A 72,089-nucleotide genomic window follows, 5' to 3' on the forward strand; every position below is an offset into this window, starting at 1 on the left:
ACCTCCTTGGTAATCATGTGTTTCTTGATTAACCTATTGCTTATGAACCTAAAGCTATGACATTATTATTTGTTGATGACTAGACTTGTGTGTTATTGATTTGGATTTTATTTGAGTATTTCTTTTTGTATTGTGTGAGTCTTGTAATAAAATTGAAAGGATAAGGATTATTGTGAAATTAGAAGATAATTAATAGTATTTCCATTTATATTTATATACAATCATTTGTTAAATTGGAATAATGCACTAGTTGTTGTGAATTATGCATTTAAAAATTTGGATGTGTGTCTTACAACATTGTAGGGCAATTGGATCAAGGGTCTATATCTCCAATTGAATTGTGTATTGCATTCATAAGAGAACCATTTAACTTACAAAATTGAATTAGTTACATTGGATTAGACGCATCATGTAGATTATCATGTATTAACAAATCAAAGCATTGTAATAAATATTGAATGTTTCCAAGTAAATATGCTCATACCTGGATATGATGACATAAAGGATAATTGTAACAAGCATGGATGATTTTTTTATCTATTATTTTTGGGTGCGTTCTCTAACACATCTAGTATATTAGATCCCTAAATATCGTGAAGCAATTACTCCCTTGAGTGTGGCTATCAGTAGTCACCTTGTTATGCGAAATGGTAATTATGAAAGGTTGTGACACTTTCAAGGGCCATATAAAGTATGAATGATTGCAACTATCTTAAAAATAGTTTCGTAATAAAAGGTTACGACTTTACCATCATGAACATATAAATATAAGGGGAAGTTGTCTATTAAAAGCATAAATGAACCACTATTCTTGCACTTAATAGAGATAATAGAACAAACTCTTAAATACATGAAACATCTTACGAAACCAAGAAAAATTTTCATTGAGTAATCAATGATTCTTTTCAAAATAGAGGTTATCTTTTCAAAACAAATGAAAGGTATTTTAGGCAAACATAGTGGATCCCTACCTCCCTTATTGAAACCAATTTATTTCTCAAAAGTGTGTTGTTAACTCTTTTTATCCTCTCCTCTATCTAGTGATCTTCTTTTCTCCAATTAAGGATCTTATTGTTATCTTTAGATTTGTTGCTATTTGCTCTTCCTTAAATGATGTCCCTTTTACTGAATCTACTTATTTCTCTATGTCTATTTATTACAAAGTTTTGCTTCTTTCCTCATAATCATTTTTTCTTCTATGCTCGAGTTATTTTATATGTATTTTTCACTCTTTTCTTGAAGATAATTGTGCAAGTTCCTTCTTTGTATATGTTGTTTCCTTTGAAAGCTTATGTTTTCCTTAATATTTGACCACCATTTTTCTTGAATGCTAAGACACGAGTAAGTTTAGGGGTTTTAGGATAAGCTCAAGCTGAAACTTAGTTGCTTCAATTAATTAAGTCACACGAGAAACCATTATAATATTTTTACCTCCAACATAAAATTGCATTTCATATTTTCCCTTTAACTCTTATGCAACATGGAAATATAGATATTCACAAAAGGCTTGATTCTTTAGAGGTTGTGGGTTTTTTTAATAAAAGAAATTTTAAAATATGAGGTAGGGGGTCGAGATGATATTAGTATCTTGAAAAAATGAATTAAGTCACATGCAAAATAGACATAATGTTTTTCCATCTAACATAAGATTACAATTTAACCTCTTTTCCCCTTAAATAGTATGCAACATGGAAATACACATATTCACATAAAGCTTGATTATTTAGAGGCTTTATGTTTTTTTTGTTTTGTTTTTTTAAACACAAAAGGAAGTTAAGTTGATATTATTATCTTGAACATTTAATTCTCTTTCCACCTCCTAACATTTGAAAACCTGCCAATCCTCTAAATGAGATGTAACAAAAAACCTCTAATCCTAAATATAAAATCAAATGCAAACTAATCAATCACATATAGCATCATCTTAAATTTAATAAAGATTAAAATACAAATAAAATGGGAATAAATAAATCTCAATGTCTATATTCAAGAGTATGTGAAACAAAGAAAATAGAATGTAATATTTACAAACTGAGATGCACAAGTTAAGGTGACAAAGTATCCCAAAGGATGTTGAATTCAATCTAACAGAAAAGATTTTAAGTAAACTCATCCCAATAAGAGATATGACATGTAAAATTATCAATAAAGGAGATGAATGATGCAAAGATGACAGAGAATTCTATTCGATCAAGGAAGTTTATGTAATGCCTCGCCAAGGGATCCAAAAGAAATAACCTAAATTTTTACTAAGTTTGCCAACATTTTTTTTGAACAAGAAGAATAACATACACATCAAACACATAGTAGCAAAAGCAATAATATACATTCAACTAAAACATACATAACAGGTTACATTTCTTAAGGATCCCAAGACATTGAATCACATATAAATTTAATTAATACTAAGTCCATCAAATACCACATCCATATAAAAGAATAATTATAAAATCCAATGTCCATTTAAATAATATACATTTGTTCTGAATGCCTCTTGGCAAATGAAATTCAGAATGCTCAATCATCCACTGTACATGTCATAGGGTATGAAAGGCTAAAAGAATATGCATATGTAGAAATAGAAATACATCATCCTCCTCAGATCCATGATACAAGTACAATAAAATAAATGAAACCATCCACCATACATGATACATCCATTCATCATAAAAGATATAACATCCATCATGAAATATAACCATCCATCATAATGATACATAGAAAGAATGAAAGTAAATACAAACAAGGAATGCTCCAGCCACGGTGACTACAGATGAATCTCAATGGTAAGAGTGAAAAAGTACTACCCCCTGACTACATGGAACCTAAATGGCCCACTCCCACCATGCTGAGGAGATACTCTCAAGTCCCAAATAGGATATCAAACCAAATACCAAATACTCTCTAAGTCCAGGAAATCCTAAAAGTATTCTAACTCAAAGGGTTCCAAGATAGGTCGAAATCTAAGTCCTAGAGGCACACAAGACACTTAGGAAACCTATTATGTAAGTGGGCAAGTGTCATCACACAAATCATACTGGAGTTACCCTGGCAGTCTCTTAGGACCCCATGTCCCTACTGATCCCTATGCAGCCACTAGTATCCTCTCATACTAACAAGGCATACTACGAAATGCAAGGTTGCAACTAAGCATTCTCTCTACTCCCATCCTAGTTTGTACTAGCACTCGAGGCATGGGCAAGAACATATAAAGACTCTTATTAGGTTCATTTTACTCTCATTTAGTGTAATGTTTTCACTTATTAAACAATTTACAATGAGTTATCCTGGGAACCATTTAATTGCAAGCCACTTCCCAACACTACATGTAGATAACCTACCCTAGGCTCATAAAAGCACAAATCAATAATCATATAAAAATTACCTTAGTCTTTAACAAATGACTGGAAAGCTTCAAAAGATAATAACACATCAATTCTCCATGTGCAACTAGAAAGCATCCCAAGATAAATCACAATACCCATCGGTTCTCAATGAGCAATCAAAAAGTATCCCAATAATACTGATCAACGACTCAAAATGGTTAAGTCAAACATGTCACAACATGACATCATCAAGATCAAAGCAAACAAACACCCCAGTCCCATCAAGGCAACTGGAAAGAAATTTAAATATAACTGATTGAGGACTCAAATTTGGTTAAGTCAAGTAAGTCATACATTCACCTTAGTGTCACACAAGAACACTAGAAAGCAATAACAATCATTAAATACAAACATATCATAGAGCATGCCATCACATTCCCATGGTTAGGTTTAAAAAGATCGAGAACTAAATATTAGCATGACATCACAATCACATAACCCCTGAGCCTCTAGTAACAACCTAAGACTGGTCAAAACTAGGTCAACCCCAGAAGCCAAAAAAACATAGACAACACATAGAAAACAAAATAGTCACACAGTTTGGTTTATTTGGGAAACTTGAAGTTAAGTTAAACAGTAAGGTTTAAGTTTCGAGTTTACTATATGTTTTGAGTAAATAAGTTTCTCAGTTAACCTTTATAATTACCCATTTCTTATATTTGAATAAAAGGTACCATTGCCCTAGTTCGACTTAAGTCTATTCTTCCAAACTTATCAAAGGTAATTATTTATTTAAATTATTAAATAATACTTATTGATCTTTGAATAAGAAGCTTATAATTTAATTAAAATCAATATTATTAAAATTTAATAAATTTAGAACTTAATTGAACACCTTACATTATTAATTAATCTTTATTAAATCATATTTAATTAAATTAATTAATAATTATATAACATATCCACATTAATACACAATTTACGATTCTAATTTATTTTAATAATAATTTAATTAAGTATTCTAATTAAATATTATCAAAATTTAGTAATCTTTCTTTTACCCTCCAAATACATAATAATATAAATCAATTAAAACTTTTACATTAATTATTATTAAATTCCTTAAATACTTATTCCATTGATAAATAAATAATAATTATTTAGACAATAATAATAATAAATAACGCTATTATTATTAACTAGCATTTAATATTTAACACTTAATAAAATTTAATAACTTCAAAACATTTAATGATTTTAATATATTAATAAATTTAAAACATTTAATAATTTTAATTTAATAATTTTTAAAACATTTAATAATTTAAAATACATATTAATTAAATTCTTTTTTAAAAAACATTTAAAAATATATATATTAAACAAACACTTACCTTATTGTGTATGCCTTGCGGTTGCCCAAGGCAATCGCGGGCTACCATTGGCAGTCGTTGATGCCAAAAGTGTAAAGGAAGAAAGGGGGGTGGGGTGGTGGTGGCCCTCGCCTCCCAAAATTATTTTTTTAATTTAATTTTATTTAAATTTTATAAAATTACCCGCAATCAATTGTATATATATTTTTTAATTTAAATTTTATTAATTTTAAACTATATATATACTTTTAAATAATTTTGTTTTTTTGTGAACATCTACAACCTTAGCCTGATAGGGAAGATATAATAAACTATTAGAATTTTTTATTTAAAATTTTCTTTTCTTTTCAAAACCCCACCCAAATTTAATATCTCAATCTTAATTCTACAGATGGAGGATTGCTCTGATGATTTAATCTTCTCATATATAGACGAAAACAACATGCATATAAGAAATTCTAGATTAAAAGATTAAAAAATTTGTCACAGTAAAACACAAAATATCAGTCCACAGTCACAAAGAAGACAGGAAAAAAAGAGCGTAATAAATTGAGCGAATAAACACAAGCATCTACCTTGGACTTTGATGCTAATTGCTACGCCCAACAAGATTGTAGAGAAATCCCTCCTCTCAAAGCCTTCTCTTTTTCGAAATTCTTTTCCCTTCCAAAATTTGCGGTCCCTTCCAAAGACTTTCATCCATTGAAAATGAAACCTTAATTGGTGATAAGGAGTTCTCTCCTTAATTCGAACACTAATTGTGTGATCCCCGAGAGGACTATGTGCTCACCACACTTTAACTCTAAATTAATTTTTCTTAATCTTTTCATGCACATTTATTAAATTATTAAATTACTTTATTTAATTTTCACTTGACTTCTTTTAAATCAATTTATTAAATTTAATCTCATGCGCACTTTATGCAATTAAAATATCTTTATTAAATTCACTTGTTTTATCTTTTTAATTAATTTCTTACATTCTCATCTCATGCATGCATCGTGCGAACTTAAAACTTGTAATAAATTAATATATTTTTCACTTTTTAATTCATCTTCAAAACTTAATTGATAAACTATTTATTAACTTAAATAATAATATTATTTAGCATTTATTTAAAAATGAACTCTAAATATATTATTATTAAATTAAATAAATATTATCACGTTCTAAAATTATCTTTATAACTTTTATCTTCAAATTTAATTCTTTTTATTTAATTAATTTCTCAATTAATTAAATATAATTAAATTTTAAAAATATCACAATAATTTTTCCATTAAATTAAATCATTAATTTAATCTTTAATTAGACTTAATTAATAAAAAAATCACCAAAGACTCATAAAAACAAAATACGAAAACCCATGATAGCAAACAATACAAAATCAAACTAAAGTGTTATAATCATGAATTAATGTCATTTGACTTATTCAAAAGGTACTCAACTTCGATACTTGTCCTAATTTTCTAGGACAAATGGTTTAAAGGTTTAGGATTTGGACTTAAGAATTTATCTCCCCTCTCTTACCATTGAGATAATGCGATAGGGTACGCTCATCCTGGCAATTTAGGGAAGTTGATACTCGGTACCTGCAACTTGCATAAAATCCACGCATGTACAAACACAATATATACTAAGCTAAACAAGCAATGGCAGGAAGTGGTGCATTGTGTAGATCTTGGTTATTAAGTGACTACGACTCCCTTCCTTAACCACATCAAAAATGCCATACATAAAGAAAACATACACGCACACCATACACATGCATTATGGGGTAAGTATCCATAAGAAGACACATAATAATCCATCTAACTAATCATCATCAATAACTGAAAACACTATAATAATCATCATGCATACATGAAGTATAGAGTACCAAGTGATCTCATCATAAAATTAACTGAATATGTAACAATATCTGATAATCTCAAAACAATACTACTAGTCATCAAACATAAAATTGGCTTAAAAGAGTTTGGTAATGATAGCAAAAATGCAAACTAGGGTAGGCACTATAGTTTATAATCCTCTTATTCATAATTTACTTAGAGTAAATATAAGGCATAGTTGCACATTACCCTAATATTATGGACCAAGTAATTACTAATTGTTTGATGCCTATTAAATTATTACCTAAATTATCAGTATTTACCTTCTACTCTTGCCCTTGTTATAATGTGATTTTGACACCAAATTCGTGTAGGAAAATTTAGTCATTTAATTCGTGTAACTAATTATTTAGTAGTGTGTTTTAATTTAGTGACTAGACTAGTCATTTATTTACTCATTTTATTTGTCTAACCAATTATTAGTTATGATTTTAACTAATAACCAAATTTTTCGTTTATAGTTATGAATTACAAAAAAAATAGTAGATTTAGTAATTTTTAGTTGTGACTATAAATCTTAGTCACAAAGTCACATATTTGTCAAGTTTTATTAGTGTTATACACTATGATTGATGAGATGTTTGTGCCAATTTTTGTAAGGTGCTCCTTTCTACATCTAATGGAAATTCCATTTCTTTTTATAGTATGGTGAGCTACCTGCAACTTCATCAACAATCTATATTTGGAAGATTGACTTGATACCACTATTTGATCTACTACATTCACAGTTGTCAATAGTTTGATGTGATTCAACAAGCTATGATGAGTTGTGTCCTTAACAATCTTTTCTAATTGAGACTTCATTTTGTCCTCAAACCTTTTTTGGAAAGATTATCTTCCAACAAATTTTAGTATTATCTACATTCATTAAACCAAGATTTAACAACTTGATTGTCTTTTAATTCAACTTTTTGATCTTTTTGTCATCTTTCATGAAAATTCATGTCCTTCCCTTAGTTTCTTGCACTTTTTAATGATAGATGATGCCATTAGTGAGGTACAAATGTGTTTATTAATTCCCTTAGAAGCCACTAGTTTTATGGACTTCGTGTAAAATCTATTTTTCAATATCCTCTTTCAAATAAAGATGTTTGTTCTTATCAATGTTATCTTTAAACTTCCCAAAAAATCCTCTCAAACTATCATTCAATTCAAACCATTCATTCAACCTTCCATTCCTTTGCATTGTTTCCCCCCAAATGTCTTGTTTTATTTGCATTATTTTATCTTTCAAGTTATCTCGAGAAGTTTTCATTGTACTATTTTCCTTATGTAGTTATTGTTTCAATTCTGACATATGTTGTTCACTATTTCCCCTTCATCTATTTTATCTTCCCTTTATTTTTTTTCTCTCTCTCATTGTCCACTTGCCTCTATAAATTTTTGTTCAATCTAATAGTATATTATGCACTTCTATATATATTTATTTCAGTGACTTTTTTATCCTCAAGTTTTTATTGCTTTGATCTATTTTTTCCCTCAATTCCTTCAATTTTGTCTCCATCTATTCTTGTTGTGAAATTTGTTCTGTAGAGGCATAAAAAAATTATTGTTTTTTATAATCCATTTTACTTATCTATCTATTGCTTTCTTTTTTGCTTTTTCATTTTTTAGATCTTTCTATAACTTTTCTATTACTTTCTCCATCTTACTTTTCTCTCTATCCACCTTGACTATTGAACTGTAGACCACTTGGTTGGTCTTTTTTACCAAATTAATTTTCCCTACACTTTTAACTTTGACAAATCCATTTCCACTTTGCTAAGAAGAAACTTAGAGGGATATATATGACTCTGTAGTAGATTATTATCTTTAGCCATGAGAATAATGATCACAAACTCCATCATTTATTTATTTATTTGGGTCATATGCGGTAAATCCCTTGTTTGATGTAAGGTCTTCATTCAAGCTACAAAAAATGCATCCTACTTTAATTCCTTCTTATTTTGTCTATTCATATTGTTTGTTTGTTTAAATCTATTAGCAAAATTATTGTAATAAAATCCTAGGGTTGCTAAGGCAATTGAAATATTTGAAAGGTGAAATAGCACTTACAATTATGTGCATGCCTCTGCCTATCCATGTGGTTCTACATAATACATTTTGAGGATCGGTAATACCCATTCCTAATTTGGTCTCACTATAACTAGCAAGTGGAGTTTTTGACTATTTTGAGGTTCTTTTTGAAGCTAAAAATTAAATATTTAGAGCGACAATTGATATTATTGAAGTTTTATTCACCATTGTCATTATTGTGATTATGATAACTGTTGGAGTAAATGAGTATTTATTATTTACACTTTACCTAAGTTTACTTAGGTTTATGCATATTCATATTAGTTGTCATGTAGGCACCTTGGATTTTTCATATTCATATGAGTTATCATGTTGGCAACACAATAGTTCACATCTTATTTGAGCACATGTTGCCTACTACATCTCTTTGTGAGATAGACTTTTGTATTCTTATCCTCTCATACATTCATGCATAATGAAGGATAATCAACTCTTAGTGGACATGTGCTTAGTTGTTTCTTATCTCTTTGCATGACTCCTAGTCATCTTGATTGCCTTTATATAGAAGGAACTTCCATTATGTATTCATTTGAAATCTATTATCATTTGATCATCTCTTGTCTCTCTTGTGCTATCTCTTATGGTTCTACTTCTTGGCATTACATTATTGCCTTAGGTAAATTCTTACATGGTATCAGAGCTTGAGGAAGATTCTTACACCCTTTGTGTATTTACAATGTTGTGATCACTAGGAATATGTATAGTATCTACTACATACCTTATGTGAGAGATATCTTGTTGTTGTTGTTGCACTTATTTAAGATAACTAGTGTTAGTATACATGTCATTCACACTAGTGGTAGTGGCACTCAATTGAACACTAATAGGAATGCTATCCCCATACCCCCCACTAGTAGCAATGACCCTTAATGCATTAGCAATAGGAATAACATATTTTTTGTGGTTGTGATTGAATCTGATTATCTAAAGAAGATGGATTTGAAGCTCTAACAAATGAAGATGCAAGGGTATATAATTATATAGTACCTTTTTGTGATGAATCTGATGATTATGCTCTAATGACTAGTTTGTGACCATGTTTCTCTAGAAATGGTATGCTACTGTAAATCAAGGGCCTTCTCTTTTGTGATCTAGAGCACTGTGAATTAGAAAACCCATTTTCTATCATGGTTGCCTCTTTTCTATATGTCTCTTTTATTGACTCATTGACTCCACTTTATTTTGCACAGACGATAATAGCTATTGGAGTGGCTATGTTATTCCTATTAAACTTGATATCATACTCATTAGCTTTAAAATTATCATCATATGCTTTGCTGAGATACTCCATATTCCACAATTTTCTAAACTCTTTGTCCTCCTGGATTTCATAAAGATATGCACATGTCTTTGTTTCATTAAGATTATTCCTCATAATACAAAAATCAATTATTTTTCTTTGAGTCTAATTTTCTCTTTACATTGTAAAACTAATGTTTGTAGAGTAACTTTTTGAGATGGATTAGCAACTTTTTGGTAGAATATGTAAAATGTCTCGATTCTCTCTTTTGTTCTCTATGCATGGAATGCCATAATTTGTGATGATAATTCTTGTAGTGAAATTTTATTATTAGTATCATATCTCTCCATCTCTTTATTTTACCTCTTTGTAGGAGTCCATGTTTTTTAAATTTTATAGCAATAGTTTACTTTCGTGTTGTGATTTGTATGCAAAGTTTCTATTCATCTTAAACCTTGTTTGAGTTATACCTAATGGATCATACTATCAGTAACTATCAGCATCAAAGCTAAAAATTATCAAGAAAATCACGTCCCACTTTGAATTTTTTTTTTCAAATATAAACCCTCCACATGAGAAAGACCAAGAAGGAAAAATTATATTTTTTGTTGACCATGAAAGAGTGAATACTTGATCTCCATCTATCATACATATTCCAATGAAAATACCCTCTTTATCACATGTATTATAAGTTTGTAGGGTTCTACTTTTGAACCATAAAACCTTAACACCGTGTATTCTTCCATGAAAACTAGTCAACCAATTGTATTTGACTTCCAAGTTGAATGCAATCTCTACAAAACATAGACATTCTAGGCAATAGAGTGCTTACAATTTTATGATATTTGGTTCCAAAAAGAAGTCTACAAAATGGTTATAGTTATTAATTTATCATGCATCCCTATATTAGGTGTCCATTCATATATTGGACACTTTGTTATGTTACAAGTCTTCTCATCAATCTTATAGACCTGAATATGAAGCTTGTTGGTCTCAAATATCGCAGGATACTTTAATTGAACAATGTGCTCGAGAAAATTATATCTTACTAGTTCTCTTACAAAATGAATTTGAAAAATTATTTCAATAATGTTGACACCTAGATCACTATTATTTTCCAATCTCAAGCATAACATTAGCAAGGAAATATATCTTGAACCCATGACACAAAAAAATCATAAATATAAGAAAGTTTACGGTTCCAATCTAATTGAGTACTACACACTATTAGACACTTGATATATGAATCCTTATAATTGACATCTAATTTCTCATAATACTTTGCTAGCTTTCCTAGGTCAATATGAACACTTGTGTTTTGTGCTTTAAACCCTTGGTCCAATAAATGAGTGAATTATCCCTTTTTTAGGGATTAAATTTTCTCTTGACTATTTTCATTAACAATGTATTTTCTATATTCATTTTTTTTTGTCCAGACCATGATTTTTTTGGCTTTAGGTAACAAAATGTATGCCAATCCAACAACCCATGATGCAATTTTATTCCTTAAAAACTTTATACTTTATTTCTCTAAATCTCTCCACTTACAATACAATGCATATATAATTCTCATGATTCACTTTTTTCCATTGATAACATGATCATAAATATCAAGGCATTCCTTAGTGTATCATGATGTTTTAACTAGTTTAGCTAAGCATATTTCCTCATTCTCTTGGCTTTTAGTTTTAGTCATGCTATTTTATTTCCCCATCATTGGTATTGGTAATGGTTCAAAATAATTTCAAATAACTAGTAACTGGTAACCATAAGCTTCAAAATGCTAACCATCTAGTTGAATGATGAAACCCTAATTCTAGTTTTATAATATAAAGTGTAAACTATGAGATTAAAAAATAAAATATATAAGATGTAGGTGTTTTAGGTTTACTTAGAACTTATACTTGAGATAATGAAAAGAATAATACACTTAGAAACAAACTTTGTTGCATTCTTCAACGTAGAAGACATTTTAAAATCTCCAATATGCAGTACAATTCAAAGCCTTAGTTTTAAGAACTTTAAAAACTTCAAAACGTAAAGGGAAAAATTTGTACAACCATGTTAGAATTTTATAAATTATTATTAATTACTAATTTACCATTCACAACCTTAGGATGATAATTTTATTGCTTCTATACAAAGATTGACGTTAGACACATCACACCAACATGTGTCACTGTTTTGGAATATCCTTGAAGACTTTTTAATCCTTTACAACTTCTCCTTGAAGAAGGCCTTATTACATTTAATTGAATGTTTAAAATGAAAATTTGAATTTAATTATTGTTATTTAAATTTTTATCATTTATGGTAGATCAATGTTAAATGTCACTTGCCTTATTTCTAGTTAAACTTTGTGAAAAATGTTTAAATTTCTCACATTTAACCTAAAATACACCTTAGGTCATTGATCTACACTAATATGGCAATCGTCACTTTTGTTAGTTGTTGTGGGTAATATTAATTTTTGCCAATTTCATAGCTTAGACACATGACACATCATCGTCTAATACATTGATCATTTCTTTCTAAGGACTAACAGTATAACGAGTGTCACTTTTTTGGAATATTTCCAATAATTTTTAACACGTCACAATTTTTTCCATAAATAAAGCTTATTACACTTAATTAAGTGTATAATTACAAGTTTACATTTTAACTTCACTTAATTAAATTTGTTAGATGGGTGCTTGACACACTATCTAAGTTGCTAGATGGTTTGACATGTGCCTTATTTTTGGGGGAAGGTTGTATAAAATGTTTAGTAGTCCACCTTTCGTCTGAAATAAACCTTCGATCACTAATTTGTGGTCATCAATTAGTCATGGTATATATTCTTAATTATTGTGGGTCCTATAGATTTTTTCCAGTTTGGCAGCCTAGTCACCTAACACACCTCCATTCAATGACCCAAAATTAAGCTTACTATTGTACCATCTTAAATTATAAGCACTTAAATTTATTGATGGCTTAGCACCCATTTAATGCAAATTTATCATTTATTTGCATTTCTCCTCATTTCTCCCCTTTCTTCTCATTTCTCCTTAGCAAAATTATGGTAGGACCTAATAGATCCTCCTTGGTATTCCTATTTCATAACATAAAACTTGAGGTAGGATCTATCCACTTAGGTCTTCCCTTGCCTTCCTCCAATAAATTGGAATCTATTTTTTGCATTGAAACTAAGTTTTCTAGAAAACTTCACCTAATTTCCCAAAATTGAGACTTGTTATGCAACCCTAGGGGATTCCCAAATATTATGGGACCTAGCTAGCAAGGGTGTAGTGTGTTCCTACTGGCCCAATCAGAGACATAGTGCATCCCTACTTGGAACCTATTTTGGGTTTGCTTTTCAGGTCTTGGGTCTAGATTAATTTGAGGTGCAAAATTCAATAGTTGGCTTGAAGGAAAAAGTTTATTTTGAGCCCTTTATAAGCCCATTCATTTGCCTTATTTTGCATCCACAATTTATATCAAACATTCATAGGAAGCATTCATACTCAAGCATCCAAGTGTTCAAGCATTCAAGCTATCTTCAAGTACATTCAAGAAGATCCTTTTGCAAGTCATTAGAGAGGAGATATCTTGCACTCATACTTATTCTACATTCATATCCTCTTGATCCATTCAATTGGTGAAGTGAGCATATTGAATTCTTATATTTAGTTTACATTTCTAGAATTTTAATTACTTCAATTTTAATTATTTTTCTTAGAAGAAAAATAGGTTACAGATTTAGATACCCTTTTCGTTAAACTTCAAAGATTCAAAAATTGTTTCATATTCAAAGACTACTTAGTAGGGACACATTTCATCCCTACCACTAAAAGTTGACCCTACTTCTTTATTTTGACCTTGATAGATAGTTGAAAAATTTCTAGGTTGTGTAGATCTCACAGTTTGTGGGGTTAGGAAGGGAGATTGAAAATTTTTGGAGATCATTTGACAACCCACTTTCAAGTTTTTATTTTGCACTGCAAGTTTCCTTTCCTTCTACATTTTAAATACCCATTTTCATTTCCATACATTCAAATTTGCATTGTACATCTACTTTCTTTGCTATATTTCATAGCTCTTGCTACATTAGGGTTTTAAGGATTTGGCATTCTTTCTCCAACTCTATAACCATTGGATCTTTGCTTACATTAGTGATCCTTCATCATTTGGTTAGTTCTAATCTTCTTAAATGTAGTTACCTTAGAGTTGGAATTGAAAGGATCAATCTCCTTAACTTCCCTTTGAGATACAAGGTTAATCAACCCCCCAAAATGTGAAGTACTGGAGATCTATTCTAGTTGCTTCACATTTTACTTTGTGCAATTATATTAAGCATAGAATTAAATATTAAATTTTCTAGATGCACATTTAATGACACTAATACATGTCTCATTTTTGGAAGAAGTTTCCAAAAAATGGTTATCATTCACATTCAACACTGAATACACCTTAAACATTGATCTATGGTCATCCAACAAACAATGATATATGTCGTTGTCTTCACTTGTGATGAGTCCCATGTTATAATTTATCAAAAGTAGTTTTTCTACTTTGGGGCCTCATCATTTGACACTACATCATTCTATGGGTTGAGTCATATATAAATAAATAAATTAGTTAATAATCATGTTAATTAAACAATATAAAGTTTAACCATTTTTAAGTTTTAATGATAGCTAATAATGTTTAGTGTATAATTTTAAAATTAATTATAGACTGAGACATGTTTAATTTTTAAACTATGAATTTTTAATTTAAATCATTGTTCAAGATTTTATTATTATTATTATTTTATTGGTAAACAGTTGAAGCCTTTTGATTATATTAATTAAATAATTTTAAAAAAATCCAAGTAACTCCGTTCAAATAGGCACTGGTAGGAAAGAACAGAGAAAAAAACCTCCAATCTAGCCCAAGACTGAAGTCCAACAATATTACATGTTTAAAAGGGGCATACCCCAATTTACAATAGTCCTTATGAGTAATTTCGCACTGTATCATATCTAGAATGCCAAAAAAAATTAATGCAGAAGTTCAAGATTTAATTATTACTATTATAATTAGTATCCCATATTTACAAATTAGTATCAAGAATATTATTTCAAAGTCTTTAAATGACATATAATTTATTAATATATTATATTTCATTTTGTCCAATTTTGAAATTTAATATAATTTAATAATTTAAATTACAAAATTAACTAAAAAAATATTACACGTATCTTCCAGACTTCCTATTCCAAATAGTTTAATAACTGTTTATTAGAAATTTGTTTGTTTGTAACAAGTGTATTATGGTTAGGGTTAACATTAGAATTAGCGTTACAATAATTTTTTTTACATTGAATTGCAATTTCATTTTGTTAGTGATTTAGAAAATCAAATTAACTTATTTGATTCATTTTTAGATTGAAAAATTATAAATTGTTTCTTAATACTCTATTGTAATTCCACTTTTTCCCACAAATTATTACACACAATATTGTCCATTTCATCTCAAATTGGACTAAATACAAAATAATGAAACTAAAAATTTTATTTGCATTCATGAGAGGCAAACCAAAATGAATGTCAAAGTTTTAAAATTTAAATTAATTCATTAAAAAAGTTATATTAACTTATTAACTTTTGGCTTGATGACTGGCTCAGTTCAAGTCCTCTCTGGGATAACGAGGCTTTGAACAGATGGGCTAATGTTTGCATTGAAAGATTTGGGAGTAAGTTGAGTGACTACAAAATTCTCAATGGGTGGATTGACCTAGCAGAGGTGTCTGAGGAGCTGAGGCCGCTGATGGATATGGTTAGACATATTCCTTTATCCCACTATAAAGATGTCATTGTTTGGGGGTAGACTGTGCATGGTCTTTATACTGTGGCCTTTGGCTATGGGACTCTACAATTACAGGGCCAGGCCCCTGTGTGGGCCAAAGCCTAGTATTCGAACATGGGCCAAAGCCTAGTATCCGAGCCTTATTCCAAATATTAACATTTTCTTTTGGATCTTGCTCCAAAATCATATCCTCACAGTGGATAACCTCACCAAAAGAGGGAACATGATGCCGAAGAGATGTATCTTATGCAAAAATAATAGTGTGAGTGTTGACCATATATTTATACACTGTCCTTTTATTAATTTTATTTGACTAACACTAAAGGCCCCATCCCCCCTCTTAATACAAGGGTCAAAGACAAAAGGGAGGGTTGTAGCTAGTCTTTCCCACCTGAGGGCTAGCTTAAGGCCAATTTTGACGAGGTGGCCAAAGGCAACCAGGAAAGGCTAGGGTTGGTGGCATCATAAGAAATGTGCATGGGAAAGGGATTTCTACATTTACTGCTCCCCTTGGGATTCAAACTAATCATTATGTGGAGGCCATTGTGGCACACCAGACAATCAAGTTAGCAAAAAAAATTGGAATGAATTTCCTTTGGTTGGAAGGAGACTCTAAAAACATTATTGATTGCCTTAATGGGAGGAACAAGCCTACTTGGACTACTACAAATATTATTGATCAATGCATCTAGAACCTTCAAACTTTTAAAAAAACCTATGTGGCACATGAGTACTCTAAGGCCAACAATGTGGCAAACAAGTTGGCAAATTGGGCAGTCGAGTATAATGAGGTGGCTAAGTGGACGGATGGACATGATATCTCATTAGAGTTTAATGAGGTCATCGAAAGGGATCATATCCTGGGTAGATTGGGTATAATTAAATGCCATAATGAAAGTTAGTAAGTTGTGGGTTGTGGTCAGTAGTAACATGTGTGGATTTATTATGATAACCAATGATTTATGAGAAATATGTAGAGTTGTGAGGTGGAAGTATGATATTTCTTGTACTTCCCATATCTACAATATCTATCAACCTATGTCAAGTACTGCTTGTGGGAAGTGAATTCACAAGGCAAAAAAAGGTTTAATAAAATGAGGAGAGCCAAAGGCTTGTAGGTTTTGAAGGGTTCCAACACTGACTATAGAGACTGCATTGAGAAGAACACCATGGTTGGGGAAAGACACGGGAGGGAACTAGAGGATGAAGCCCAGAAGTGGAGAAGAAGATCTAAGATGTGGAACATCCTAAAGAAAGGCAAAATTATGAATTATATTGAACACCCCCACGGATGGAAACCCTTTGTAACCAAAAGTATGGTTAGAAACTGGAATGAGGGCATGGTCAGAATCTATGGGGTGGAGTTCTCTATTATGGAAGAAATTATTTCCCTGATTACTGGCATCCCTATTATTGGCAAAAAAAATTATAGAGATCAGAAAGTATTAGGGTAAGTAGTGGTGGAGTTTACTAAGAACCAAGAGGAGAAAGAAGCGTTGGTGAAGAGAGGTACCCATTATCTCTGGAGATCCATCAAGCCTCTATGAAGATTTGTGCTCTGTGACATCATCAAATAGATTACTCTCTTTACCAGGTTTGATCACATATACACTTACCACTTTGTGTTACTCAATCATTTTAGGTATGGAGCGAAAATATCTATCCCCTTCTACCTTTACTCGTCCATGAATGATAATAATAATGAGCATAAAGAAAAAAAACTAGGAACCCATTGCTCCATGAGGGGCTATTGCTATTAATCTATGAATACTTCAAAGCTAGGACTATTAGTAAACATATCAAAAATAGGTAAGAGGGCAAGAAAATAAAAGGGGATTATGATGAGTCTGAGGAGATTTATTTTCCTTTAGATATAGAGGAAAGTCTTTAGATGTACATGGATTTGGAGGACTTTGAGACCCCATAGCAGAGCTCAGGGGAAAAAACCCTCAAAATTGATAGCAAGGAGCAAAATTTTCTCCTCGAGACCACAAAAGACATTGACACTTCTTCAAATAAGGGTTACAATGAATGGGCTGAAGGGATGGACATAGGTGAAGATAGTGTAGAGGCAGAGGAGAAAATTAGGGAAGGGGATGGTCAAAAATGAAAGAAGAGTAAGAGAACCATCACTATCAAAGTGTCGGCAAGCAAAGAGAATTGTCAGGGAATCAGAAAAGGAAAACCCCAAATGACAACAAGGACAAACGGGGGGGAGGAGAGTGAGAAGGTGGAAGGGGATCCCATTGATAGGGAGGGACCCAAACAAGGCTTCAAGGATTTTGGCACTAGTACTTATAGATGCTCATTCATAGAGAAGGATAGGAAGGTGGTGTGGAGGAACTTTGACTCTGCTTTAGCTAATATGGGCATTAAATGGGAGCTAATTAGAACTCAAGTCAAAGAAAATGAAGAGGATAGAATCTAGCTAGAGGAGTTGATCAATTGCACTTTGGTCATCCTTAGTCACATTGCTAAGGAGAACCCAAACATGGATGTCCTCAACAATGCAAAAAATAGCATGGTGGATAGCTTCTATACCACTAAGTAGCTTTTCCACGAAATCATTGACCTCAAACACATAATGAGCACTCTAGAAAGGGAGACCTATAGCTTAAAAAATAGGGTCAATGAGGATGAACAAAGCATGGACAAAAGAGTGGAATAATTCAAGAATAAAACTCATGTGATGGATAGGACAATGTGAGGTATAGTTGAGCAGAGCTCTAGCATCCTCAAGAATAATGAGAACATCAAGAAGTTCATTCACTATGCGGACGATCGGAGCATCAACAAGGAGTAGGACCCTAACACCTACAGCTTAAAGGACATGACTTTGGATGAAGGCACAAGGATCCAACACTAGGAAAAAGAATACCTTGGCCCCAGACCAGGAGCTTTCTAAGATGAAGGAGGCAACAGGCAAGTAGTCGGAGCTAGAGATCAATGTAGCTGAAATGCTGAGAGACGTCGTCTAAGCACCCTAGCCTTTTATGGTTTGCCCTGGTTTTTTTGGCTTTAATTCTATTTGTATCTTTGTTTAGGGAGATGTTCTTTCTTTTTTCTTTCTAGCTCTATGTGTAGCCTTTTGCATTCTGATGTAGACTGATATTTTTATGTTCAGGTTTCAAGGCCCTTTTAAAGCCTTTTTTCCTTACTCAAAAAAAAACTTATTATTTGGAACCCCTCTAAAACTTCAAAATCAAAATGAGGGGATTATATCATTAGGGCACTAAAAATATGAGCATTAATGGTACTAAGAAATGAAATAAATAAATGAAAGTGGTAACCCTCCAATTAAAAATACTAGAGGCAAAGCACTAGGTGATAACCTCATCAAATCTATCTAAGAATAATTGTCAAGAGAGGATAACCTCAACGAATTATTCAAGACATCCATAGTCAAGATCCACCAAATATTTGAGGAGAAATTATTTCTATATAAAACCCCCTCCTAATTTGTGCCTACATTCATTGTCACATGAATTTTTGTGCATTCATGTGCAAAAGGAAGGGTTGAATTTCCACATTTGTGCCTTACTAAAGAAGCTTTTACATTTCAATAGCCCAAGAGATATCCACCAATACTTTTGCAAAAATAGAGTAATTAATGTTGTCCACCAAAAATTCTTCTTTAAATACACTCCTCAACAACATAAGCTATTAAGAATTTCCACATTGTCTTATCTGAGGTTGAGAAGGGATGCCAAGAACCAAGACATAATGTTTATGGTTATGTAGTATCTACTATCATTCTAAAGGAGATCTTGGTCATGCACCATGAACATAACAACATTTGTAAAATACCCAACCTGCTTACAAATTGAAGTGAGGATTTCATATGGGATCTTGCCCAAAAAGGGATTCTAGTCATCCATGGATGTGCATCTCGATCAAATTAGAGTGTGTATCTTAATTTCCTCATCCTAAAGACCTAGAGCTTAAAACTAGAGACAAAAACTCTAAAGACCTAAATAATTAGACCTTGAATCTAAAGGAAAAATTTAGAATTCCAACCATTGATAACTTCAAACACTTTACCTAGAAAAAGAAAACTTAAGAAGAAAGAATAAATATTGTTTATGAATAGCAAATAATTAATCCTTAGTAATTCACTTTTACTTATCTAATCCTATTAAATCAATGTCCTTTGATTTTTTTAATCTTTCATATCTCTAGGTAAATCTTTCACATTAATGAATGAGTGTGAAAAAATGGTAATATACTTTATAGTGGTGCCAAATTGGAAGTCATGTATGATGGTTGGATGACAAATAAATAATGTCAACAATCATCGTCACTTATAAGGAATTTATTACTTACAAGTTTTCATGCAAAATAAATTATAATCTACCATCCATGTAAACGATTGGCTAGTTGGAATCAATAATCATGGTTAAGGGGAGAAAGAATAACATTTTCTAGATAGTAAAAACATTTACGCTCTGCAACTATTTCACTTGTTTCCCACTCCTTTGGCATTTTGAATTTGAATGAGTGAGAATGGCCCCTAGGGGCTGCACTTGGTCCCAAAATCCTGCCTAGACCTATAACTTGTTATGACCCCATATGAGGTAACCTAGGGGAGTGTTGATGTTGATCGTCCAGATGGTGAGGTGTCGCTGGAGTCAATGGTGACATCAATTGTGTTTTAGGAGGATAAAATGAGTCCTACAGTGGCTCATGGATGGAAGAATGTGGTCCTTGGAGAGAATATGCCTCACACCCTGTTGGAAGCTCCCAAGGTGATCAGTGGTGAGGAGGGAGAGGAAATCATTGTCCAGACACCCTAGTTGACAGTGTGTCTATCAACCTAAAACTTTGCTTGATTGGAAAATTTGTAGCCTTTTGCCCATTAGTAGAGATGGTCAGGAAGTGGGTAAGCCAGAGATGGAAGTTAAAGGGTAGTGTGATGATTTTTTTGATGTCAAGGGGTCTGTTTTGCTTTAAATTCATGGTTGTTGAAGACATGACTATGGTGATGGTCGAGTCTTGGTCCTATGAAAAACATAGTCTAACTGTGGCTAAGTGGCACTTTTCGCTGGATCCGGAGAAAGAACTAAACAAGATGGCTCTAGTTTGGGTTAGGCTCCTGGGACTACCCCTAGAATTTTAGGATGAGAGGATCTTGAAATCTATTGGAAACTCCTTTGCACATTTTATTGTGGCTGACATGGTTACCCTACTGAGGTCTAGGTTGGTGTTTGCAAGGTTCAGTGTGAATGTTATTATAGGTAGTTCCTTACCTAAGTCCATTACTCTAAGCTCGAAGTGGGGTGAAAAAGTGCAACCCATCATTTATGAAAATGTGAGGTTATTTTGCCAGAAATGCTCATCATTTAGGCAATTGATTATTGATTGCAAAAAGATTAATAAGTTGGTTGAGGGGGAGTTAACAGGGGAGAAGGGAGTTGTGATTTTTCCTTTAGACACAGGAGAAAAGGGAGTTGTGTCACTGGATAAAGGAGAAGGAGAGCTGGAAGGGAAGGTGAAGACTATTTCACCTAGGAAGAAGCTAGAAGATAAGTTGGTTACCCACCAAGGAGAGGTGAGAGTAATAGGATAGAAGAGAAGGTGACCCACCAAGGTGAGTTGGAGATGAGTATGGTAAAGGCTTCTAAGAAGACTTGTTAACTGGATGGGCCTTTGGGGGGGTTAGAGGAAGGATAATTTTTTTATGAAGAAGAGACTTACCCTTTCTACAAGAGATTAAAGATCTCAGTACCCCTTTGAGAAACATGGTGATTGAGGAGGTATTTGGGGATAAGGACATTGATAATACTTTGGAGAGAGGAAAAGTGAAAGACTCAAAGGAGGGGGAGGTAGCCAGAGTACTTTGCTAGAGTGAAGATTTGCCCCCAATTCCTAAGAAGGTGGAATCGCTAGCCTCGTTGGAGGATGTGGAAGGGAAATGGCAAACCTAGAGAAGGAAAAAAAGAGTATCAAACAAATTTGAGGTGGTATTAGAGTTAAAGATGGATGTAGGGAAATCTAGGAAATAGAGTAGAAGAATGAAGTAGAAGGCAAGGGAGGTGGCTAGTGGCAGGCAACCTACCTTGGAGCCCTAAGCAAAGGGTAGAAAATGATCATTCTATTATGGAATATGAGGGGGTTGAAAAGCCCTCAAAAGTAGTTTGCTCTTAAGCAGAAACTGTCTAACCTAAAAATTGATATTCTTCTAATCCAGGAAGTTAAAATGACTATGTCTAATTTACAATGAATTGCTAGTTATGTTTGGCCTGGTGCTAATTTTTTTTAAAGTGAAGTGGAGGGTGCATCAAGTGTGGCTACTTTCTAGAACCCAAGTGTCGGTAAAGGGAATTTTATACATTGTTCTAGAAACTATCTAATTACTGAACATAAGAAAGATGATAAGATATGAATTATTGTCAATGTGTATGCTCCTAATACTAGACAAGGAAGAAGTTTTCTTTGGGAGGAGTTGTCTATCTTTCTCTCTCACAACAAAAATACTTTTTGTATGGGAGATTTTAACTCACCTCTGTATCCCTCAGAGAAGGTTGGAGGAATAGTGGATTTTAATGAAAGTATGAAGGATTTGGCTTAATTCATTAATAAAAATGACTTAATGGATATGGAATGCATGGAGTGAAGTTCACCTGGTTGAACAATAGGAGGGGAGTTGACCTTATCCAAGTCAAACTAGATATACTTTTGTTTTTTGCTAGCTGGGATGGTTTAACCTCCTCCTCTCTCATGGGCTTACCCAAGGTGGTCTCCGATCATGCTCTCATCTTTGTTAATTGAAAAGAAGAGTCCCAGGGGGGCCCAAGACCTTTTAGATATGAAATTATGTGGAAACATCATCCTCATTTTAGTAATAGGGTGGTAGAGTGGTGGGGGATTAGTGTGGAAGGAACTGCTATGTATAGACTTTCTACTAAACTAGAGAATGTTAGAATGAATATGTACCCCTGGCAGAAAAGATATTTTGGAGATATATTTAAGACTAAGGAAAAGGTGGAAGAAAAGTTAGAGGAGCTCCAAAAAACTATGGGGGAAGGCCTCGCCTCAAAGGATATGATTTAGGAGGAGGATAACTATAGAAAGGTTTGGAAGGAAACAATGATCAAAGAGGAGACCTTCTGGAAGCAGAGATCCAGGGTGTTATGGCTCAAGGTGGGTGATAGGAATACTATATTTTTTCATAGATCAGCATCAATCCATAAGAGGAGAAACATGATTGATAATGTTAAAGATGATAAGAATGTGAAGTTCACTAAAACTAAAGAAGTGGGAAACTAGGTGATTGCTTACTTCAAGAAATCTTATTTGGAGGAGTAGAGAAACATCAAGGAAGAGAAAAAATGATGGCTAATTAATTCCATTCCCATTATGATCTCAGCTAAAGAGAATGAGGAACCTTGTATAGTTGGTTACTGAGGAGGAAGTCCATAGAGCTATCTTCTCTATGAAAGCCTACAAATCCCCAGGCCCCGATGGTTTCCCCTCGGCTTTCTTCCAGCACTTTTGGAACGTAGTTAAATTGGATCTTCTCTAGGCTACTTGTGACTTTTTCAGAATAGGGAAGCTTCTCAAGCAGCTTAATAAAATGCTTATTGCCTTGATCCTGAAGGTTAAATACCCAAGGGCCCTCTCTAATTTTAGGTTGATTAGCCTTTGTAACACTACTTCAAAGATTTTCTCTAAAATTTTGGTGAATAGGTTAAAACTACTGTTGCATAATTCATTGGGAAAACCTAGAATGGGTTTGTCCCAATGTTGGAGCTTTTCAACTACTGAACAACAAAAGCTTAATACGAAGATAATAATACTCACAAATCTAGGAATTAGCTACATCCATTTAACAATTATGTATGCATATTATTTGGATCCAACTTCAACAAAACCAAGACTGGTTTTCTACTCTCTAGGCTCTGCAGAACCAAGGTGGGTATACCTAGGGGATGATTCAAATGAATGTTGTTGTATGAGAATCCTTTTAGTTTCATTTTGAGTCTCATCTCCTATCTCTAACACATTCATAGTTTATCCATTCCTTGACATTTTTAGATGACATACATCCCTTATAAGCATATTTGGTCATAATTCTCCTTAGGTTTACAAATATCTCTGAAAATAGTTGCTATGTAAGACTTTGAAATCAGATGTAAATGATCGTTGAACCTCTTTGAAACTCTTCAAATGGTAAAATAAAATTGATTTTGATTTTAGAATTGGTGCTTATTCATGATCTCTCTATCTATAGACTGGGTTAACTAGATCAGTGCTTTATCCATTGGGATTTAGAGTCTACTTCAATTCATAGATCTAATTATTTGCAATACAACCAATACTATCAACCATTCTTACTAGAATTCATTCTTATAGAAATCCTTCCTATTATCTTAGCAACCTTATCAAATTCGCTAGAGCATTTACTTAATTCATTGAATCAATAGCAATAATGAATTGACATACAATCTAAGTGAATTGTATTCAATTGGACAAGCTTTGTTCACACAACATCAGAATGACCAGGTAATAACAATGGAGACAAAATTCAGCAAGAATAGATATGGGGACAATTCAACGTTGTATTAATCTTCTTTCAAAATTGTACACAATTGTAATAAAACTCAGAATGACTCTAGAAAAAACATTAGACCCTTGTAACATCAATATATTCCCAAGTATTTAGAGAAAATACATGATAAGTTTTGCACTAAAATTGGACCAAACCATATTAAGTATAGACCTAAATTATCAATGAAATCAGACCCTTTTCTAGCCTTGGAATCTCACTTAAATAGACTGATGCAACAAGCTTCAAGCATAGAGAACTAACAAATGTCAACTAGACAAAAGATATTTACATTTAGCTATCACAAAAAGATAAAAAATTGTGTAACAGAAAAACTTATATATCAGATTATTCTTTTGGTAGGCTCCTCTTCTATTATATTTTCAAATGCTACAAATCCCATGATTGGCTTAGTTATTTTGAGTCCTCAGCATATGTAGCTATCAAGTTTGCCAATGATGTGTCAGGCTATGATTCCTACAAATTCACCTCTACTCTGGCATTTCCACTTGCATCATCATGTACTACCAAGTTGACAATTATATTTGGTTTCATTTTTGCCACATCATCCATCTAGCCCAAGGTGCTTTCCACATGAGATGATTGCCCTTCTTTGTCTTCTTCTCTCCTCTGATCTTTCGAAGATGTATCAATGATTTGTATTTCATCTGGATTCATCTCATTATCATCACTCTCAACCTCTTCCCATTGCTCATTAGAAGCAACATCAGCCATCCACTTGTCAAAGAGGGTGTCATCTGGCCAATTAAACTGCAGAATATCACTTTACTTTTTGATTACATATTTTGCTTCTTTATCAATACTAAAAAAATCTTACTTTTAAGAATCAAAGAATAACTGGGCTTTCACTATTTCTTCTATCATGGCTGCCCATCATGCATGTCCTTTTTCATTTATTACTTCATTCATTCTTAAACAAAATAAATCTCTGATTCTTTAGCCCATTCATCTTTATTTTTCAATTTATTTTTCTTATCGAAAGAAAGTGGCAATAAATCAAATTTCTTACTCTTATACTTATCCAAATAGCTAACAATTCTTCTTTGTAGCTTAACTCTCTTATCATCAAATTCTGGGAGATCATGAGCAAGATCATAAGTTATTTCAATGTGATCATGTGAAGACCTTATAATAGAGTAGCACAAGAATGTGATTTCCTTTCTTCTCTTACTCCACTTATTGATAATAGCTTTCAAGGTCTCATCACTTTCTTTTATTTCATCCCATATGTTTATTACTTTTGTTAATTGATCATAAAATAATGGCCATTCAATTTTATCAACCAGATACATGAGAGCCTTTCTCAGTTTGTGTTCATATTGCACATTCAGCTCTACATGTAGTGCCCATAGTTTGCTCTTTTCTTCTTCAAAATCTTCAATTGTGTAATATTGTGGCCTTTGTGAAGTATCTGGCATTTCTATAAGAGTAGTGGATTTTAAAAGGTTCCATTGGTGGGCAAGGGTATGTGATCCTAGGCCTAGTAGATCGTCCCAACACCTTAGTCTGAAGTTCAATTCTCTTTTGAACTTCTTTATTTTAGGCTTCTAAAACCTTTTCATATTTATCTTACAGTTCAGACATTGCCTTCTCTTCTTTGTCTGTAGTAGCCAGAACTAAGTGAGATGTTCCAACATTCATATGTGCAGCCTCTACATGGGTGGTATCTACTACTCTATTTACAATGATAGTACCCATTAATCCAGAGTCATCTAGCTGTGATAAAATAGCCCTTGATCCTTTCCTTAATGACCAAATAACTAAGGTGGATTGGCCCTCACTAAATGTAGTACCTTTGAATTCTTTTTTGTTTTGATCCTGTAGGTCCAATTTATTTGAAACAGAATTAAAAACTAAAGCATCTACTATATCCCAATTGGGTAGCAGTAAAATATTTGATGCTTTCACCATCTACCTCCCCTATTCAGGGGTTATACTTTGGAATTCATGTATCATCTCTTCTTTTACTTGATTCTGCAAGGTTGCCTCCTCCAGTTCTGGATGCGCTGTTTGTAGCTTATTACATTTTTCCTCATATTTTTCTATGTTTGCTCTCCATGCAAACTAGTGGGAGGCTCTAGACTTAACAAAACTATCATCTAACAAAAATTGATAACTAGCTTGTTCTATCATAGGGTCTAGTTCCCTTCCTCTATAATCTGCACTATCAAATCAAGGCTTGGCATAGGAGGTTCTTGAAGATTTCCCTCATCTAATTCTATGTGGGTAATAAAAACTCCTCCTTGGGACCCCAACTGTTCAATTTTCTCTCTAGTAAGTTGTTCCTCTTCAATCCACAAAGGGGATTGTGTAGGTGAGTATTCCTCAATGTGAAGACCTTGATCTTTTATTACTTTCCACCTCTTAGGGGAGGGCTCATCAGGTCTCTCTTCCAAGACAACACTAGTGGATTCTATTATTTGTTTACCCTTATCCACAACAGCCTTCTTATTTTGTATCAAAGTATAACCTGACCTCTTTTGGACAATCAAATGTCCTACCCCTACATTGGGAGTGAATGTCAATCTCCTCATAACATCTTTGGCCTTATTTGGATAAGCATTAATAAAATTAAAAAAATTCATTCATAGTTTCCATTATTTCAAGAAAAGTGATCATGAGTTTATTGATTATATCTGCCTCTATGCTAGCATTATCTAGAGGACTATAATCTCCATCAAAACAATAGATAAACTCCAAAACCCTTGAGAAAACCCTCCATTTTTCTTTCTTGGTTTCTTGATCCTACAAAGAGAACTCATTTCTTATTCTGTCCTCAGGGTAATATGGCTCATGTTTTATTTTACCAAGCTTAGCTCTGCACCTAAAAGCCAAGTCATAGAATCCCTCAGTGTCACAAAAAATGGGAATGAGACATAGCCATCTTATACTAGTCTAGTATTTTATAAAGAGATATCCAACCACCTTTTGTAATCACAAATTGGTGAGCTATAGTGAAAGTTGGGAAAATTGACCCTCTTCCCCTTTTCACCGAATAATTTTCCTCCAATCCTCCTAGCTACCACAAAAACTCAGCTACCCCTACCTTTAACGTTACCTGGTAGGGCAATACATGTGGAGTTCCTTTGAAACCATAAATTCTAAAAATGGTTGAAACAAAGTACGGGATAATGTCTCCCCAATTATGTGATACTTTCAAACCAGTAGGATTATCCATGGGCCTAATAAGATTTACCAATGCCTTAGGCACTCTGGGATTGTCACTTGATAAAAGGCACCTTAATTTTGAAGCAAAGTACCTATCAAATCTAACAAAACTTGCCTTTTCTACATCCCATGTCATATCTGCATTCCATAGCTAAAATGGTAGTGCTTCTCCCTCCTATTCTCTATTTAGATTCATCTCTTTACCAAAATATGCTACTCCTTTGAACAAAAACATATGCATCCGCAAAGAATAGCGACCAAAAGTTTTATCTACCTTGCCTTTTGCTATCCCCACCAAGCCTGTATGAACTTCTTCTACTAAATAGGAGGCAAAATCAAAAATAACATCAACACCAAAGGAAGAAATATGAGTGATCATATACATAAAACTTATGGGCATAACATTCTATTCATCTTCACCAAAAACCCTACACATAGTCCTATATGCCTCCATAGGCCAGGTAGTGAAATACCCCTTTTTGAAAGGTTCCCTAGAGGATGATGTGATCACTGGAAAATTTTCAATTTTTCCTATATGTGCCCTCAGTGCACCCTACCTAATTGCATCCTTCTTTGATAAATATTCTTTTTCTAACTCTTGTAGGTCAATGGGTACATGATATTATGCCAGTGGCTCTAGGCCAAATACCTCTCAAATTTCCTCAAGGCTGATTATGATTAGAATCACATCATTAATTCTTCTCACAAATTTGATTTTTGAATCATAATTTTTTGCAATAGACTCTAAGAGGTCATAGTCCATAAAGACACTAGGAACCACTAGCTTTCCCAAATCAAAATTCCAAACATTTGCATGAGGGGCAAATAAATTCCTTTCTAAGAACCATTTTTTAAACAAAGAAAGCCCAGTTTGAGAAGTTTTAGCATCCCTAACCCAATTTCCCTTATCATATAACCTGTCTATAAATTTGAGTATAAGGTTTAAAGAGGTTAACTTTTTCACTTTAACAATTTCATTTGTGGATTTAGGTAGTAATTCAAGAAGATCATCATGGATATTCCTACCCAAATAGTCTTCCTAAGTGGAGAAAACCTTCTTTGAGGCATAGTGAATATAATTTGTAGAAAACTAGATTACTTTAATAAGTATTGTGCACAGGAACTTACTTGATTCTCTACTTATCATGCTTTGCAATTCTGTGGTTTTTTTGCAAACAAAGGGAAATTCTTTCACATTTGATCACGTATAGCACAAACTCTCAATAACTCTTTTATTTGGAAGCTTGAAATCTTGTTCGCATGGGATGGAAATGGAAAAACTTTATGTAATATACTCTATTTTTTGCTTGCACGAGGAGCTTTCATTCCTCATAAATGAATTGTAAGGCAAACATGGTTGCACCACATTCAGATTTTAAAACTACGTTGTCAATCTCCAAAAATCTAACAATCTAGGAATAAAACTAGGGATGACTCATTTTCAACTTATCATGTTGTAAGTTAACCCAATGAACTTTCTCCATGTATGCTTTTCTTTCATTGTTGGTGACATAAATTGGACCCCTAGTTCTTGTGGACACATGTCGTTAAGTTGTTACATCCCAATGCATAAAAAGTGAGCACTTTTTCCATGCAACATAGCGACAATCATTTATCTCATTTCAATTTGATGATGTGCCTTTGATCAGTGTTTTAATACAACTATGGTGGATCCCTCCTTTTCTTCCTTTGGTCGCTATGTTGCTACCCTTAAAGAATGAGCAACTCCCTATAGCGATGAAGCAACTACCATTGATCTGAACTTGATCTAATGATGAGAAATATGCATTGATATTATATTAATTATGGTGGGTCCCCACATTCTTTCCTTTAGCTGCCATGTCACGTTGAATAAAAGGTGTGCAGCTCTCAATAGTGACTTGGCAACGATCGTTGATTCAACTTTAATCCAACAATCACAATCTTTCATCTACCCTTTCCTTTTGAGCATGGGTCCATGTCACGTATGACTTGGAAATAACTTGACAAGTTGGAAAATAATTCAATATTTTAATTCCTTTTGTGGCATTATAGGACTAGGCTCCATCGTGTTTCATATTTTCAAGTTAGGCGCTATGTCACTATCAGTAGAAAAAAGGACTTTCTGATTGTGACATAGCGACCTCTCGTGTCCCTAAAAAATTCCAGTGCATACACTTTTCTTTGAAGGATGCCAACCCATTAAGGAAATTTTGTGGCTTATTTCTAACGAAGTAATTGTTGGGACCCGCCTTTAAAATTGTTGCCACATTCCCAATTTTCGTCAAGGCGCTATGTCACTACTGCCAGATTACTTATTTTCCCAATTGTGACATAGAAACCTCCTTAATACTGTTAAAAATTGGGTGTCAAGAAGATCTCCACATTTCCATCATGATTACTATAATCAATGCCTCTGATAGTGTATTGAAAGTGCAGAACTATATTATTAACTGAGACTTTTCAATGCCAGTCCTTTTCAAAAATCTATCGTCCTTTCTATTTTTCGGTAAGTTGTTATGTCACTACCAGTAGGGTGCTTACATTTTTTGGTTGTGAAAAAGTGACCCACTAGAAAATACCAAACCCTGGTGATGCCGATTGTACCCTCTTCCAGCTAGTCCCTTCTCCAGTACTAATAGTTTTGACACCAACCACCTTGCCTCAAAGTTTAGAGTAATTAAAAGATTTCATGTCGATTCTCCACTTTATGACACTATCCTTCCATTTTGTGGTAGTCACTATGTCACATAAGTTAAAATCCTTGCACTTTGTCTATGCGACATAACAACCACTATAGATCTTATAAAGATCAAACAATGTAAACAACTTTGATAACAAGCACTTGAAAAGTGGTAATTTAAACGGATCCCAAAGGAATATTCAAAATTCAAAATAGCTTTACACCTAATTAAAAATTAAAAATCATAAGACCTAATGTGCATAACTGGGCACAAAGCTTAGGGTTTAATAGGGTTTTTCATAAGGTTTTAAAATTGCAAAGATAGAAAACAAAACCCTAGTAGGCAAGACATAGAACTTATTCTAATTTTTATATCTAAATTTATGAAAATTTTATTTTATAAAAATCAGACCAATAGACTACCTGTGTCTATGCAAGAATTTGGAATCTTTGGTTGAGCAGACCACATACTTGAAAAGAAACGACAACTTCTAAGAGAGCAACCACACCAAAAGAGAGCTATGCACAAGAACTATACACAAACCAACAAAATATACAAATGTACAAAAAACCTAAAACTATTGTTCATGGATAAAACAAGTATTTTAGTAGAAATACCTCTTCAAATATTGTCCATGAACTGGTAGTTCAAGAATGTTACTTGATAAATCCTTTAGCAAATAAGAATCCTCGCCCCATAAAACTTCAATTACATAGGGACCCAACCATATAGGGTAAAATTTGCCATTTTTTCCCTTATCTTCAATGCGTGCATTCCACATGAGGACCAATTCTTCAAGTTCAAACTTTTAACTAAATATTCTTCTATCATACAGTGTCTTGACCTATAGTTGCAACTTTTGGTTCCATAGAGATGCTTCTCTGTTGGTTTCTACTAATCCTACAAGCTCATCCAACCTTTCTTGCATATCATCAGTAATATCTTCATCATACAGCTGGATGTAATTATAGAGCCCTACCAGGTTATTCTAAGGCATCCTTGCCTGAATTCCATACACAATATCAAAGGGTGCTACACCAATGGCTTTCTTCATAGTCACCCTATCAGCCCATATTGCTAATTGCAACTTGGAATCCCATTCCTTCTTGTTATCATCCTAGGTTCTCTTAATAAATTTTAACAAGCTTTTGTTTGTAGATTCAGCTTGTCCATTTCCTTGTGGATGGTAAGGAGAAGATGTTGATCTTGTTATCTCATACTTATAACAAAATTTTATAAATTCCTCATATCTGAAGCACATTGCATTATCTATCACAATTTTATGTGGGCAACCAAATCTTGAAATGATGTTATTGAGAAGAAAATTGTTTACAACCTTACTAGTTTCATTTCTTGTTGGAATCGCCTCTACCCACTTCATGAAATAATCAATAGCAACCAAAATTCATAAATAACTAGTGCTAGACTTAGGAGAAATTTCACCTATAAAATCCATTCTCCATTGCTGAAATGGTGCTTGAATTTCAGCTAGCTTTAATGGAGTATTACCTGAAAATTTAAATTTACCTACAAACCTTTGACAGGCATCACACTTTCTAACCATTACCTAAGCATATTTAAAAAGGGATGGCCACCAGAATATAGCTCTCATTACCTTGTGTGCAGTGGTCTTGGCCATATAATGTCCTCCACAAACTCTAGTATGCATCTCATTCAATATGTTTGTCGATTTCTTTTGATCAACACACTTTAGCAATATTCCTTCAAAATTTCTCCACCATAAGCTATTCTGAACAATAATATATCTGATGGCTTGTAACTTGGTGCTTCTATTTTCATTTTTACTCAAATGAGTAGGAGCTTCCATGTGTTGTAGATAATGGATAACATTAATATGCCATTCACAGTGGTCCATATCACACAAACTTGACTTTAAGTCATCTATCACCAAGTTTATTTGATTAGCATCCAAATTTGACTGAGCCATAAGCTTAGCTAATCCCTAGCATCTCACTAATTTTGTTATCTATATTTCAATGTTAAACTCTTGGATCCTATTGATCCATCTACATCTTCTACATGATACTTCTTATTGAGAAAATATGTCTTTTATAGCAGCACTGGGTACAAATGTAATGAGAATGACACCTATCAAGTAGCATCTAAAAGCCTTAATAGCTTTTACCAAGGCATAAGCCTATTTCTCACTAATCTCATATTTCAATTTAGCAGGCTATAATTATTTTTTGAAGAATGCAATTGGTTGTTCATATCCTTCCTCATTTTTCTACAATAAGACTACAACTATAGTATGGAAAGATGCAAAAGAGAATATGTGCATTGGTTTTGTGTAATATGGAGCCCTAAGGATTGGAGCATTCTTTATGGTAGTTTTAATATCCTAAAATTTCTATGAAGGTTCACCATCCCAGTTGATAATAGCTCCTTTCTTAAGCATTTTTGAAATAGGTCTGCTAATCTTAGTAAAGTTAGTAAAAACCTCCTCAGAAAGTTAACTCGCCCAAAGAAAGATTGTATTTGCTTCACATTTTTTGGCTTAGGAACCTTATCAATGGCTGCCACTCTCTTAGGATCTATCTTTACACCATCTTTTGATACTATGTGTCCTAGTAACTTACCTTCTATCACCCCAAATATACATTTCTTTTGGTTTAATGACACTCCATATTCCAAGGCTTTCATAAAAATCTTCTCCAAATGTCTACAATGGTCTTCAGCCCTTTTGGAATAAGTTGTAAGGTCATCTTGGTATACAACCATAAACTTATTGATGTACTCATGGAAAGCTACATCCATAGCCCTTTGAAAAGTGGCACCATCATTAATCAATCCAAATGACATTCTCACATATACATAAGTTCCCCATGGAGTTTTAAATGTTGTCTTAAACTACTCTTCTTCTTTCACCAAGACCTAGTTATACCCTGAGAACCCATCCATCATGGACATAGGTTTAGAACAAGTTACCTACTGCAACATAGCCTCCATGTTTGGCAACTCGTAATTATCTTTTAGGGAAGCAATATTTAGATTTCTGAAATACACACACAGTCAGATGTCTCCATTCTTTTTCCTAACAAGTACTAGATTTGAGACCCAAGTGGAATGTCTAATAGGTTTAATTATCCCTCCATCCCTTAATTTCATCAATTCTTCTTGTATTTTGGGTGCTAAGGTGGGATTTACTGGTCTCTACTTCTGCCTAAAAGGTTTCACATTTTCTTTCAATGGTACATGTTGGAAAAGGTCTTCTCTATAGGCCTTGAGATCCTCATACGACCATGCAAAAACATGTCTATATTTTCTCAGTAGGTCAATCAAAGGCTTTCTAATTTTAGCTAATAAATTCTAACCAATATAAACTTTCTTGGGGGCCTCATTAGTTCCAAGGTTTATTTCTTCCAGCTCTTGAGGTTTATAATTTGTAGCCCCAGGTCTTACCCTATCTTGGTTGTCAAACTTGTTTTCTAAAACAACTAGACCCTTAGGTATTTTATTATTCTTTAATTGTATGACCTCTTGACCAAAAATTATTTCCTTACCATCTATAGTTTCAACCAAATCACTACAGTCCAATTCTTGACCATGCTATTTATCTTCATTCAAAAAGAAATTTACAATGTCTTTGTCATCTTCAAATACTTGTCAATGTTCAATATTGTCAGGTACTGAAGGTATATTCTGGACCTCAAACTGTGAAATTCTTACAAATGATACATCCTTTGGTTTAATTGCTACATTTTCTAATAGGTCAAGCATATTATTCTGAGTTATTTCTCTTAATGAAATATCGAATGCATCAAAGAACTCTATCTGATCCCAGAAAACATTTCTCTATTGTTTCAATATTTTATTTTTAGAGGCATATGTTTCCCTTATCTATGAGATAACCAATTTAGAATCACCTATAGCATGCAAATTTTTAATTCCATGGTGGGTAGCAACTCTCAATCCTAACAGTAGAGCTTCATATTCAACTATATTGTTGGTGCATGAAAAATTTAAGGTGAAGGAGTATCTAAAAGTATTCTATTTAGGAGAAACAAAAACCACTCCTACTTCCAAACCTTCCTTAGAGCTAGCCCCATAAAAATACATGGTCCATAATACTGGTGAATCCATACAACACTCAACTTCATTCTCAATCACAACAGGCAACTTCTCAACTTCTTGGATAATTAACTCAGCTCTGAATGCATTCACACCCATGTCTAAGAAACAAGTAGAATATTTGTCAATTTCTTCTCCCAAAATATGTTTGACCTTTGGCTCTCTATCTACTTTAACAGCCTTATCTCCTATGTGAAAAGTTGCATAGGTTAGGTCACATTGTAGGCCACCTCCCATAGTAGCACTCCATTTTCTAGAGAGCAACATTCCATAGTGTGGAGGAATATCAACTACAAGGACTGAAATAGTCAATTCTAACTCAGGGTATGCAACTAGCTTAAATGGTAGGGCATTGATAGTACCTATAATTGGAACTTCTCTAGCACCCATACTTCTACATTTTCTTTGCTTAGTATCTACTTTTAGCCCTAGGGCTTCCATTACTTTGAAGGGCATGATGGTGTTAGAGGCTCATGAATCTATCATGCAATTTTTTAGGGTTTTTTCTTTTATAATTAGACTAAGAAAGAAGGGGTCAATATCTTCTATATATGCTACTGATGAATCATCCAAAAATATTTGGGGCATTATAGATATAATACTACTATCTTCTACTACCAATGGGGTTTGTTGAATGGCATTTTGTACTACAATATTTTTATTATTTCTTATCCCTCTCAACCATGACAAGGCTTTGCTTTTATGCTCTTCAATTATAAATAATTCAGATAAAGGTACCTTTACCGTTATTTGGGACAACATAGATATCATATCAATAGGTTCAGATACAGTGGGTTTCACAAGATTACCTAGTGTTGAAACCTTTTGAACAACAGGCGCTATTATTTGCTTGACAATATCAGATCCTAATTTCTTTTCTTGCACAATTTCTTTGGTTGTCTCATTTTTTTGGAATTGAACCTTCTTCTTGGGTTCCCACTTCTTGCTTTTGATGTCTTTAACTTTAACTATCTCTACATTAGCCTTCTTGTTTTCATCTTTCATCTTATGTGTAATATACTTTATGAATATACCAGAAGGCTTCCCAACATCATTATTAACTATTCAATTTCTCAAATTGTAATTGCTATGCACTTGGGAAATCGTCTCTAGAGTGATCCTATCAATCTCCTCTTTAGAGGGCATTCTCAAGTTTACATGGCCAACTTCAAAAGATGTAACACATACCTGATCTTCATCATAACCTTCATCATCTAAAAACACTTGTTGGTGATTTAACTGATAGGCAACTCTCTTATTTGCAAGATCACTTTTAGTTTCTTCCAAATCAAAATCCATACAATCATCACACATGTTGACCATATTATAGCTTACACCATCATGGCTTTTTTCTTCTTTCTCTGCCTCATTTTATACATTTTGACCTGAAGCAAATGATTAAGCAATTGCATAATAATCTAAAGAGTGAGGTGATTAACATATGATGCACCATGGCACATCATCATTCATATTAACAAAGCTTCTTTGCAAAGGATCTGGTGTACCCTTATCTCTTACATTTTGGGCCTAGTTAGAAATTGGTTTACCATCCTTCCATTGAGTGGTATAAGGATATTTCTGCATTCTGAATTGTCTATTGAAATTATTGTTGTTCACTGGGGCTTTCTCGCCAACATTAGGCTTATGTGTATTGAAAGTAGTTGGGTTCATCTTTTTCAACAAGTCCAATACTTGACCTATTGTGGGTTCTTTAGGTTTCTTACCTGCATGAGTTTTATCAACTTCCTTCTTATTATTATTCTTGGGATTGAACAACTTTGGGTCATCTCTCCTACCAAGATTGCTAGATGCTTTCCTATTATTTTCAATATTTACTACAATCTTAGAAGCATCTCTCAAATTTTTAGGATCTTTATCCCTCAACTAGTAAGCCATCTTGCTATCAAAAGCATTAAGATAGGTAGTAAGACAAACATCCTCATTCAACCTCATAACTTGGAACAATTTGTACATCCCTTTTTGGAATCTCACATTGAAATCAAATGTAGACTCATTAGGGTTCTTCTTGATGTTATTGAAATCATTTGACATAAAACTAGTATTAACATTATCTCCATATTGTTCTTTAAAAAAAAATTGCAAATCACTCCATGAACTAATGTTGTCATCAGGTAATCTTTTGAACCAATCCCTTGCATCTTTAGTTAGTGAATGAACAAATAACTTCATTGTCACATCCTCATGTTCAACTTCAAAGTCATTTAGCATATCTATGAAAATTATCAAGTGCTCTTCACCAGTAACAGCATTATTTCTATAGAACTTAACTTTATCTCTTAAATCAAAAGATATAGGGTGTGGAGAACTAGGAATACTACAAATAACATTTGTCTGTATTTTTCTATGTAGATGGGCATCTTCTAAAAACTAGCAACATTTGAGGTGCTTGCTACATTGGCTTGGTTGAGAATAACACTTTGAGATTGTTGAGGTTGGATGACAAGGACTTGAGTACTAATGGTGGATGATGAGGTAGGGGCAGATTGAGATATTCCTTGATTTGAAATCACTAGTCCACAAGCAGGTACAAAAGTTGCAGTCGAGGTAGACAAGTTTGACCATGAAGCCAATGCAAAATTAGACTTTATAAACTGAATTTTTCTCCTATTTTCTATAGCCTAGGCTTCATTCTCAACCTTTTCAAGTTCCTTTACAAGATCTTATTTCTCTTTCCTAGCCTTTTCTAGATCTAGATCTAACTTTGACATAGGGGGGTTTACATATTTACTAGCTGCTATTTAAGGCTCATTTATCTAGATTCCTACAACTTTGCCTTTTCCTTTATCTGTCTGTTTGATAGTAGGTTCTACTTGGTTATTTTGGACAAGCTTGTAGGGTTGAACTTGGGAAATAACAGGTTCTTGTCTTTGGCTTAGAAGCTTTTCTTATTCCTAAACTTTGGTTCTCAAACTATCTACATCTCCAAAAACATCAGCATGAAGGAATGAAGTTCTTTCTTCTAACTTCTTTTTTTGTGCTTTTAAGATAGCCATCCTTCTAAGAAAATTATCTCTTTCAACAATGGTGTCTAGGGTGGCTTGCTCTCTTTCCTTTTCTAGACAAGCATGTTTAGCTTCTTCCTTAGCAACCCATTTCTTCAAATCTCCTATCTTTGATTGTACTTCTTTAGGATCTTCTGAAGTGGCTTCTAAATTAGTAGGATCATCCAAATCTATAAGATTAGTTTCCATGTATGGGACTTCTCTAGGATTAAAAGGATCTTCAAATGCACTCCTAAATCCTAGCCTATGATTCATCTCGACTATTAGATCTGGCCTAGGGGATGCATTCCCTACTAGTGACATATTTGTGTCCTAATAGATTCTTTCATTTGGTAATGGGGTACTAAATATTTCTCCTAAGAGTCGTGTGGTTTCTAATTCAAAGTTGAGTGAAGAAGACTCTCTCCCTACCACTAGTTGGTATTGAGAATTAAATGGTAAACTACCTCTTCGTTTCTAGGCGGGGTTTGGGTCTACCTTTTTCTTATTTAGGTTCTTCCTACCACCTTTAGGTAAGTTAGTATACATTGGTACATCAAGATTGTCTCTTGTGTAAGCTCTTGTGTTTTTCCTTTTGTCAGCCATATTTACTAATTATCAAATAAGCACTAGCTCCAAAACCTTGCCTGAGTTGTTACCCTATTCTTAGGGAAAAGTAACAATAAAATAACTCCTAAATTTTAGGGAACACAAGATAATATAAACATATATGACACATAGAGGAACCAATCACAAAAATCATAAGACTGCAACTCTGACTTAACAGATAAGACACTTGAAAGTGTTGTATATGTCAGTGTACACATGTGGCATTTGGGTTTTCCTTTCTTTTTAAATTCTCAAGGTTTTTCATAAAAAATTTCCACCATAACCACAAATAGTACTGAAACAATCTGACAAACACGTACACAACATGACCAAAGAAACTGTAGTACTTCTCACACGTGTTGAATAACTCCCCAACAGAGTTGCCATTTTTTTGGAGTTTTTCAAATACTGAACAACAAAAGCTCAATATCAAGATAATAACACTCAAAAATCTAAGAATTAGCTACATCCCTTTAGCAATTATGTATACATATTATTTGGATCCAACTTCAACAAAACCAAGACTGGTTTTCTACTCTTTAGGCTCTGCAGAACCAAGGTGGGTATACCTAGGGGATGATTCAAATGAATGCTATTGTATGAGAATCATTTTAGTTTCATTATGATTCTCATCTCCTATCTCTAACATATACATAGTTTATCCATTCCTTGACATTTTCAGATGATATACATCCCTTATAAGCAGATTTGGTCACAATTTTCCTTAGGTTTACAAATATCTTTAAAAATAGTAGCTATCTAAGACTCAAAAAAAAAATGTAAAGGAGTGTTGACACTCTTTGAAACTCTTCAAATGGTAAAATAAAATTGATTTTGAATTTAGAATTGGTACTTATTCATGATCTCTCTATCTGTACATTGGGTTAACTAGATTAGTGCTTTATCCATTGGGATTCAAAGTCTACTTCAATTCATAGATCTAATTGATTAAATTACAACCAATACTATAAACAGTTCTTACTGGAATTCATTCTTATAGACATCCTTCCTATTATCTTAGCAACCCTATCAAATTCACTAGAGCATTTACTTAATTCATTGAATCAATAGCAATAATGAATTGGCATACAATCTAAGTGGATTGTATTCAATTGGACAAGCTTTGCTCACACAACATCAGAATGACCAGGTAATAACAATGGAGACAAAATTTAGCAAGAACAGATATGGGGACAATTCAACTTTGTATTAATCTTCTTTGAAAATTGTATACAATTGTAATAAAACTCAGAATGACTCTAGAAAAAACATTAGACCCCTGTAACATCAATATATTCCCAAGTATTTGTAGAGAAAATACATGATAAGTTTTGCACTAAAATTGGACCGAACCATATTAAGTATAGACCTAAATTATCAATGAAATCAGACCCTTCTCTAGCGTTGGAATCTCACTTAAATAGACTAAGATGCAACAAGTTTTAGGCATAGAGAACTGACAGATGTCAACTAGACAAAAGATATTTACATTTAGCTATCACAAAAAGATAAAAAAACTATGTAACAGAAAAACTTATATATCAGATTATTCTTTTGGTAGGCCCCTCTTCTATTATATTTTCCAATGCTACAAATCCCATGATTGGCTTTTAGTTATTATGAGTCCTTGGCATATGTAGCTATCAAGATCGCCAATGATGTGTCAGGCTCTGATTCCTACAAATTCACCTCTACTCTAGCATTTCTACTTGCATCATCATGTACTACCAAGGTGGCAGTTATATTTGGTTTCATTTCTACCACATCAACCATCTAGCCCAAGGTACTTTCCACATGAGATGATTGCCCTTCTTTGTCTTCTTCTCTCTTCTGATCTTTTGAAGGTGTGTCAATGATCTATATTTCATCTGGATTCATCTCATCATCATCACTCTCAACCTCTTCCCACTGCTCATCAAAAGCAACTTCAGCTATCCACTTGTTAAAGAGGGTGTCATTTAGCCAGTTAAAATGCAAAATATCACTTTGCTTTTTTATCATATATTCTGCCTCTTTATCAATAGTAACAAAATCTTGCTTTAAAGAATCAAATCATAATTGGTTCTTCACTATTTCTTCTATTGTGGTTTCCCACCATGTATGTCCTTTTTCATTTATGACTTCATTCATTCTTAAACAAAATAGATCATTTGATTCTTTAGTCCATTCATCTTTATTTTTCAATTTATTTTTCTTATCCAAAGCAAGTGGGAATAAATCAAATTTCTTACTCTTGTTCTTATCCAAATAGCTAACAATTCTTGTTTGTAGCTCAACTCTCTTATAATCAAATTCTGGGAGATCATGAGCAAGATCATAAGTTATTTCAATGTGATCATGTGAAGACCTTATGACAGAACTAGCCTTTTCTGCATCCCATGTCATATCTAGACTCCATAGCTGAACTGGTAGTGCTTCTCCCTCCTATTCTCTATTTAGATTCATCTCTTTACCAAAATATGCTACTCCTTTGAACAAAAACATATGCATTAACAAAGAATAGTAACCAAAAGTTTTATCTACCTTGCCTTTTGCTATCCCCACTAGGCCTGTGCGAATTTCTTCTGCTAAATAGCAAGCAAAATCAAAATTAACATCAACACTAAAGGAAGAAATCTGAGTGATCATATACATAAAACTTATGGGCATAACACTCTATTCATCTCCACCAAAAACTCTACACAGAGTCTTGTATGCCTCCACTCTGTTCCTTAGAGGATGCTGTGATCATTGGAAAATTTCCAATTTTGCCTAAATGTGCCCTCAGTGCACCCTACCTAATTGCATCCTTCTTTGATAAATATTCTTTTTCTAACTCTTGTAGGTCAATGGGTACATGATATTATGTCAGTGGATCTAGGCCAAATACCTCTCAAATTTCATCAGGGCTGATTATGATTAGAATCACATCATTAATTCTTCTCGCAACTCTGATTGTTGAATCATATTTTTTTGCAATAGCCTCTAAGAGGTCATAGTCCATAAAGACACTAGGAACCACTAGCTTTCCCAAATCAAATTCTAGACATTTCCATGAGGGGCAAATAAATTCCTTTTGGAGAACCATTTTTTAAACAAAGAATGCCTGGTTTGAAAATTTTTAGCATCCCTAACCCAATTTCCTTTATCATATAACCCGTCTACAAATTTGAGTCTAGGGTTTAAAGAGGTTAACGTTTTCACTTTAACAGTTTCATTTGTGGATTCAGGTAGTAATTCAAGAAGATCATCATGGATATTCATCACCAAATAGCCTTCTTGACCATAGAAAACCTTCTTTGGAGGCATAGTGAATACAATTTGTAAAAAACTAGATTACTTCAATAAGTATGGTGCACAAGAACTTACTTGATTCTCTACGTATCCTTCTCTACAATTCTGTGATATTTTTTGCGAACAAAGGGAAATTCTTTCATGTTTGATCACATCCAACATGAACTCTCAATAACTCTTTTATTTGGAAGCTTGAAATCTTGTTTGTGTGGGATGGAAATGGCAAAAAAAATCTGCAATATACTCTCTTTTCTGCTTGCACGAGGAGCCTTCATTCCTCATAAATGAATTGTAAGGCAAACAGGGTTGCACCACATTCGGATTTTAAAACTATGTCGTCAATCTCAAAAAATCTAATGATCCAAGAATAAAACCAAGGATGACCCATTTTCCACTTGTCATACTAGAAGTCAACCCAATGAATTTTCTCCATGTATTCTTTTCTTTCACTATTGGTGACATAAACTAGACTCACTAGCTCTTGTGGACACGTGTCGTTAAGTCGTTACATTGCTATGCATAAAAAGTGAGCACTTTGTCATGTGACATAGCGACAATCATTGATCTCATTTCAGTCTGATGATGTGCCTTTAATTAATGTTTTAATACAACTATGTTGGATCCCTCCTTTTCTTCCTTTGGTCACTATGTCGCTACCCTTAAAGAATGAGCAACTCCCCATAGCGACGAAGCAACTACCATTGATCTGAACTTGATCTAATGGTGAGAAATCTGCATTGATATTATATTAGTTGTGGCGGGTCCCCGCATTCTTTCCTTTAGTTTCCATATCACATTGAATAAAAGGTGTGCAGCTCTCAATATCGACTTGGCAACGATCGTTGATTCAACAAAAATCCAACAATCACAATCTTTCATCTACCCTTTCCTTTTGAGTATGGGTCCATTGTACGTATGACTTGGAAATAACCTGACAAGCTAGAAAATAATTCAATATTCTAATTCCTTTTGTGGTAGTATAGGACTGGGCTCCACCATGTTTCATATTTTTAGGTTAGGGCCATGTCGCTATCAACAGAATACAAGGACTTTCCAATCGTGACATAGCGACCTCCCGTGTCCCTAAAAAAAATTGGCGCATACACTTTTCTTTGAAGGATGACAACCTATTAAGGCAATTTTGTGGCTTATTTTTTATGAAGGGATTGCCGAGACCCACCTTTTAAATTGTTGTTGCATTCCCAATTTTTGTCAAGGCGCTATGTCACTACTAGCAAGATTCCTTATTTTCCCAATTGCAACATAGCGACCTCCTTAATACTGTTAAAAATTTGGTGCCAGGAAGATCTCCACGTTTCCATCATGATTACTATAATCAATGCCTCTGACAGTGTATTGATAGTGCAAATCTATATTATTAACTAAGACTTTTTAGTGCCTGTCCTTTTCAAAAATCTGTCATCCTTTCTATTTTCTGGTAAGGTACTATGTCACTACCAGCATGGAGCTTACATTTTTCAGTCCTGAAAAAGTGACCCACTAGAAAATACCAAACCCCGATGATGCCAATTGTACCCTTTTCCAGCTAGTCCCTTCTTTGGTGCTGACAATTCTGACACCATCCACCTTGCCTCAAAGTTCAAAGTAATTAAAAGATCTGGTGTCGACTCTCCACTTTATGACACCATCCTTCCATTTCATGATAGTCACTATGTCACGTAGGTTAAAATCCTTACACTTCCTCTGTGCAACATAATGACTGTCGTAGATCTTATAAAGATTAGATGGTGGAAACAAGTTCGATAACGAGCACTGGAAAAGTGGAAATTTAAATTGATCCCAAAGGAATATTCAAAATTCAAAATAGCTTCATGCCCAATTAAAAATTAAAAAGCATAAGACCTAACATGCATAACTAGGCACAAAGCTTAGGGTTTAATAGGGTTTTTCATAGGGTTTTAAAATTGCAAAGATAGAAAACAAAACCCCAGTAGGCAAGACATAGAACTTATTCTAATTTTTATATATAAATTTATGAAAATTTTATTTTTTAAAAATCATACCAACACCCGGTTCACCAAATCCTTGATGCAACCATAACCACTCATGAGGTGCTTCACTTTATGGAGAAGAGTGGTGATCCAAGTATGGCTTTGAAACTTGACATCTCTAAAGCTTATGATAGGATCAATTGGACTTTCTTGTGTGAAGTTATGGTTAAAATTGGTTTTAGTCAAAAGGTTATTAGGATGGTTAAGTCGATGGTTGAAACTGTTAATTACTCGGTAATGGTGAATGGTTCACCTTGGGGGAACTTTGGTGGGGAAAGGGGACTAGGACAAGGTAACCTTATCTCCCCCAACCTATTTATCATGGTTGCTGGAGTACTAGGAAGGGTGTTCTTAAGAAATATGGAAGGGGGGGTGATTAAAGGTATTGAGCCTACATCCACACTTCCACTGAAGGTGATCCAGTAGTTTGTGGATGACACTTTCCTAAGTGGGGAATCCTTGGTGGGCGAAGCTAGAGCTTGGAAATTTGTCCTAGAGGTTTATGTGGTCAATGCTAGATAGAAAATTAATTTGGATAAAAAAGTATGGTGTTCTTCTTCCACACGCCCCCCAATATCCAACGAAGGATCGTAAATATTTTGGGGTGTAATACTATTGTATTACTTGACACATATATGGGCCCCCCCCTTGATGGTGAAAGATGTAAGTAACAAATTTTGGAATACCATCCTGGAGAAAATAGAAAAGAATTTGATTGGGTGGAAAGGTAAAAATCTAAGTAGTGCAAGTAAGCTTCAACTTTTGATTTCATCCCTCTAGGGTTTACCCGTGTATTTCCTATCATTGTTCAAAATTACTCAGTGTATGGCAGATAAATTAGAGAAAATACAATGTAACATCCTTTGGTCAAGAGGAAGTGAGAAGAATGGGTTAAGCTTGGTGAATTGGGAAACAGTTTGCAAACCTAAGAGTAGAGGAGGCTTGGGAGTAAGAAAGATATATGATTTGAATAATGTGCTCCTTGCCAAGATAGGGTGGAATCTGATGAAGGATGAAGCCAATTGGTGCAATATTCTGAAAGCCAAGTACCTAGGGAATCTAAAATTCTCTCATTGCACCTGGAGAAATGATCTCCTTATGGAATCTAATATTTGGGTAAATGTTGTGAAAAAAAAAAACTCTCTTGAAAGAAGGTGTAAGGTGGTTGGTAGGTAATGGTAATCAGATTAATTTCTAGGAGGACCCATGGCTCACTGATAAACCTTTAACAAGAACAAAGTATGGGTCCCTTCAGGATCACCTCTAGGAGCAAAGGGGGAGTAAGGTTGTTGATTTTATTGGCCCAGGGAGGAAGTGGAAAAAGGTTGAGTTGCAACACAATGCACTAGATGAAGGGGGGCTGATAGAAGAGCTAAATGGTTTGCTTGAAGGGTACAAAATCCTAGGAATGGATCAGAATAATGAGTTCATTTGGAAGGCCACTTCGATGGGGGAGTTCTCTATTAAATCTGCCTATAGATTAATGTTTGATAAAACCTCGGAACCTAATTACTGGGGGAATATATGGTTTAATCATTTAATCTCAAATATTAATATATTTTGGTCTACCACCATTCACAGGAAAATACTCACTATTGATAACCTTATGAAAAAGGGTTTTCAATTATCCAATAGATGCTATCTGTGTAAGAAAGCAGAGGAGAATATTACCCATTTGTTCCTTCATTGTAATTATGCTTCTAATGTTTAAGGGAGGCTATTATAGAAGTTGGAGGTGACCTGGGTGTTTAACAAGGGATTAGAGCAATTTGTGGTGAGTTGGCAAGGTCCTTTTGCCCACCCTCTCCTTGTTAATATGTGGAATATTATCCCCCCATGTTTGCTAGGTATTTGGAAGGAGAGAAATAATAGGTTGTTCAAGAATGAAGAAATAAGTGAGGAGGTTGTTGTGGACAAGATCTACAAACTTATGGTTGAGAATATGAGATGCAGCAAGTGGAGAAAATTGGCGCTCCCCCCTAATCAGTTGGATGTTAGAGTTGCCAAGGCCTAGAATTCAGAGGAGATAATGGAGACTGATAATTCCAATCTATTTTCAAGGAAAAGGACATGATGGAAATCCCTCCCTGAGAATTGGGTTAAGCTCAATTTTGATAGTGCTGCCAGAAAGAAGGGTTTGATGGGAGGAGGTATAGTTAGAGATAGCAAGGGTAGGATGCTATTGGCATATAATAGACAACTAGGGATAGTATCCAATAATATAGTGGAAGTAATGGCTCTTTATTGGGGTCTAAATTTGGTGATAAGTGTGATATGGATAAATGTGGAGATTGAAGGTTATTCAAAAATCATAACAGAGACTGTTAAAGGCGACATGAAGGAAGGGTGGGCTATTAAACGTATGATAGAAGACATCAGACACTTATTAGCTATTTTAAATAGATTTGATTTGAACCATATTTTTTGAGAGGGAAATAGGGTGGTAGATGGAATGGCAACATTAGGCCTAAATGTAAAGGGACTAATATTTTGGAGGGAATTTAAAGCCTTTCCAAATTTGGCAAGAGATGTAGTGAACAAAGAGATCAAGCATGGTGAATTCTAGCTGGAAGATTATTTTAAATTTTTGTGACCTACTACTGAGTAGGTGGATAGGACAAAGTCATGATGGACAAATGGCAAGGAGTGGTGGAAAAAGTACTTGTGATAGTAAATTCACATGGCCTGAAAAAGAAAGAATTTTGAAGTTTGAGATGAAAGGTTTTTTAATGATTTTTCTTGCATGTTCTTGTATGTTGGGATGAGTAAAAGTTCAAATTTTAAATGGTTTGAGAGTATTGGAAATGATGGAAAATATTTGAGGAGAGATAGAGGTGGTTTACATGTGACATTAATGTCTAGAAGGGACATTGTTATTATTAACAATAAAGGCCTTTATGTCTGCTTAAGGGCTATTATTTTTCTACCTAAGTGTGAATTCATTCTTCTTAATTGCCTCTAAGTTTGGAAGGAGAAGAGAGTTTTAGGGAAAATTACAGAGATGGGTGGTGACCTTTTGCAAATTGAGCCTTCCATGATAGAGGAGAATTCTAGGAAGCCGTTGGTATGGTACATGCTAAAGTAAGGTGGTCTCATCCCATTTATGGAGGTGTTAAATGGGTACGATGAAAATTGTTCCCTACAATTTGTCAATTCCTGAGAGGACCAAAGAGTCACAATTAATGGCATCTCATTTCACATCTCTAAGGAGGTCATCTCTCTTGCAATGGTTCTAGCTATGAGGGGAAGGAAATGGCAAAAGGTGACAAGGGCGGCTAACGAAGAGAGTCTACAACACTTGTTCTTGGAAGGGGAGGAACATATTTGACACAGAGGAGGGTTTATGTGGGAGAAGCTCCCCAAGCCATGGAATGAGGTCTGTCTAATGTTGATGAAGTACCTAACTCTAGAAGGGAGGTATGGTGTCTATTATTTCTATCACTTTCCTCTCCTAAACCATTTTTGATACTGTGACTTTATTTCCATTTTGTTCTTTTTGTTGCATGATTTAGTGGATACAGTGACTAATGTTACAGAAAAGATGAGGAAGGGTGTTAATTTTACCATTCTGCATCAAGGGTAGATGTTCCAACTATATCAATTTCACCTTACTTTGGTCCCCCCAGGATAGTTGAGATTGATATTCCTACCCATCCTAACCCAAGCCCTAATAGGTCCCCCTTAGGATCATGGCTCTCAGAGCCCCTACCCCACAGCACTCACCTAGCGGGTCCCTTATTGAGTTGAAGCCCACCCCCTCAGGTAAGAAAGTGAGGTTGGATAAAGGGAAAGAGAAGGAACTGAAGGATTCAGAGGATGAGGGGAGAGGTGGTAGGAGGAGGTCAGGGAGGATTGCAAAATCCAATACTAAAAGGAAATTGAGATATGGCATCTCGCAAGAGGAGGAGTCAAATTCAAAGGACATGGGTTGTCTAAAACAAAGATGAAAGAGAAGGCTTCAAATTTTGGTGAGGGGAACATGGAGGAGGATGGCGTGGAGGTTTCTAATTCCTCACGATCTGGCTCAAGAGGTGGGATTAAGGAGAAGAAGGAGATGATGCATGTTTCAGCCACCATTGGGTTGGGTGTGTGGACTTAACTCAGGACTGGTACCCTGAGACTGTGGATAGAGTGCCCTCTTTTATAATGGTATCCTCTCCTATTAAGGTTTCTTCCAACGATAATGCTAACCCCCCGATTATGCGAGATGTTACTATGGTGCAGGTGGATGACTTTCATTGTGATAGGCAGGAGGTCACCATGGAGATCAAGAAGATGGATGGTAATGATGTGTGGGAAAGAATTCATGATCTAGAAGAAAGAATGTACCTTTTGATAGAATTTATTATCAAGGTGACACATGTAGCTGCAACCACACTTCGCCTGCTTAAAGACCAAGAGGGTGATCTGCAAAAGGAGGACTCCAAATGTTGTTTGACTTCCTTGCAAAAGATTAGGCTAATATCCTCCTTAGGAGGAAGGAGGCCAAGAAGCCTTAAGGGCTCTCTCCTTATGGTTTTTCATGTTTTTTTTTCATTGGTTGTTGAACTTGGTTGGGTTTAAGGCAATTTTTCCTTTGTTTTTATATTTTCGTAGCTTTTTTAGTTTTAATACAAGCAGTATTTATGTTATGCCTATTGAAACTCTTTTAGCTAAGTTCACGAACTATGTTTTTGTGTTTTAAGTAATAGGGGTAGTTTTTGGTTGGTGTTAATCTATTGGTGGTTCACCAATTTGTCTGTTTAATGGGCTAGCCCCTTAGTTTTGGTTGCTTTTAATTCAAAAACAATCATAATTAAGGCACATGTTAAGACCTTATACATGTTTTCATTTTGGAGACTTCCTAGAGAACTTTGTTCCTTCAAGAAATTGGGGCATAAATTAAACTTTTGTTGGGTGTATATGAGAAATATGTTAGCAAGTAATACTAATCTATTAAAAGAACAAAGCATTAACTAACAAAATTACTATAACATATAAGAGAGACCAAAAGAGAAACCCTCAAATGAGAATATGAGCCATGGAATGGCTCTCTCAATGAGATTATTCTCTTGATGTATGGATGACTCTAATGGATTAGTTTGGTAGGATTATGGGATGTATGCTTAAGCTTCAAACTAGCTTCAATGGAGATTTTTGGGATTTTTGGTGTGGATGTATGAGATTGGTATAAAATTTGGTCTTAAAATGGCATTATAACTTTAGCTCAAAAGTTGTGATGAAATGGCTTGGGAGGGGATTCAATTTATAGGCTAAGGGCTTGAGGGATGGAGGGTTAAGATGCAAGGAGAGATGAAAGCTTAAGGAGGGCTAGGATGCACTCAAAGGGGAGCACATGGATTGTGCTTGTTTAGCACCAAACAGGGAGTGACAACTGTCACAGGGTGAGTGGATGGAGGCAAGGAGATGGATGAGTCAACAAAGGAGGCTCAAGGGATAATATCTTCATAAAGACCCTTCATAATGGCTTGTAAGAGAAATGAATGGGCTTGTAAGAGTCTTTATGACTTTTGTAAGAGCATTCAAAGCTTAGTGGTTGGGATATTTTGGAGGGAGTTGAGATTGTTGACTTTCCTTGGCTTAGGAAAGTCTTAAGCTTGCTTAGGGAATGTGACAACATTAGGCGGTGGATTAGCCTTGGGTTTAGGATTAGATTAGGCTTGTTAGAGATATGCAAGTGGATTGCATTCATGAGGGTGGGTGAGTTAGTGGCTAAGCTTGGTTAGTATGGGTGGATGGGGTGGATTAGGCTAAAAAGGGGATTTAGGATAGTTTAGGGGTTATTAGATTTGAGGGCTTTATTTATCAAATAGATTTATTTAATAAATGAGGATTTTGGAATTAGATAGAAGAATAGGATTAAATTGATAAATAATAGGTTATTTGATTTATCAATTAGGACTATAGATGATTAATTAAATTAATCAGCTAGGGGATGGCAAAGGATTAATTAAATAGGAATTTAATTAATGAAGCCTTTAGAGATAACTAAATAGGATTACCAAAGCAGTGTAATCAAATTTAGGTGTCTACATTTTGCCCCTCTTTGACATAGTGTTAAGACAAAACTATTTCAAAGAAGTTCGAATGAAGAAGATACGAGGAAGATGTTTTAGCAACAAGGTTGCCCCAGTCTCGAATAAGAAGAGGAGAGTATAGACATAGAGATGCCCCCTCAAGAAGGCGGCAGGGAGAGAAAATGAAGCTCGATGGCTTTTTGAAAAATACAAGAATTCGGGATGGGAGGACGAAGAGTGGCTTAAGAGAAGAGGAAAAATTAGCTCAAACTCTCACTACGGGAGAATGATAAAGGGGAAAATCAGAGGCACAAGAGTAAATAAGCATAAGACTTTCAAGATTGTGGGGAGGATGAAGGAGCAGAGCGCTATAAAAAGGAATCCAAGATAGGGAGATGGATGAGGGGATTATAAAGCTGATGCAATAGGATTTCAAAGAGTCAAATTTGCGAAAGATGGGTTTCGGAGATCCCTAGGACTAGGATTGTGGATCTCGAAAGATGAGGCTTGGTAGATTGATTAGATTGGTGGATCCCCAAGACTAGGATTGTGGATCCCTAAAGCTAAAGGTGAGGAGTGATTCAAAGAGATACTGATGCATAAGCTAGGGGAGGAGCGACAGATGCTGGAGATGGATGGGGGATAATGGAGATGAAGAGAATCCATTGAAGCCTTTTGAGCAAGGGGATACTTCAAAGAGAAGTACCACCATGTAGTTGAGCACTAGATTTGCTATAGGACTATTGGTTAATTGCCAAGGTTACCAAGAACATCAAGGCCTTTTCACCAACTGTCCAGAGGACTAAGAGACTGACTCAAAACAAACACACAAGGATTTCCCCAGCATCACACATGAATCTCGAAAGAATCAGAGTGGAACTGACACTGGGTAACCCACAAGCAGAAAAGAAAAACAAACAAAAGACTTGATCAAGACCTTATGCCCAGATTGCCCCATTCGCAGTATACCATGATATGGAAGATCGTGGCAACTTTGAGGAGGGAACAAAAAGATTGTTTGGAAAAGATACTTTAAGAACCAAAAGGGAAGATTCCAAATCAAAAGAAAGTGAAAATCCAAAAGAGAACCATTTGCCAACGAGATGGGTAGGACGAGGTACTAACGGACCAAGATCAAACGTGAGGAAAGCTATATCCTGAAAGGATCTATCCGAGAGCACCTAAGCTGATGGATTTAGATGAGTGATGCATCTGGCAAGCTGAACTAAGAAGGATAACACTTTGGTGACAGAAGATCTAGCTAAAGGATGCATTGGAATAGCTAACCAAGGGTTGTGCGATGTGTGCAAGATGTTGATCAAGGAGGAACTGACACGAAAGCTGGATAGATACAATGGTACTAAGAAAAAGAGGATCTACAAGCTGACGAACCAAGATATGTTACAAATGTACAAGGTTGTTCATGTTTGGGTTTTGTGAGATGGAAATGTTTGTGAAGGGTGGAATGTCTGAAATAGTTGATAGGCGGATAGGTAGATGGTTTGTGAAAAGCTTAAGTGAAAATGGGATTCTTTGTGTGCATGTGATAGGATACAAACTAGTATACAAGCTTTGGACAAGATTTGGATATACAAGCTATGATACAAGGGGGGATACAAGATTTACAAGCTGGGGTACAAGATTTACAAGCTGAGGTACAAGATTTACAAGTTGTACAGGAGGTATTTACAAGCTCCATTAGATTTTGGATATTTGGTCGGAACACCAAGGGAACAAGAAGGTATGTTATGGGATGGTGGGTGGATGGATGAGGGATAGGATAGTGATAGATAATGGATTAGTCTTAGTACACAAGGTGCCTAAATTACCAAGTTTTCACCAAGGTACCTATCCAAGGCACTTGAATTGCCAAGTTTTCACCATTGGACGCTTATTTCTCTTTACTATTTTTTTTATTTCTATTTTTAAGCTGGTTATACCGAGGATCTTCAAGCATAGAACTTCTTGAGATGAATGATGTTAGTAGGATCATTCAAGAGTTCTCCTTCTGGTGTAGATAGCTGATAGGCTTCGAAGCCAAAGGAGGCAGTGACAACATAAGGACCAAGCCATGTAGGTTCAAACTTGCCTTTCTTTTCTCGATCTACTTGGACTTTCATGTTTTCTTTGAGGACCATGTCGTCTGGCTGAAAGTGTCGTGGGAGCACCTTCTTGTTGAAATTCCTTTTGAGATGACTTTGATAGACTATGAGATGATCATAGGCTTGTTGTCGCTTCTCATCTAAGAGATCTAGCTAGGTGACTCGAGCTACTCTGTATTCTTCATTTGATATTTTCCCTTGCAAAGATATGCGCAAAGAGGGAAGTTCAACCTCTATAGGTAGTATGGCTTTGGCACCATAGACTAGGGAGTATGGAGTTGTGCCGGTGGATGTACGAAAGGAGGTTCGATAGGCCCATAGGGCTGGATTTATTTGTAGGTGCCAATCGCGGCCAAAATCATTGACAACTTTCTTTAGGATTTTGAGGAGGGTTTTGTTAGTTGCCTCTGCCTAGCCGTTACCTTGTGGAAAATATGGGCTAGAAAAGCGGTGATGGATGCGAAGGGAAGTGCATAATTCTTCCATGTTGAGATTTTCAAAGTTACCTCCGTGGTCAGTGAAGATGGTGGATGGGATGTCGAAGCGGCAAACAATGTGGTACAAGATGAACTTGGAGACCTAAACTCCTGTAGCTGAGACTAGAGGGACTGCTTCCACACACTTGGTGAAATAGTCTATAGTGATTATTATCCATTTATGTCCATCAGATGAGAGGGGTGTGATAGTTCCAACTAGATCAAGGCCCCAACAAGCGAAAGGCCAAGGTGGTGCAATAGGCTGTAGATCTTGTGTTGGAGCATGCACAAGATTTGCGTGTTGTTGACATGGGAGACACTTTTTGACAAAGTCATAGGAGTCTTCTTCAATGGTAGGCCAATAGTAGTCTGCTCTAAGGATTTGTCGCACTAGGACAATACCACTCGTGTGGGCACCGTAAAGTTTGGAATGTACTTTTTTTAACACCATCGCGGCCTCGTTTTCATCTAAACATCGAGAGAGAGTATCGTGATAACCCTGATGATATAGGGTATTGGCTATGATAACATAGCAGGATGATTTTCGAATGAGGTTCTGGCATTGGGTACGTGTGAGGTGAGGGGATATGATACCATCGTTAAGGTAAGCGTGAATCTCATGGTACCAAGGGGATTGGGGACCAACCAAGATACAAACACAATTTGAGTCATCATTCGCATAGGCGGGTGTGAGGAGCTGCTCGACTAAAAACTCATACTGTGTAGCTACATGGGGAATTTCCAAGAGCAAGCCTATAGTAGCCATAGCATCTGCTGCTTTGTTCTATATTCGAGGCATTTGTGTAAATTGAAGCCTTGTAAAATGCTGGGTTAGCTGATCAACTAGCTCTTTGTAGGGTAATAGCTTTTCATCTTTGGTTTGATATTCATTTAGGGCTTGCTTGATGATGAGCTGAGAATCACCAAAGATTGCAGCTATCTTTAATCTTGCTATGAGAGCCTCATATTCAGCTATATTGTTGGTGCTAGGGAATTGTAGCTTGAAGGCTTTTGGAATGTAATCTCCTTGAGGTGTGACCAACAATATTCCTGCCCCTGATCCATGAGATGTGTATGAACCATCAAAATAAAGTTTCCATGGGGGCTATTCTTCAATTAGACAAGTATGCTCATCTGGAAATTTTGTGATCAAAGGATATGCATGTATTAGAGGTGCATCAGCTAGGTGATCTGCTATAGCTTGCCTTTTGATTGCCTTTCTGTCCACATACTGGATGTCAAATTTGCTAAGAAGCATAACCCATTTGGCCAAACGACCTGTAAGTGTTGTTCTGGAGAGCATATACTTGAGAGGGTCAATCTTGGAGACTAGTTGGATGGTATGACTTAGCATGTAACGGCGAAGCTTTTGAGTTGACAAAACAACTACCAAACAAGCTTTTTCCATAAGAGTATAATTGAGTTCATAACCAACTAGGGTTCTACTGATGTAGTAGATGGCTCTTTCTCTGTCATAGTCATCAAGTTGTGCTAGAAGTGTCCCTAGAGTAGTAGGCATTACTGATATGTATAAGATTAGGGGATGACCAGGAATTGGTGGAACTAAGATAGGGGGATTGGTGAGATACTGCTTGAGCTGATCGAAGTTGTGCTGACATAAAGGATCCCACTTGAAGTTCTCATCCTTCTTCAGTAAATGTGAAAATGGTGTACACTTATCTGCAAGCTGGGAGATGAAGTGTCGGACAGATTGAAGCTTTCCCTGAAGAGAGCAAAGCTGTCGCAGTGTCTGGGGAGGAGGCATGTCTAAGATAGCCTTGACCTTCTTGGGGTCGATCTTTATACCTCATTTAGAGACTATAAAGCCTAGAAGCTTGCCAGATGTGACCCCAAAGACACACTTCTTGGGATTCAGCATGAGATGATATTTGGCTAACCTATCAAAGACTTTCTCTAGGTCAGCAAGATGATCTATGAAGGTGTGAGATTTAACCAAGATATCATCTACATAATCCTCCAAAATGCTATGGATAAGATCATGGAAAATTGTTGTCATAGCTCTTTGATAGGTAGCCCCAGCATTCTTTAGGCCAAAAGGCATCATGTTGTAGCAAAAGGTTCCCCAAGGGGTAGTAAATGTTGTCTTATGTTGATCCTCTTCTACAATCTTGATTTGATTATACCCTAGAAAATCCATCCACGAGGGACAAAATTTCACGTCCAGCTATAAGATCTACAATCATATCTATGTTGGGCAAGGGAAAATCATCTTTTGGACAAGCTTTGTTAAGATCTCTAAAATCAATGCAGATTCTAATGTCACCAGAGGGTTTAGTGATGGGGACCATGTTGGAGATCCACTCTAAGTAGTCGATAGGTCGGATAACCTTAGCAGCTAACATTATTTCTAATTCAGCTTTGACCAGTAATGCTACCTTGGGGTGCATTTTTCTAAGCTTTTGTCTGACGGGCTTGATCTTTGGATCGACTGCAAGATGATGAACTACAAGCTTTGGATCAAGTCCTGGCATGTCCTGATATGACCATGCAAATCGGCCAATGTTCTCTCTTAAGACCTCAAAGAGGAGATCAGCTTGGTCTTGTGATAGGGATGTAGCAATGTGAACAAGTCTGGGGATATCTGAAGAACCGATGTTGACTTCTCTAGTATCCTCAATTACAATAGAAGACACCTCTGGTTGATTATCTTGAGGAGGTAATGCTAAATCCTCATGTTCTGCTTGTGGCTTTGGACGTTCTTGCTGAGGGGTTCTCTTCACTGCCATAGCTATTCTCGGATTCACCTTAGTTCCAGTTTTGGGTGTATCGGAACTAGGTTGGGGATTTTCTCCAAAATACCCCTTGGGATCTAGCTTGTAGATATAGGTAGAATCTGGCTTTGTTTGCTTATGAGGAGTTTCGGCTCCCATGAATCTCAGAAGTGCTTCCTCTAATGTGAACTCATCAATGTGTATGACACTTGGTTAGTCCCAATCTATGAGTTGTGGATGGGTGAGTGGCAGGTCAATGAGGTGGATGGATAGTTCTTGGAGGACAGAGTCTCCGAGGGATATTTGGTCTGGGATATCGTTGTAGGCTCTCTTTTCAACTTCCTCAGGAATGTCTTTGATTTTGACAAGGTCGCGGTGAATGTTCAAAAAAGCGTGATCGTCTGTATTGGTGCCCCTAGTTGTGGGTATGCCAAAGCTGAGACCTGACTTCGATTCCCACATGTGTGCGTTGATGGGGCACTGCATGCCTCTTTCTTCTGGTCCTAGACCACCACCTTGATAGTTCCATTTTTCAATGATGAGCTTATGTTCTCGGGGATAATTCTGGCTGAAGTGATCAAGGTGTGTCTTATTTCTTGGAGGTGCATCCTTATGTAACCAATTGTTGATATCTGGAGTGAGCTCCTCATGAAGAGGGATTTTCGAGGATACAAAGGTTGTTGGGACAAACTGTTTGTATCGAGGAGGTGGAATCTCCTTAGCTTTATGATATGTTGGTCATCCATGGGCATGTGGATCAAGTGGAGTGCCCTGACAGCAAATGCATCTGACAGACTAAACTCTCCACAGCCTTTGTTATTGATCTTCAAGGTAGACAGGGTGGAGGCGAGGATGGTTTCTGGGTCATTACAAGTGTGGGATGAGCTGGCAATGGCTGTGCCGATATCAATTCCAGGGCAATGGTTTGTATATGAGGCTTCAACCGCATTGCAGTAAGCAAAGGGTTCTAGATCATCATGGATGGTTACCTCAGTGCCCTGATGCAAAAATTTGATGCACTGATGGTAAGTGGATGGAACGGCTTTCATGGCATGAATCCATGGGTGACCGAGGAGGATGTTAAATGGTAGGTTTAGATCAATAACATGGCAGAGTGTCTCTTGGATGACTGGCCCAACCTTGATTGGCAGCAGAATAGTTCCTTTTGTGGTTCTTTCCAAGTTGTCATAAGCTTTGATGGTGATAACCTCACTGATGATATCTGCCTCAGTATACCCAGCTTGTTTTATGAATTTTAGGGTGCAAATATTCAAGGCTGATCCATTATCTATCATTACTCTTTTCACAGCAAAATTGGATACCATGATGGCTATGCGAAGCGGAAGGGTGTGATCTGGGTTGACCATGGGTATGTCGGTGGGTTTGAATGATAGGGCACATGAAGAGGATAGGTGTCCAACAAGATTATGAAAATCAATAGCGTTGATATCTGAAGGAACATGGGATTCTATAAGAGCACTGTCAAGAAGGTTCTTGTACACAGGACTGGTGCGAAGAAGGTCTAAAATGGAGATTTGGGTTGGCATGTTCCCAAGGTATTCCAAGATATTGTACTGGCTTTTTGATGGAGCTGATGGTGCTGGTGAAACTGGTGGGCCTACGATGTTAAATTGCGCCCTTTGAGTGGTGACTGCACACTCATTGTTTGGTCCTTAGAAATTGATAATATTGACAGAAGGCTCTTTCTTGGATATACAACCTATGAGGCTACCATAGTCTATATAGGATGAAGTGTGGTCATTGTTCTTCCCATGTTGTTGGTTTGGTTGGCGGTTGTTGGTGTTGTTGTTGTTGGTTTGGATAGGTGATTTTCCAGGATTTTGGTTGTTGTGTGGAGGAAAAGCATTTTGATAGATCTGTAAGCCTGCATTGGGAGAGGTTTGGGCACCAACAGTGATTTCTTTGTGATCAATGAGGTCCTGCACATAATCTTTCAGTTTCATGCATCTGAGGGTAGTGTGACCTTTTACCCTATGAAATTTGTAGTACTCATTATCTTTGTACCATGCAGCTTTGGATTGGTTTGGGTCAATTTGCTGGGTAGGAGGAAATTTGATGAGGTTTTCCTTGACTAATTTCTCAAAAATGACATCCAAAGGTTCACCAAGGGGTGTATAATTTCTAGGTGCAGGTTGGAATCTGGGCTTTTGTCCTGCAGCTACATTGATGGCATTGGCTTGATTGCTAGACCCTTGAAAGTTGGGTCTTGGATTGTGGTTTTGATAGTTTTGGTTATTCTGTTGTTGGTAGTTGATAGCTTGTTGATTGTTTGGTTGATATGGTGGGTTGGACTGGTTTTGAGAAGGACCAACAATATTCACATGTCTGGTGTCAGTGACACCATCTGTTGCAACATGCTTATTTTTGTTCCAATACCTAGACTTGTCATTAGAATGTGATTGGTTTTGGTTGGCTTCCTTGTAAATCTTGACCACACCATCTTTAATGAGTCATTGCTCAAGGATCATTCCTTTCTCTTTGATATTTTTGTTGGTCTACAAATAGTTCATGGTCATGTGGTGAGCCAAGCTCGGATGGGCATTATCAATAAACATTTTCACCAAATGGCGCTTTGGCAAGGTGCAAGATATGCGAGTGGTAAGGGTTTGCCATCTTTGCAGATATTCGGGAAGGCTTTCTCCACCTTTTTTCTTAGTGTGGACAAGATCAACTACTGATAGCTCTGTTTCAACAAGATGGGCATATTGGGCTACAAATACCTCAGACAATTCAGCAAAAATTTTAATTGTGCCATAGGGGATTCTATAAAACCATTCAAGAGTTGGTCCGGCCAAGCTTTTGGGAAAGAGACGCAAGAGGAAGATGCCATCGTATGCCACTTCTTGGCAGTGCATGTAAAATTCTTTGATATGTGTGACAGGGTCTCCTTTTCCTCTGAATTTGTCAAACTTGGGTGTCTCAAAATGCTTGGGAAATGGTGTCATGGTAATGGCTCTGTCAAATGGGTAAGGATACACATTCTCAAACTTGAAGGTTTTTGGATCATTTCCTTCCTGGATGTTCTTCAAAGTTGTCTTCATGGCTTCCCACTCTGCATTAATGGGTGATGGCTGGGGTGCCCCCAATGTAGGAGTGCCCTGAGGTAGGTATGTGCTAGATGGGGCAATGGAATATGGATGACTTTGAGGTATGGGCTGGTAGGGATTGTACATGGCTTGGGCAACTGAATGGTGGATGATGGGTTGTTGAGGTGGAGGGGGCACATATTGCTGCATGAGTTGTGAGGCTTGTTGTTGATATTGGATTTGAGGTTGGGATTGAGGAACATAAGCTGGCTGTGGGATAAATGGATTGCTTTGTGGAGTTAAGGTATAAGATGGTTGTGAAGCTTGGGGAAAGTATCAGGGAGCTTTTGGAACCTGACTTTGGATTTGAGGAGTTTGACCAATATATGTGGGTTGTGCCCCCATTTGGGAAGGTATCTACATGGCAAAGGAGGCCAAGTAATTGGTGGTTGGTGGTGGTGGATTTCCTCCTAGAAGTGACATAGAAAAATAGTTAGTAATAGGAGGCAATGGATTAGTTGGTGGTGGAGGTGGTGGGAATTGAAAGCTTGGAAATGGAACTAATGGGGTTTGATAGCTTGGTGGCTGGATTTGAAAGCTTGGTAGAGTGGTGGCAGGAGCTTGGGTCACTTGAGAGCTGGGCAGAACATAAGTAGTAGCTTGTGGGGTTTGATAGCTTTGTGGAGTGAGGGTAGTAGCTTGTGGATTTGTGGCTGATGGCACTGAGCTCCAAGGACCTAGCAGAAATGATGGAATTGTGTTTTGAGTTGAGGTAAACAAGCCAAGGGTGATGAAGGGTTGGTTACTTGGCTCCATGGGTGGCATCCCGATTGTGTATTGCTAAGGTTGGCCAAAGATACTAGCACTGATTTGGGAGATGGGTGGATTTGGAAGGCTGGGTTGGAGAGTAGCAGCAGCAATAGTGAAGGGAGTGAATGATGAGGTGTTTTGGGTGAAGGAAGTTTGGGATGGAGTGGTATGGACCAATGGTGGAGTGGTGGTGGCTGGATTGGCTTGTGGAAGGGAGATTTCAACTTGAGTGGAGGCTGGTATGTTTGGGTCTGTTGGATCATATGGGGTGGGTTGAGGCTCTTCTTTTGGCACATATTGAGGATAATTCGAATCATAAGAGCCAATGGGTGGTGGGAGTTGCTCAAACAAGGGGTGAGATGGATCTGATAGGGGGGGAGGTCTTCCAAAGTCCAAGGCTCCAACGTTGTCCCTTCAAAAGTTAGCCATGATTGTTTCCTTATTTTTGTCTATAATGGCTTTCACCAATACTGCATTTCCCGGTTGGTTCATGAAAGCTTCAATGTCAGTAGGTGATGGTATAGCGTTCTCTGGCCTAAAGGATGGTTGAGTGCTTAAGGGGAGTGATGCTGTTGAATCCAAATGATAGGGCTCCATTGTTTCCTTCTTCGTCTTGCCTAAGCGAGTGATGGTGGCATGAAAATGCAGAATGCTCCTAGGGATGAGATGCAACAATGCTGATAGATGCAAAAAGGGGGGAAGGCTTTTCTATGAAAATGATTTCCTAGGTTGAGGCAAAGCTATATGATAAAACCTAAGGAGGATTGAGTTGGGGATGCTAACTTCAAAGATATGTTGCCAAAGCACGAAAGGTCTGCTTTCCTATGTGCAAGCTTGGAGGTGATTGTGTCAACTTAAGGATAGACTGATGATCCTTTAGGAAGAACACGAGATTGACCACTTGTGGATCCCAACCTTTAGCTCAAGGTGATGAGGGATAAAAAGTGACAAAGCTAGATTACCCTAGACAAAGCTTTGTCAAAGGGATAACCTTGGTGAGGCTGGTGGATTTGGAAGATGTTAGGAATGGCAAACTTTTGGCAAAGTGACAACAAATTTGAAGGCTTGGATGTGAAGAGTTTTGGATTGCTGGCTAGATGGTTTGGTTCTAAATGAGATGGATGAGCTAAAATGCTTAAGGGGGAGACTAAAGATGGCTAGCTTTCTTATAAAGATGACCCTAAAGTGAAGCTTATGCAAGAAGATGTGGAGAAACAAGGGAGTCTAATCATAGAAATCATGCCTAGTTGGTAAGGCATAAGCATTGTTAACTCTTGGATGTTGGTTAAGTTGGATGGTGTGATCTAACCAGGTGTCTTGAAGGGCTTCGTCAACAGCTTTGTCCTCTGCTTTGTGGAGTTTGGCAATTCGAGGGCTTGGTGTTAGTTCCTTTCTCTTGGATGAAAGTTCTTGGTATGCCTGAGATGGTTTGAGTTTGACTTTGTGAAACTTCTATTTGGGTTTGGGTTGTTCTGATATGAATTTCTGAATCTGCTTGGCTTTGAGAGATCTCAATTGTTTTGCTTCGACTTGTTCAACTTTTGGAATAGGCAGTGACTACGCTAAGTGTGCCCTAAGCTAGGATTGACCAAGTTTGGCAAACATTCACTCAACAAGTAAAAAATCAAGCAATAGATAGGAACAACTAGATAGAAGTTTTTGATTCTCAGAATGTGATACTTGTGCCAAGGAGTGTGTATGTTTTACAAATGTTTCAATCAGTCACTTCAAACACATTAACATCCTAGATGGTTGTCTACAAGGTTGACAGTTGTTTTAGCTAGGGAGTTCTCGATATACCCAAGGTACGTGAGGCCCAAATTCGTAAATGAAACCAAAAAGATGTCACACAGCCGAGAGGAGCGGTAACCCACTTCTCCTCTTTCACTTCTCAAGGGTATAAAGTTCCTTGAGGCTTAGCCTGAGTGACAAAATCTTGATTCTAAGAGAGGTGTCTTTGGATTCACCTCCTGATCTTTATACTCTGTCAGAATGCTGGAGTTGAGGTCGTCCCAAGGGGTGATGAAATCCCCAAGCAGGCCTCCTAAAAAGAGAAACAAGGTTTTGGATCCTAATCTTATGCACCCAAGATGGCCTTGAAAGACTACAAGGGGAGAGAAGACTTGGATAACCTTGGGCTAAAAGATAGGATTCTTTTCCAACTGACGCTTAATTTTTTTGATCTAGACTTTGCAAGCACTCATGTTTAAGAGACAATGTTCAATTCCAACTTTGAAATGCACCAACAAAGAAAAATCGATCGAAGAATGCGAACAAGAAGAAGAGTTAGGGTCAACAAGAAAGTAAACGCGCCCGGAGGCCCTCCATGTCAAGTATCGATTAATTTTCTTTAAGGCATTCAAGATTTAGTGTTTGTTTGTTTTAAACCCAAAACAAAGATGTGTGAAACTCGATTGTCAAGTGCGTGCCCAGAGGCCCTCCACGTCAATTGGTTGTTCAGTTTTAAAATCCAAACTTGAAGTGTGATCGATTTAATCTAGATTTTTGGACATTCAAGAAATTTTATAAGTTTAAGACAAACCCTCAAAAAGCGAATTAAGTAGAATTTGATTATGGAACACTTAACACTCTCTTAGGTGGACCCATCCCCATAGATGGCACTGAGATTGCAACCAATGGTTAAATTGATGGGTGATTAAAGAGGGTGAGTCCAATGAAAAAACTACTAAATTTGATTTTTGTTGATTTGTTTTTAACTTAACAAATTTCTTAAGTGTTCAAAAATTAACTTTGCCTAAGTTGCATGCAAAAAAGAGATTTGTTTGTTCTTTTTAATGCACCAAAAATTGAAGTGTGAGATATTGCAATGGTTAGTTGATCTTTTGCATTCAAGATTAGATTTGTTGTTTTAATCATGCATTCAAGAAAAAGTGATTTTTATCCATAGCATTCAAGAGTGTGTTTTGAACAACATACATTCAAAGAAAAATGTGTTTAACCATTCAAGTTCATTCCATGAAAAATCTAAAAAACATGATTAATTTTGTTGCTCCAACCTACAATGAGACAAAAAAGCAAATTGATTAGTCAATCAAAATTTTCCAAAATGAAAGCTTAACTATGGGAAAAAAAAAATTTAACTTTTTTTGTTACTTTTCTTAAGCGTAAAAATGCTTAGAAAAACCTCTACTCTATGGAACTAGAAAAAGTTAAAATTTGATTTATACTCTCTTTTTTTCTTTTTTTTTAAAATTTAACTAAAAAGTGCAGAAACAAAGATGTTAAAACAGAAATGCAACAAAGACGGGCGGAGACACCAAACTGCGGAGACGCTGATCTGCGAAGATGACAAAGAAATATGCAGAGATGACAGTCCAGTTTGGCGGCGTAGAAAATAAGAAACTGGGCAGAGACGCTAATCTGCGGAGATGTTGATTTGCGAAGATGACAATTTAGGTTGGCAACGGTAGAGACGACAGAAGACTAGAGGCGGCGGCGGAGACGACAGAGGACTAGAGGCGACGGCGGAGACGACAGAGTAGCTTGCAAAGATGACAGTTTGCAGGTGTAGACGCCAATCTATGGAGATGATAGTCGAGGATGCGGAGATGACAGTCTAGTGGCGGTGCCGACAGCAGAAGACCAAGCGGAGATGCCAAACTACGGAGATGACAATGCGCGAACAGAATAGAAATGCGCAGATTTTTTCAAAAAAAATTTAATTTTTTGATTATTTTTGAATTTTTAGAGGGTATGTCTTCTTCCTAATTGCATTATTTAACCTGCAAAAATAAGCAAAACACCCTACAACACACTCAAACAACAACAAACATTAGATGGTCAGTTTATAAGAACAAAACATAGGGTGAAATGGTTGAATGAATGACCCATAGTGGGGTCCCACTGGGCATGCCAAAATGTATATGAGAAATATGTAAGCAAGTAATACTAATATATTAAAAGAACAAAGCATTAACTAACAAAATTACTATAACATATAAGAGAGACCAAAAAAGAAACCTTCAAATGAGAATATGAGCCATGGAATGGCTCTCTCAATGAGATTATTCTCTTGATGTATGGATGAGTCTAATGGATTAGTTTGGTAGGATTATGGGATGTATGCTCAAGCTTCAAACTAGCTTCAATGGAGATTTTTGGGATTTTTGGTGTGGATGTATGAGATTGATATAAAATTTGGTCTTAAAATGGCATTATAACTTTAGCTCAAAAGTTGTGATGAAATGGCTTGGGAGGGGATTCAATTTATAGGCTAAGGGCTTGAGGGATGGAGGGTTAAGATGCAAGGAGAGATGAAAACTTAAGGAGGGCTAGGATGCACTCAAAGGGGAGCATATGGATTGTGCTTGTTTAGCACCAACCAGGGAGTGACACATGTCACAGGGTGAGTGGATGGAGGCAAGGGGATGGATGAGTCAATAAAGGAGGCTCAAGGGATAATATCTTCATAAAGACCCTTCATAATGGCTTGTAAGAGTAATGAATGGGCTTGTAAGAGTCTTTATGACTTTTGTAAGAGCATTCAAAGCTTAGTGGTTGGGATATTTTGGAGGGAGTTGAGATTGTTGACTTTTCTTGGCTTAGGAAAGTCTTAAGCTTGCTTAGGGAATGTAACAACATTAGGGGGTTGATTAGGCTTGGGTTTATGATTAGATTAGGCTTGTTAGAGATATGCAAGTGGATGGCATTCATGAGGGTGGTTGAGTTAGTGGCTAAGCTTGATTAGTATGGGTGGATGGGGTGGATTAGGCTAAAAAGGGGGTTTAGGATAGTTTAGGGGTTATTAGATTTGAGGGCTTTATTTATCAAATAGATTTATTTAATAAATGAGGATTTTGGAATTAGATAGAAGAATAGGATTAAATTGATAAATAATAGGTTATTTGATTTATCAATTAGGACTATAGATGATTAATTAAATTAATCAGCTAGGGGATGGCAAAGGATTAATTAAATAGGAATTTAATTAATGATGCCTTTAGAGATAACTAAATAGGATTACCAAAGCAGTGTAATCAAATTTAGGTGTCTACATTGGGTACCTTTGATTATTGAATAATATTGAATAAAACATTTAAAACTATATAATAGTTGATGTTAGGTATGTGTTGAGTCTTAATGTGGCTTTGATTATCAATATCATAGTGCATAGATGACAAACTACTTGGTAAAAAATAAAGGTGATATTAATTCAACATGATGTTTCATTAATTAGATCTTTCATTACTTGTCATTTGGCATTGGCCTCACAAAACATGTCACATTTCTTGAAAATTGTCAATTTAATAGTCATTTTTTTATAATTACCAAATGTTTATCCAATAAAATTGAATAGTTTCAATTAGTAGTACAAAATTAATTAATACAATGTTTTACTTCGAAATAAAATCATTGCCTCATATATTATAAATATTTTCTATTAAACAATAACATTCGTCTCATACAATATTTATTTCCCCCCCACATTAATGTATTATTTGCAATGATTTTATGGAATTTTGTATGGTAGAGAAACAATCGCATTTATAAACTATTTTTCTCCCTAATTTCAAAAAATATTTGCCTTCAATATGAACTCCCCCTTGAAATAATGTTGTATTTGCTAGGATTCAACATTTTTTCATTTGGGGGGAGGGGGTCTCAAAGTTATCCCTGAGTGCCATACTAGTTAGACTTGGGTCAACATGAGTTTGGAGGTTGTTTTGACCCCTATTTCTCCTTGTTTTCATCATTTGTCCAACCCTTATAGGGTTTGGACCTACATCTTCTCATTTTGACCTCATTATTTGGGACTTTATATTTATCTACTTTTTGCACATTATAAACTATTTAGATTAGGTAAAAATAGGTTTTGAGGTGACTCAAAACCCCTTATAGCTAGAAGAAAGATACATGATAAAATAACCCCAGGCTTTACAAGTACTTAGAACCTACATTTCACAAAACATCAAAAGCCAGGTTTTACAAGGACTTATTGTTGGAAATAAAAGAGGAGTAACTAAGAGGGGAGGGATGAATCAGTTACCACTAAAATAAATCTCAGATCCCTTAGATGTTAGCTCAAAACATAAACACTATTGAAAATACTAACAATCGGTAAACACACATGCACTCGAATTATGTTGTAACTTGGTAAACACTAAAATAACAACTGTAACTCAGCAAATGTTTAACACACAAATCTTAAGATGATTTCAATGATTAACCTTAATGAGCATAGTTGCATACATATGAAAGAAATAGCACGAACACAAGTGACCCCAAGATTTAACGTGGAAACCCAATTTGGGAAAAACCACCAATTGCAACTAGTTGCTGATTTTCACTCTTTTCAAGCGAGCCCTATTAGGAGCCAACCCTGTTAAAGGTTACAAAACACATTGTTAGGTGTAACCATGTTAGAGTATTTAATCACCCTGTTAGGAGTGACCTTGTTAGAGGTCTTTAGACACTTCAATCTAGAAATGCCACCTTGTTAGAGATTAAGAGATTTAGATAACTGCTACAATGGTTAGAGAGTAACAATGAGATGACCTAATTTCTGACGTAACTAAATTGTTGATTATAGATCTCAATTTTAACTTGTATACTTGATCCTTACTGATTGAATGTATCTTTGTAGCTCTTGAAGGATATTCTACTTATCCTTCTAATTCTCTTCCTCTAAGCATCTTTTAAAATTCTTCCATACACTTGCACACATTAAATCCTCAACTTGACCTTATATTTATACCTTATGAATTATCAAGTTATCTTGAATATAACTTAGAATAATTAATATTCATCTCCTCAATCAACTAGAACTAGTAAACAAATGCATTGAACTTAATATGCCAAAGCAATAAAATCCTTCGTTAGCTGACCTTACTCAGTAGACACTAACTCAAAAATGATTTTCCTATATTAACCAAGTGAACTTGGTCAATGTTGCATCCTCACAAAGTTCCATTGGTAACTAAGTGAGCTTGGTTAACACTGGTTCCATCCAACATTTCTTTTGTTACCCGAGTGAACTCTATTAACACTCAACTTATGTGAAATTTTCTTCAACACTTGAGTGAACTTAGTAGCTACTGCCTTCTAAACTTGGCAAACTCTAGAATGCTCAAAAAACACAAGAAATTGTCTTCATTGCCCAAGTGAGCTTGGCATACATTGACTAACAAAGATGTGACATTTTGTGTAACATTAAAGATAATACACAATTAACCAATTTTTTTCAACACCTAGAACCTACCAAAAAGAAAAACAAAGTTCAAAACTAGGTTTTACAAGGACCTGGAACCTAAAGAATATAGTTTAACAAAAGTTGGAAATGAAATAGCATCAGGAAAACTAGGACCATCAACCCAACCAAAGACCAAAACCAACTGTTAAACTAACTCTTTGATAAGCTTCGCTAATTCCTTACCAGCCCCCACAAAACCTTGAAGGGTTTCTTTGATAGCAACACTAGGAGCAACAACCATAGCTTTCTTAGTGCTTTGTGTAGTTCTTTTACTAGGGCCACTTGAGATCTTGACAACAATAGGAGAAATAATCTTCTCATTACTTCTTTTACCAATACTTTCAATGACAACACATAAACTAGAAGTAATGATTTCCATATGTTGTCCATTATCCTTTACTAGTTAGTGTAATTCCATTTCATAGGCTTCAATCTCTTTGGGATGTTACCTACCTAATTCTCTAGCTGGACTCTCTTTATTTTTTCTTCATCTAGATTTCTCTCGAGCTCACCCATTTTTATTATTATTGTAAATTATAAATTGTTGCATTATTGTATTGGAGTCATTGTCCTTAGGATTTGTATTAAGATTTCACCTTGGAATAAGAGATTAGAATTTCCCTTCCTATATTGTCCTAATAGGTCTCAAGTTGAGCTTACATGATTTCGGGGGTTTAAAATTGTGAAACATTTTCCCTTTTCATAATTACTGAGAATAAATCCTTTTTTAAATATGGTTATTGCTTGGTGGGTTTGTGAGAATTAAATTTATATTATGATTTTATTGTTGATTCAAATATCTGTGTTGTTTTGAAGATTAGAGAGAATTTTGGTGTATCACCTTTTAATTTCAATTTATTTACTTTTCTAAGCATATTTCTTATCCCTTCTACCATCAAGTTTTAGATTTTAGGTGAACGAAAAGGAGAAAGCCAACCTCTGATTTGAAGATAACATTCTCAACACAAATCACCCACCATTGAGAATGTTTCCATGTTACAACATAATTGTTGAGTCATATACAAATTCAAGTGCAATCTTGGTTACTTATAATATGCCCTAATACTCATTCTCAAGAAACCAATGTTATAGTTCACAGTCATATGAATACTTGTGAATAAATACCTAATGACTAAATCATAAATAAGTACCAAAAACACCTCATTGAAGTTGGAAAATTTGTAACTTTAAACTAAACAAAACATATTTCTACAAATCAAAGCTATGAACATGCCAAACAATCTTCATGTTAATCGTCATTGACATACCCAAATTATATGCCTTGAAACCTCCATTTTCATTCCATTTTATATAGTTTCCAATGATGTTAACATGTAATATTAGGCATGGTAAAGTTTTGTGTATAAGAGTAAAGCAATAACCTTTCTTTTATGGTTTAGATTTAAGCATATGAAAGTGAATTTTTTTATTAAAAAATATTTGAATAATAATGATAATAAATCTTTTTTATTTGCTACACTATTTTTGCCTTACATGGTTTTCCTTTTATTGCATCTTTTTTTGGTTCCAAATGTTGTATCATAATTTTAGAGTATATGGTTTAGGTTATATATATATATATATATATAGGATGTAATTATCAAAATTTGAAGATTTTAGGACCCTTTATTTTTCAATGAACTGTTGTCTAACAACTTCTTTAATATAGATAAACTCTATTTTGTTATATCTCAACTCATAACAATAATTCTTTTATTTATTTTATATATCTTGGAATTACTTGTATTTATGTATAATGCAATTGATGTATTAAGTTCTATAAGATGGTGGGTGGTTGTGTATTTTGGTTTAAACGATATATAGTAAAAGTGAGAGCCTTTTGGTTATTATCGTGTTATGAACTTCTCCTTAAATAGTTGAATTTTACATTCTTAATACAATCTTTCTTTAATGTTGCATATCCTAGATTTTGTAAAGGAATTTAGAATAATTTCCATCTAGAGTATGGTTGTCTCATGATAAATTCAACTTGATGTCTTATATTTCTTTCTATTAGATCATTTTCATATGTTTTATATTTGTCTTAATTGAATTCTATTTTATCATCCCTCACATTAAGATACTCCTTTTCAATCTCACTAACTTTGCTCCTTGAGAAAACTCTGTGGCTTTGTCCTACCAAGTTCTATTTGGTATTCCTTATCTCTCATGTACCCATTACATTGGTCTATATTTAATAAAACTCAAGGATTCTACCCTTGCCTATTATAGACTTTTCTATGGATTTTTTGTTTGTAGATTTTTGAGGAACATTAGTTATTATTATTTTTATTCAATGTTTTATATTTTAACTATTGGAATACTTTAGAATAACTGGGGGGTGGGGTGAATCAGTTATCCAAGGTCCAAATGTATAAATAAAACTTTTCACAACTTAGTGAACCCATAAAACATTCATACTCATGCATGCATCCATAAGATTATGCAATCACTTAAACTTGTAGGTTATTGTCAAATCAACTTGCATAAATGTAAAGCATGAAACATAACAGATTCATCAACACACTTGACACAATGATTTACATGGAAACCCAATTTGGAAAAAACCACCAATAACATGCTACTCCTTTTCACTCTTTTGAAGTGATGCCCTATGAAAAGCCAACCCTATTAAAGGTTACAATACACACTATTAAATGTGACCCAGTTAAGGGATTTCAATCACCCTGTTAGAAGTGATCCTTGTTAGAGGACTTTAGGCCATTCATTTGGAATGCTACCCAGTTAAAGGATTTACAAATTACTGTTAGGTCAACCTTAATCCAAAGGATTTACCCTAACCTGATACAATTTTTAGAGAGTAATAGTAGAGCTCTGATCTAATACAACTTACAACTTCTCTTGTAGATTAAATATCTTTGTTCAATCCTCAATCTTGCTTGGCCTTCATACTTTGCAACTCTAATAGCTTGTTCACCCTTCAAGCATTCATCTCCTTAAGCCTTCTTGCTTAGCATGCCATTTCAAACCCTTCTCTTAGGTCACTTGATGAAGAAAAACCCTTGACTCCTTGTCTTCCTTAGGTTCTCACACATGACAAGTTTGCTTCATGACTAGACATTCCTATAAATAGGAAATTAGGATATTTTCTCGCTCATTTTTCATCTTCCAAATTTAGGGTTTAGATTGATTAGGTAGGATACAATGTATCTACCCTATATCTCATATCTATTCTAGAATCCATTTGAATTTGTCAAAAAATGGTTTACCTCAAATTTTGTGCCACCAGCTCATCAACCTTATCTTCCACCTCATTCACAAAATTCAAGAGAACAAACTTGTTGGCTTAAATTTAATGAATCTTAGATCTTTCAAATAATGGATTAGATCAACATTATCAACCTTCTCATGCTCGACACATACTATGTTGCTCGACATCTATTATGGAATCACTCAACATCAACTAAAGTTTACTGATGCTCAGCATTAATTAAACTTTACTCATCATGAACTATTTTGCTTGGCGTACACTAGAATGAACTTTTACTCGGCTCCAACTAACTTTCTACTCAGCTTGCACTAACTTTTCTCGGCACCTACTATCCACTCGGTCAAGCTTGGTAGACAAACTTAACTTATTCTTCTAAACTTTCTAAGTGTAACCAACCTTTGTAACCTTAAGTAAATTATCAATACATCATGTCATCACTATCTTAACTAATCATTGTACTTCATTACATAATCATAACTCAATTTTTTCTCTAGATACTATTATTACCTCTTATTGATCACATCCACTTCATCAATCGACTAAGTGATAGTACTTGAATCTTATAAGCAATCTCTTACCAGCAAATAGCAAGTTTGACATCAATCAAAAAATAATGATTGAAACATTAGTCTTCTTTAACAATCTCCTTCTTCCAATCATATTTCCCAACAATGATCTTTTCAATCAGATATCAACTATCTCCCTCTTTGGCATTGATGGCAAACCAAACTGATCAACCAAATCAACCAAACTGACTAGGTTAAAATAATAAGACAACACTAAAAAGAAAAATCTTGTGTCAAAATTTCTCCCTCTATTAGCAACTTCCATCTTCTGATTAGGTTACAAAATCCACTCTTTATTATGACTCCCTTTGAGTTCCTTCTCATATCTCCCTGTTACTAGGTAGATTAGAATTTCTCCCTCTTTCTCATATTCTTCTTTGTCTTTTTCATCATACATATGTTTTTTTCTAATATTGTTGATCAGTAACACTTTTGTCTCTTTCACAACAATCTCTTGATACTTCCCTCTTGATATTGTTGATCATGAATATCTCCCTCAGTATTTAAATATTGGTTTGATCAGCAAAATATCTCCCTCTGTGATTATACATTCTGGCTTTGATCTATCTCCCTTTTGATAAGTAAATCTCTCCCTCTTTTCTGGCTCTTGATCAATAGAATATCTCCCTCTTTGACAACAATGCCAAAGATATCATCTTTTCATCTTAAACATGTAAATATAGGCTTTTGCAATTTCTTCAATTTCTCCCTCTGTCATTTTGCTTGCGATTGATTTGGAGTTATAGCTCTTTGATTACTTTAGACAGCTCCTAAAGTAAGATCCTATGCATCAATGTTTAACTTATGAATATCAGCTTGTTTGATGTAGGGCACTCCTCTTGTTACTTAGATAGCCTTTGATAGGGATATCACCCCTAATTTACCTCTTAAATAATCATAAGCATCCTTAGGTAATGGTTTTGTGATGATATCATCAATTTTCTCCTTTGTGTTGACATATTCCATCTTCACCTCTTTATCTTGAACTAACTCTCTCAAATAATGATACTTGATTGCAATGTGCTTTGTCTTTGTGTGCATCACTGGATTCTTTGATACATTGATAGCACTTATATTATCATAATAAAGTATCATAGGTTCTATGATCTCTTCTTTTATTCCTTTGAGTAGTTGTTCAAGATCCATACAATTTTTGTGTAATTTATAGCAATAACAACATATTTAGCTTCAACAATAGATTGTGAAGTACAACTTTGTTTCTTGCTAGTCCATGTAACTAGTCTCTTACCTAAGAAAAATGCTCCTCCACTGGTGCTCTTTCTGTCATCAATATTTCTAGCCCAATCAACATCAGTGTAGGCTCTCAATTTAAATTTTTCATTCTTCTTGTAGTAAAGACCAAAATCTTTTGTTCCTTTCAGATATCTCATTATTCTCTTCACAGCCATAAATGATTTTCCTTGGGATTAGTAGAGAATCTTGCAACTATTCCTACAGATAATGCAATATCAAGTCTACTATGTACTACATATTGCAATTTATCAATCATAGACCTATACATGATTTGGTTCACCTCAATAGAATCATCATTCTTTGACAACTTGTGTCCTATCACCATAGATGTACTTACTAGTTTGGAATCCTCTAATCTCAATGTTTCCTTGACATACTTTGATTGAGTGATGTATATACCATATTTCATTTGATATACTTGCAAACCCGCAAGAAATTTGATCTCTCTAAACATAGACATTTCAAATTTTTGCTACATCTTATTTGTAAAATCTTTACATAAAGCATCTTGACCTCCAAATATGATATCATCAACAAATATTTTAGATAACAAAATGCTTTTGCCTTTCTCTATCTTTATGAACAGATTGTTGTTATCATCTATCCTCTCAAATCCAATCTTCACAAGATGACTATGAAGTCTCTCATACCATGCTCTTGGTCTTGTTTCAAATCATATAGAGCTTTGTGCAGTCTACATACCATGTTCTTATTGTTATCATCAACAAAACTTTCTAGATGTTCTATGTAAACTTCTTCCTCTAATATGTCATTCAGAAATGCAGATTTAACATCTATCTAATAAACTTTGAAACCTTTGTATACAACATAAGCAAGTAGAGTTATCATTCCTTCCAATCTAGCAACAAGGGCAAATGTCTCCCCATAGTCAATTCCTTCTTCTTGTGCATATCTCTTGCAAACTAATCTTGCTTTGTTTCTTGTGACTTCACCATTTTCATCTAGCTTGTTTCTGAATACCCACTTGGTACCAATCACATTATTGTCCTCTGGTCTAGGAACTAGACTCCATGTTTTGTTCTTCTCTATTTGTTCAATCTCCTCTTCCATGGCTTTGTACCAGTTAGCATCTTCTAGTGCATCTTTTACTATTTTGGGTTCTTTCAAGCTTAGCAAACATGTTTCACTTCTCAATCTATTTCTTGTCATTGTTCTTGCATCTTTATCTCTAATGATTTGAGTAGTAGGATGATGTCTTTGGACATACTTAGACAATCTCGGTTCAACTCTTGTTTCTTCATTTTGCCTTTTAATTTCAGAATCACTATGTGTATCTCTATCAGGTATCTTAGCATCCCCCTCACGTATACTAATCTTAGAATTAGAATGTGCATCCACTTTATTTTTTTACTTGGCATCTCAATGCAAATCGATTCCTGAATGCAACTTGGTATTCATAGGGTGTGACTTGGAAGTCACTGTAACTTGTTGTTGATTTGAAATTTGATTTGCAGCATCTTCTTCAGTAGGCATTCCTTCATAAAAGTATACAAATGATTT

Source organism: Cupressus sempervirens, chromosome 6, assembly GCF_028749045.1.
Source record: "Cupressus sempervirens isolate cs-2001-9-10 chromosome 6, ASM2874904v1, whole genome shotgun sequence".
NCBI classification, from domain to species: domain Eukaryota; kingdom Viridiplantae; phylum Streptophyta; class Pinopsida; order Cupressales; family Cupressaceae; genus Cupressus; species Cupressus sempervirens.